Here is a 72,089-nt window from a genome sequence, read left to right on the forward strand (position 1 = left end):
ACCATAAGCAGTATCTTCTATTCATGGTTCAGAACTTTCCAAAGGTTAAAAACTTCAAGAACGCTGTTATAAAAAACACAATAATGTTCATGAACAAGACCTTGGATAGGAATCTGAGACAATGTATTATACTATATAGGCTCACGTTCACTACATTATGTGTGAATGAGTAAAACATGGTGCAATAGATTATGAAGATTAGGAAAGTTTATGTGACTTGCTGGTTATGGCAATTTGTTGGAAAAAAAACTGGAAGTGTGGGAATGAGAACATAGCAGCTGCTGGAGCCTGTCAATGTTATATTCCTTTCTTATATGTATGATTCTTTCTACAAGAGAACAAGCCAAAGGTGATGAGATATTTCTCATATGTCCACCACAGAACTTCCAGAATATTTTTTAAATACCTCTGCTAACACACCAGTTAGACTAATCATCAATAATTCTTTAACAACGTGAGTCTTTCCAGAAAACTAAAAACGGCATAGATACGACCATTATTAAAGAAGATAAACCTGTCCCCACATGCGTCAAACAACTACACACCAATTACAAATGGCCCTTTACTAGGCAAACTGATAGAAAGCATTCACCCAGAAGTCACAGTTCATTGAAGGGAACTTCATACTTTAAGACTTCCAAACAGGACTCCATCCAGAAAGAGGAACAGAATCTGCGCTCATGGCTATCTGGGATGACCTTAAAAACACAGTAGACCAGAACAGGGTTGCTGCACTACTTCTCTCAGACCTTTCAGCTGCACTCAACACAGTTCTTCATGAAGCTCTAATCCAAAGACTCCACAAAGCCGGCATAGAGGGGACTGCTCTCAACTAGATCACATTCTACCTTCAAAACAGAACAAATGTCATCCATACAACCTCTTTCTCATCCAAACCGTACTTCACAAAAGCAGGGGGCCCTCAAGGCTCTATTATCTTACCAATGCTTTCCAACATCTCCATGACGTCATTACTAGCAAAGATCAATGCATTTCAGCTCACCTTCTATTCTTAAGCACATAACACACAAATACCTCATAAACTGAAAGCCCCAAAGACAATGGAAACCCCCAAAATCTAATTTGCATTTGGGCAGTCGATCAGTGGTTGGCAATGAGCCATCTCAAATTAAATGTGTCTAAAACTGAAATACTAACATGCGAGGATTGTTAAAAAATATTATCCTCTTTGTACCTGACCCGATGATTTGGGACAACCTCCTAAAGTATCCAAGGATGTATGAAACCTTGGAATTGCACTCCAGGCTACCAATGAATGCCCAAGTTGATAGGTTAGCAAGACCAAATTTCATTACTATGAAACGTCTGTGATACATCTTCCCCAGCCTATGATTTACCTACAAGGCCCAAGTTACTATCTCTCTTTATCAAATGTGAAAAGACTACAACAAATTCAGAACTCTGCTGCTGGACTACTCCAACATGTAAAGTCACAAGCCCTCATCTTCCCTCCCTTGAGGGCCCTACATCCATTGGTTACGGGTTGTCAGAAGATTCATCTTCAAGCTGCTTTGTGTTCTATCACCATAACCTCAGTTTGCCTACGTTCTGTTTGAGTTATCGACTCCAGAATGAGTCAAATACATTGTTGGAACTTTGCTTTTGCGACCACGTCACCTCCCAGCCTAAGGATAAGCTAGGTATCATTGACATACATGTAGAAGTTCTCATCAGCTAAGAAGCTATTAATAGTATAGCTGGACCAGATTATAAGGTCCTCTTTAGGATGTACTATTGGACTAAGATGTCCAACGATGGTCTAACATGTACTCTTTTTTGTAATGCTTGAAAAAATTGAATTTTTTTAGAAAGTCTTGATGTTCTAGAGCTCTCAGGAGGGACAGTTAAAAGTTAATAGTTATAGTATTCAGTGAGCAGAAGCCTAGTAGACACGGTATATACAGCTAATGTTGCCAAAAAGCCAATGTTAGGCATAAGTCAGTATAAACTTAAGCATGAAGTTAAATGCTAGAGACATGTATATCAACATGCTTTCTAACCCAGTAATGATGGAATCAAGAAACTGGAAGTGAGGAGTTAGTTTTTGATAGTATCAGAGCCTTCTCTTTTTCTTTCGGGTCAATATGCTCTACATAAACAAAAGCTAGAGGAACTGTCTCTGAGATTTCAATTGTTGTAGGAGTAATGTACCTGGTCTCTACAGAGAGAATTTTCATAATTCATAATATCATCTATGTCTATGTTATGTGTGTGTTTTAATAAAGAGCAGACATATGCATAGCTTACCTTCAAATTATGCTTTACAAGTGTCTCATTATAACAAAGAATAAATTTGGCAACATCTGGCGCTGGATGAGCTAACATCTCCAAAGTGTGCAAATTTACCATGAAAGGGAAAAGTAAGTGATACAAATTCGACTCTAGAGAGATCAGAGATTTGGCAGAAAAGTTTCATATATGGGTAGTGTGATTGGCCCCGGCCATGGTCAATTTTTCCAGAGGTGTGCCACTGGCACTTCTGTGCCTCCAGTGTTCCAGCCGACTTCTAGTGATGCCCTCAATCATTGTAGAGGAAAAGGGTGAAATGAGCAAAAGAGAAGACCCCTGGAGTCACTGCAATAAAGTACTGATTGAGAGCGGAGAGAGACACAAAGAGAACAGGCGGAGAACCAAAGTACTTAGCTTACCTAAAATGAAAAGAGTGAAAATCTAGTGCAGGATCACAAGATAAAATAAGAAAAGTAGTTAAAAGCAAGCAAGATGCCAGGTCTATCAAACTTCCAATGAATCAAAATTGTTCAGTTAAACTTTTTCAAATGGTAGTCAAAAGATTTTGGACTAAATCACTGTGGATTCACGATGGCACGATCTGTCCTTATACCTTCATTTGAATCCCATAATTATCACAGATAAATGTTAGTTGGATCACAACTACATGAAATACTACTGTGCTGTCACATAAATGTTTTTTTTGCAGAACACCTACCAACGCTGGGTGGTCCAATAAAGAGCGGATGCAACTGAAGCTTGGCCACTAGCGCAAATATTACATTTCATCATAGACAATTCTCCAATTTGCAGTTCAAAATATGCATAAAAATGCTTTTTTGAAAATATTATTTATACCTGCATTTTATTGGCTCCCAATTCTAAACAAGAAGTTAGTAAGGCTGTGTTTGCATTAGCGAATCGAGACCCTCTTGACTTGGTAGTACTTTCTTCGGCAAAACTTTGCAAGGGTCCCACTGAGTTCTTTGAAACAGTGAAATTCAAGTCCTGTTTATGAAAGCAGATAACAAGTATTCTTCTTTGAACAGTTGATCTCCCCCACCACTACTCTCCTCGGATCTGTCCACCTATCATCTGATTGCTTTTACTGATAATTGTACTTGTACCAAACTTTTAGCTGCAAGCTCAGCACTGCCATTAGATTCCTGTCCTTCCAACTACCCGGCGCTCAAGCATGTTATCACTGTTCCTTTTCTTACCGACTTGTCACTTTCTTCTTCATCAGTGCCTCCAGTTTTTAAAAAGCCTTTTGTTACATCTTTGTTAACAACACAAAATGCAGATACCAATATTTTCAGTAATTATAAACCCATCTGCTTTCTTGTTGAAAGCCGAGATCGATATTACCCTAAGTCATTTTCCAATAGATCATTCTCTTCCTGATATCCTTCCCAGGCAGATTTTTAGCTGAGCCAGAGGATGAATTCTGTCTAGAGAGCATCATTTGATGATCTCCAACTCACTCTCGCTGTATACTGGAGATGCTTTTGCAGAGAATATTTTGGATTTTTCACCCAATTTTGATGCTGTCCTTCACTCTATTCCTCTCTTGTTTATCACCAAACTAGACTTGAGGGACAGTGCTCTGGCATGGTTTCATTCCTTTCCCAGTGATGTGATAGAGAATAGGCAGCGTTTCCAATCTTTCTTCATAAGGCTTGCTGCGATGTGCTGCAAGGATCTAGATTTACCCCTACTTTTTATAATATTTATCTTTTCTATCTAGCCTCCTTGATATGAATACTAGATTTTAACTTATTTTGTTATGTGGACAACACCTACGTGATTCTATAGTTACACCAGAAATCCTCCTCAACAACACCAGGTGTATCAAAACTATTGTGATAAAAAAATCACTTGCTTCTCCAAAAAATCATCTGCACCAAACACAGATAACACAGCTGTTCTTCATGGTGCTGCTAAAATCCTGTGGTCAGACTCTATGTGAAACTCCACCTCTCCTCTTTCCCAAGCCAGAATTGTGGTCATTTTTTTTGATTAGCATTGCCATTAAAACCACAGCTGTTGAAACTGCTTTAATCTTGAGGTTGCTCTGGAAATTTCTTCCACTTCTTCTTCCTCTATGCAAGTAAGTGATCACATAGGGGGTCATTCTGACCTCGGCGGTAAAAGTCGCATACCGCCGGCCAGAAGACCGCCATAACACGGCTGCGGTAAACCGCCACGGTCATTCTGACCCGCAACTGGCAAACCGCCAAAAACCCGACATCCACAAAAGTCCGCCACACCAAAGGTCAGCGGGAAACTGGCGATGACCAAACCTCCACCGTCACGCCAACAGAAATACGCCCATACCATTCTGACCCACAAATCCCTGCAGCGGTCTTTCAACCGCGGTATTCCATTGGCGGTACACACCGCCGCGCTCAAAATACACACACCTTTACAAAACACTACCACATTGGATAATTCAAAATACACACACCTGAGACACATACACACACCACTCCCACACACCCAATTAAATATAAAACACACACCCACATCACCCACAAACCCCTACGACCACAATTGCGAGTGAAGGACAGAGAGAGAGAGCACAGCATAGAGTACACCATCACACAGAGGCATATCACAACATCACCCACACAATTTCCACGCACAAAACACTATACACCACCACACCCACCACACTCTACAACACATACACCACCCCTCACCTCAACCACACCACCCATGGCACCCCAAAGACACCCCAGGTTCTCTGACGCAGAACTCAGGGTCATGGTGGAGGAAATAGTTCGTGTAGAGCCCCAGCTCTTCGGGGCACAGGTGCAGCACACCACCATTGCCAGGAAGATGGAGCTATGGCAAAGAATAGTGGACAGGGTCAACGCTGTGGGACAGCATCCACGCAATCGGGAGGACATCAGGAAGCGGTGGAACGACCTACGGGGGAAGGTGCGTTCCATGGTATCAAGGCACAACATTGCTGTGCAGAAGACTGGCGGCGGACCCCCACCTACTCCCCCAGAATTCACAGCATGGGAGGAGGAAGTCTTGCACATCCTGCATACTGAGGGCCTCGCAGGAGTAGGCGGAGGAATGGACTCTGGTAAGTCAAATCTTCACTACTTCATTCCCCCCACCCCACCTGCATGCCAAATCATACCCCCACCCTCACCCCCACCCCCATCACACCAACTCCTTGCAAATGGCTCACCATCACATCCCACCCATCTCAAAACCTAGCCCTGCGTGCGTCCCCAAAGCATGGACACCCATCCCCAAAGCATGCCCACTGCACACACTCATCACCCCCACAAGCCACCGTCACAAAAGCCCCCACAAGGGAATGCCAGCACTGGGGGACACGGCCACCCACCCATTACACGAAATGCCACACACAGAAGCAATAACCAAACTCTTATACCCCTGCAGGACCCAAACGCCACTACACCGCCACGGAGGGTCCAGAGATGTCCATCCCACCCCCAGAAGAGGCCCCCAGTGATGACAGCAGCTCTGTCTCCCTGGACCCTGATGACCAGCTCGGTCCATCGGGGACCTCGGGACAGTCGGTTCCCCACAGACAGCCACAGGCTACACCAGACCTAACCCCCTCTGGGAACACCAGCACAGCTCCCACCCAGCGGGCCCATGCCTCTGTCTCCAGGACACGTCAATCAGCGGTGTGTCCACCACTACAGGGCACCCAGGTTGACCCACCACCCCAACAACAACAGGGACCTGGGGGCAGTGGTAGTTGGCACACCGTCCAGGGGACAGAGGCCCAGGGAAACAGGGCAACTGGGAGGGCTGCTGTGCAACGGGGGGGACAGGCCCAGGGAACCGACTCTCCAAGAGGCCCTCTCCTCCATCATGGGAGCATACCACCACTCCCAGGAGACGATGGCTACGGTACTGGCCAGGTTCCAGGAGATCCAGGTCATGCAGGAGCAACAGTACATGGGGTTCAGAGAGGAACTGAGGAACATTAGTTCCGCAATGGGGACCATCGTCGTGGCCCTAACCCAGATAGTCACCACATTGCAGGACCATGTGGCACCACAAAAGGCCCCTGTCACTAGCCTGGACCAGGAACAGCCTACCACCTCCGCCGGCGCTAGTGGACAGGAGGCCCCCACACAACGACGGGCCACCAGAACCCCACCTCCTGCAGAAGAAGAACCATCCCGCAAGCGGAACCTGAGATCTCACAAGAAGACAGAGTAGGATTGCAAGACCCCCGCCAGCAAACGATACCCCCTGATGTCATCCCACTGTCCCACATTGTCACCCTGTCCAACCTTGAACTGCCCCTGCTCCTTCCTTCCACAGGCATATGGACAATGCACCTGTGCGACTGAGAACTGGACTCTGCCATGGACATTACTCCACCATCACCCATCCCCGTTTTACAATCATGTTCCTTAAATTTAGCACTTTAATTAAATCACTTCTTGCACTAAAAAAATCTGGAGTCTGCTTGTATTTTTAACAAATGTATTAGACATAACGGTGCCAAAATGTTCAGTTACATTGTGATGACAACATACCACTGTCACACAGCTGTAGTCCATGGGCAAACAAAGCAGAGGTCACGCAGTGGGGCCCACAGCTCTGAAAACGGAAGGGAAAGTCACAACTCAGTTAACAGGAACTGGGGGGGAACTCAGACAGTAGAGAGGCAGGAGACTTTAAGTAAATGTAAAATGGCGTGGTTGATTCGTACCTGTGTGCTACTGAAAATACTGTTGTATCACTGTGTCCCTGTTGTCTGTGTCGTCCCCGTCGTCTTCCTCCTCTTCACTCTCCACAGGCTCCACAGCTGCTACAACACCACCATCTGGGCCATCCTCCTGCAGGAAAGGCACCTGGCGTCGCAAAGCCAGGTTGTGAAGCTTACAGCAGGCCACGATGATATGGCACACCTTCTTTGGTGAGTACATTAGGGATCCACCTGTCATATGCAGACACCTAAACCTGGCCTTCGGGAGGCCGAAGGTTCTTTCTATAACCCTCCTAGTTCGCCCATGGGCCTCATTGTAGCGTTCCTCTGCCCTTGTCCTGGGATTCCTCACTGGGGTAAGTAGCCACAAGAGGTTGGGGTAACCAGAGTCACCTATTAGTCACACACGGTGTCTCTGTAGCTGTTCCATCACATAAGGGATGCTGCTATTTCGCATGATGTACGCGTCATGCACAGACCCAGGGAACTTGGCATTTACATGGGAGATGTACTGGTCAGCCAAACAGACCACCTGGACATTCATCGAATGATAACTTTTTCTGTTCCTGTACACCTGCTCACTTCCACTTGGGGGAACCAAAGCCACATGGGTCCCATCAATGGCACCAATGATGTTGGGGATATGTCCAAGGGCATAGAAATCACCCTTCACTGTAGCCAAATCGCCCACCTCAGGGAAAACAATGTAGCTCCGCATGTATTTCATCAGGGCAGACAACACTCTGGACAAAACCTTAGAAAACATAGGCTGAGACATCCCTGATGATATGGCCACTGTTGTTTGGAATGATTCACTTGCCAAAATATGGAGTACTGACAGAACCTGCACCAGAGGGGGAATCCCTGTGGGTTGGCGAATGGGGGACATCAGGTCTGGCTCCAGCTGGGCACACAGTTCCTGTATAGTGGCTCGGTCAAGTCTGTATGTCAGTATGACATGTCGTTCTTCCATTGTCGACAGGTCCACCAGCGGTCTGTACACGGGAGGATTCCTCCATCTCCTCGCAAGTCCCAGCGGACGGTGCCTAGGAAGGACAACATGGAGCACAGAGTCAAGCAACCCACAGGTACGTAACCACAGCTTGCACAAAACACGATTTGCTATGCATTGAATGGCTTGTATGAGTGGAAATGCAAGGCCTAGGGCTGTGTGACGCAGTAGAAATTCAGCCATGTGGGCCCTTGAAATGGCGGCTGCCTGACCTGTGAAGTGTGACAATGGGATGTGAGGTCAATGCGCTGGCGTGGCACACTGTGTCGGTAGGCGGTCGAAGACCGCTGCGCAAAGCAGCATTGGTTAACATTGAACCCTATGGGTCTCAGGAGCCAATGATGATGTGCGCCGGCGGTCGCGGTACGCACCGCCGCGGGCGTGACCGCCATTTTCTAACTGCTTAATCACTCGAGACCTGATCATCCACAGGAGAGGACCTATACTGCAAGTGCTGCTGAGACCTCGGTCTGGGAGATACAATGGCTGCTGCAACTGGGGAAAGGGCCCCTGCCTTAACATCTGAGGAATTGGAGAAACTTGTGGATGGGGTCCTCCCCCAGTATGCGCTACTCTACGGTCCTCCAGACCAACGGGTAAGTACACAGGGAGCACGTAGTATGGGCTATGCCTGTGTTGAGTGGGGTGGGTGTAAGATGGTGGGGAGGGGTGCGAATGGGGAGTGCAACGCACAACAGATGAGAGCATGTGCCACATGGCAAGGTTGGGGAGGGGGGCCACTCACATCGACCATGCAGGAAAGTGATGATATTTCTTGTTCCATCCTGTCCATGTCACATAGGTCAGCGCCCATCAGAAGATCGACATTTGCCGTGCCATCGCCAAGGACGTCGGGCCCTGGGGGTCCACAACAGACGGGGCACCCACTGCTGCAAGAGGTGGGAGGACATCCGCCGCGGGAGCAGAAAGACCGCAGAGGCTCTGCTGGGGATGGCCTCCCAACCTAGGAGGGGTGCCACTCGGCAATTGACCCCCCTGATGTCCCAGATCCTGGCGGTGGCCTACCCCGATTTGGATGGGCACGTGAGGACATCACAGCAGACACAAGGGGGTGAGTATCAGCACATTCTGCTATATTAGCGCACAGTGGAGGTGTCTGGGTGGGGGAGGAGGGCTGCGGCTATCTCTAGGCCAGGGCGCTTTCTGTAGGCTAGGCCCCTCCGTTAGGCATGGCCCTGTGCCCCCCACCTCTGTAGGGTGCTAAGTACAGATATCCACGGTTGGGCCTCACCTATGTGTGCATTTGTCATCCATTGACTTGTAGGCCAAGTCACAATAATTGAGTAGTGTACCCCGAGTGCGCGGCGTAGTGCAGGGGGCTTCTGTGTCTGTCCTCTCCGCCAACGGTGCCGCCAATGCATGCACTCAACATGTCTTTCTTTCTTCTCCCCCCCTTTTTTTGGTTTTCCTGCTCATGTGTGCATTAGCATCATCAGGCGGAGGAGAAGTGGCATCGGCGCACGAGGGAGCTGCATCTCACATGGCCCCGGAGGGCCATGCAACCGACTCAGAATACACCAGTGAGACGGAGGGCGAGGGGGGGCTCCACAACGGGGACCCATGGAGACGTCAGCGACACCGACACGTCCTCGGAAGGGAGCTCCCTTGTGGTAGCGGCACCACCCGTGCCCACCGCAACAACAGGTACAGCCGCCACCCAGCGCACCAGCCCCGCCCTCCCAGCAGCCCCTCAGCGTTCGCCCCGTGCCCGCTCGGCCAGGAAGCCGGGCATCTCCTTCGCCCCTGGCACCTCAGGTCCTGCCCCAGTTACCCCTGCTGCCCTCAGTGCGGAGATCATTGACCTCCTCCAGACGCTCATTGTTGGGCAGTCTACCCTTTTGAATGCCATCCAGGGGGTAGAAAGGGAGGTGCATCGGAGCAATGCATACCTGGAGGGCATTCATTCGGGTCAGGCTGCCCATCAGCGATCGTTCAACGCTCTGGCCTCAGCACTGACGGCAGCAATTGTCCCTGTGTCTAGCCTCCCCCCTCCAACTTCCTCAACCCAGTCCCACTCCCCTGTTCCTCTGCCTATCCCAGACACACCTACAGACCAGCCTGCACACACCTCAACACCCAAGGGCAGCTCATCCAGACATAAGCACCACAGATCACACAAGCATTCACCCAAGCAACATCCACATGCAGACATGCCAACAGCCACTGCCTCCTCTGTGTCCCCCTCCTCCTCGTCTCCCTCCTCCCTCCCTGTGACGTCTCCACTCACACCTGCATGCACACCACCATCAGCCAGTACGTCCATCACCACCACACCCACAAGAACAGTCCGCACACGTGCAGTCACCACCCCCACTGCCATTTACACGTCCCCTGTGTCCTCTCCCACTGTGTCTGTCACCCCCTCTTCCAAACCACACAAACGCAGGCAGTCACCCACCCAACAGCCATCCACCTCACGACAGCCTCCGTCACAAGCACCTGCACCCAAAGACAGCACACTTGACTCTCCTACAACCACATCCTCTCCCTCCACTCCCATACCCACTGCACCTACCCTTCCCATTGCTCCTAAAAAGTTGTTCCTCTCCAAAATTAACCTCTTTGCATCACCTGACCCACCCCCTCCATCTCGTAAGAGTCCAAACAGCACCTCAGCCACCACAAGCCCTGCACCTACTAGGACCATCGTTCAGGGCTATTGGAGTCCACCAGCTCCTAGAGCAGGAACATCGGCCAGCAGCAAGGGGACAGCCAGCCCACCCCCTGGGAAAAAAAACAAAAAAGGGAAGGGCCGGCGCGACAGGCCTGAGACGGCTGCCCCCAAGGACACCACCCTTGCACTGTCACCTGGCCCATCCACAAAGGGAGGCAAGGGCCCCAGAGATTCCGCCAAGGGGGGCAAGGGCAGCAGGGCGGACAAGTCCGGCATCAGGCGAGCTGCCCAGGAGGGCCCCACCAGCCCCATTTGGGGTGTGACGGAGGACACCCAGGGGCCCAGGAGTCCTGCACAGGAGGGCCCCGCAAGCGATAGGTCGGATGGTGACTGAGCAGGAATGATTGCCCAGATCTGGTTCCCTAGGAACACAAGACAAGCACCGCTGAACAGGGCCCCGCCGTGAAAAGCACCGCTGAACAGGGCCCGCCGTGAGAAGCACCGCTGAACAGGGCCCCGCCGTGAGAAGCACCGCTGAACAGGGCCCCGGCGTGACAAGCACCGCTCCGCTGGGCCCCGCCGTCTCTGCACTGCTCCGCTGGGCCCTTCCTGTCAAGCACCGCTCCGCTGGGCCCTTCCTGTCAAGCACCGCTCCGCTGGGCCCTTCCTGTCAAGCACCGCTCCGCTGGGCCCTTCCTCTCAAGCACCGCTCCGTTGGGCCCTTCCTCTCAAGCACCGCTCCGCTGGGCCCTTCATCTCAAGCACCGCTCCGCTGGGCCCCGCCGTCTCTGCACCGCTCCGCTGGGCCCTTCCTGTCAAGCACTGCTCCGCTGGGCCCTTCCTCTCAAGCACCGCTCCGCTGGGCACTTCCTGTCAAGCACCGCTCCGCTGGGCCCTTCCTCTCAAACACCGCTCCGCTGGGCCCTTCCTGTCAAGCACCGCTCCGCTGGGCCCCGCCGTCTCTGCACCGCTCCGCTGGGCCCTTCCTGTCAAGCACCGCTCCGCTGGGCCCTTCCTCTCAAGCACCGCTCCACTGGGCCCTTCCTCTCAAGCACCGCTCCGCTGGGCCCTTCAAGTCAAGCACCGCTCCGCTGGGCCCTTCCTGTCAAGCACCGCTCCGCTGGGCCCTTCCTGTCAAGCACCGCTCCGCTGGGCCCTTCCTCTCAAGCACCGCTCCGCTGGGCCCTTCAAGTCAAGCACCGCTCCGCTGGGCCCTTCCTCTCAAGCACCGCTCCGCTGGGCCCTTCCTCTCAAGCACCGCTCCACTGGGCCCTTCCTCTCAAGCACCGCTCCGCTGGGCCCTTCATCTCAAGCACCGCTCCGCTGGGCCCCGCCGTCTCTGCACCGCTCTGCTGGGCCCTTCCTCTCAAGCACCGCTCCGCTGGGCCCTTCCTGTCAAGCACCGCTCCGCTGGGCCCTTCCTCTCAAGCACCGCTCCGCTGGGCCCTTCCTGTCAAGCACCGCTCCGCTGGGCCCCGCCGTCTCTGCACGGCTCCGCTGGGCCCTTCCTGTCAAGCACCGCTCCGCTGGGCCCTTCCTCTCAAGCACCGCTCCTCTGGGCCCTTCCTCTCAAGCACCGCTCCGCTGGGCCCTTCAAGTCAAGCACCGCTCCGCTGGGCCCTTCCTGTCAGGCACCGCTCCGCTGGGCCCTTCCTCTGAAGCACCGCTCCGCTGGGCCCTTCCTGTCAAGCACCGCTCCGCTGGGCTCTTCCTCTCAAGCACCGCTCCGCTGGGCCCTTCAAGTCAAGCACCGCTCCGCTAGGCCCTTCCTCTCAAGCACCGCTCCGCTGGGCCCTTCCTCTCAAGCACCGCTCCGCTGGGCCCTTCCTCTCAAGCACCGCTCCGCTGGGCCCTTCATCTCAAGCACCGCTCCGCTGGGCCCTTCCTCTGAAGCACCGCTCCGCTGGGCCCTTCCTCTCAAGCACCGCTCCACTGGGCCCTTCCTGTCAGGCACCGCTGCGCTGGGCCCTTCCTCTCAAGCACCACTCCGCTAGGCCCTTCCTGTCAAGCACCACTCCGCTGGGCCCCGCCGTCTCTGCACCGCTCCGCTGGGCCCTTCCTGTCAAGCACCGCTCTGCTGGGCCCTTCCTGTCAAGCACCGCTCCGCTGGGCCCTTCCTCTCTAGCACCGCTCCGCTGGGCCCTTCCTCTCAAGCACCGCTCCGCTAGGCCCTTCAAGTCAAGCACCGCTCCGCTGGGCCCTTCCTGTCAAGCACCGCTCCGCTGGGCCCTTCCTCTAAAGCACCGCTCCGCTGGGCCCTTCAAGTCAAGCACCGCTCCGCTGGGCCCTTCCTCTCAAGCACCGCTCCGGTGGGCCCTTCCTCTCAAGCACCGCTCCGCTGGGCCCTTCCTGTCAAGCACCGCCCCGCTGGGCCCTTCATCTCAAGCACCGCTCCGCTGGGCCCCGCCGTCTCTGCACCGCTCCGCTGGGCCCTTCAAGTCAAGCACCGCTCCGCTGGGCCCTTCCTCTCAAGCACCGCTCCGCTGGGCCCTTCATCTCAAGCACCGCTGGCCCATTGGCAGGGCCGGATCTGTGTCGGGCAGGGCTTCACGAAGCACTCTGGGCACCATGCCTCCTCCATAACCAGTGGAGTCTGTAATCCACCAGATGGACTGTGGCTTTGCACTCCCCAGGATGGTACAGTGGGCAACCCACCCACTGTAGAGACTTGAGAGACTGTGGCTTTGCACTCCCCAGGATGGTACAGTGGGCATGGAGGCCCCTTGTGGATCTGGCGTCGTGGACTCATGTGGCTGAGGTGCCCCCCCTTCCCTTCCCCCTGAGGTGCCTGTGGTTTTATTATCTGATGCCCCAGCAGTGTTCTCTCCAATGGAATCGGGTCTTGTGTGTGGGCTTTGCCCATGTGTTAATGCACATTGGCCCACGAACAATGGCATGTACCCAATATGTGCCGGACTTTTGGACTATGTATACATTGTTCATGTTGTGATTTATTTATTTTAAATATCTCATATTTCACTTCAGTTCAAATATGCTTTAATATACTTCTATTTTAATGATCATTTTATTTTGTCTTTGAATTATTCCGGGGGGTTTGGGGGGTGTAAATCTGACTTGTTGCTCTGCTTTGGTGTGTGGGGATTTTTGGGGGGGGTGGGTGTGTCGCGTATGTGTGTGCCCGTTACCTTTTCTCCTCCCCCCTCCCCTGTGTCGTAGGTGCAGTACTCACCGTTGTCTCCTGCGGCGGCGTTCGTGCTCCTGGTAGAGGAGCAGGTAGACAATCGCTGGTAGGATGTTTAATTCGGGTTCCATGCTGTCCAGATTGCTTGTGGAGTGTATAAAGGTGAGCGTTTTCCCGTTCGTGGTCTGTTTCCGCCGTGTTTTTATCGGCGGGGCTCCCGCCCCGGAAAAGGTGGCGGATTGGTGGGTCGGGATAGGGTGGGCGGTACATTGTCTGCCGCCTGTCTGTTGGCGGTGACCGCTGCGCTGTTTGTTTGCCCCGCCGTGGCGGTCGGTGTGTTAAAGTGGCGGGCTGTGTTGGCGGTTCCCGCCAGGGTCAGAATTCCATTTATTTTACCTCCTGCCTGTTGGCGGGTTGGCCGCCGCTTTAACACCGACCGCCAGGGTCAGAATGACCCCCATAGACACTTGTTTCCTTCAGGCTGCATCACTGCAATTATATATACTATACTTGAGTTTAAGTGTATGATGTACTGTATGCAGCTCTTTAAAAACCTTGTGGCTTAGCTGGTCCTAGGTCTCACATGTCAGGAATGTACCTCTAGCCAACTGTCCTCATTGCATTGGTTACCCATCCATAATAAAATCACATGAAAGGTACTTTGCGTAGACAGTAGACTTATTACAAGGACTGGCCTTTATGGTCTCTCTCTTCTCCTCCTCTCATGATTTGGCACAATAAGCTAGAGAGAATGCTGGTGACCATTTTCTTACTAAGCTTGAAAAATACAGAGCCCTCTTTAGGAATGCTACAAAACCACCCTGTCTTCCAGTATGCCAATAAGGCTTTGCTTTTCTCCACAAAACATTAGATTAGGCTAATAATCTTCCTATTTTATCAGTAATCCTACCAGCAGAATACATCGGTCTCAGATCAACATGCCTGTTTGAAATGGGGTCTCTAGTTGGCTGTGGTTTGCTCCCTGTCCAAGTATGGACCCTCACTCTAGTCAGGGTGGGCACACAGCTAAGATAACCCCTGCTCACCTCCTTGGTAGCTTGGCTCAAGCAGTCAGTCTTATCTCAGAGGAAATGTGAAAAGTATTTGTTCACACACACAGTGAAAACACTAGAAAGGGACTCCACACCAGTTTAGAAAAATAGCCAACATTTATCTGAGTATAACAATACCAAAATGACAAAATTCCAACATGCAGAAGCAAAGATATCATGTTTAAAAGATTAAATGCAATTGTAGTCCCTTGAAATGAATAAAGCGATTGACTAAGGCAAAATACGTGAGATGCAACAAAAAACAAATAGGATGTGGGCCGGAGGGGAGGCGATGCATCAAAAGGGCCAGAGATGCATCAGTTTCTTACTGTCGCAGGGGAGGCGATGCGTCAGTTCCTTACTGCCACAGGGAGGTGATGCGTCATTTGCCGCACGAGGCATTGGTTCCTTACTGCAGTGCAGTGTTGATGAAGAAAATGGCACCCTGGAACAATGCATCCGTGATGTGTTGGAAGTCAAGCTGCGATGCTTCGTTCTAACAGCGATGAACCAGACACTGCATGGAAGTCAGGGTGCTGCGTCACGGACTCTAGTGATTTGGTCCTCAAAACTCATGTAGCAGTGGTTCTTCAGACATGTTGCAGTAGAAAGCTGGGGCCTGCGTGGAAATCTTTGGTTGTTGCGTCAAGTGGGGACCACGCTCTGGTACAGGCAGCAGCGATGCATCTAATTCTTGCAGCGATGCATCAGTTCAGAATGCAGTGAGTCAATGCTTGGATTTTATCCTTGTAGAACCAAACCCTTCTTCAAGGACCCAGACTGAGTGTGGCACCACTTGGCAGGACAGGGCTCTTTAGCAGAGCCAGGTGCTGGCAGATAAAGGGGGTCATTCTGACCCTGGTGGTCCATGACCGCCATGGCGGAAGGCGGTGGAGGCACCGCCACCAGGCTGGCGATGCTTCCTGGGCGATTCTGACCGCGGCGGTAAAGCCGCGGTCAGAAGAGGGGAGCCAGCGGTTTCCCGCCGGTTTCCCGCTGGCCCAGGGAATCCGACATGGCGGCGCTGCTTGCAGCACCGCCATGGGGATTCCGACCGCCTTCCCGCCAGCCTGTTTCTGGCGGTGTCCACCGCCAGAACCAGGATGGCTGGAATGGGTGCTGTGGGGCCCCTGGGGGCCCCTGCACTGCCCATGCCACTGGCATGGGCAGTGCAGGGGCCCCCTAACAGGGCCCCACAAAGATTTTCACTGTCTGCTGTGCAGACAGTGAAAATCGCGACGGGTGCCACTGCACCCGTCGCTCCCCTGCAACTCCGCTGGCTCCATTCCGAGCCGGCTTCATTGTTGAAGGGGCTTTCCCGCTGGGCCGGCCGGCGGTCTTCTGGCGGTCGCCCGCCGGCCCAGCGGGAAAGCCGGAATGGCCGCCGGCTTTCGGCGGGAACCGCTCGGCGGGCGGCGACCGCCGACCGCCGCGGTCAGAATGACCGCCGAAGTCTTTGATGCCCCTTAGACTTCTTAACAGGAGGAAAGCTTAACCCAAGCCCTTGGAGAACCTTGGAAAGCAGGATGTAGAAAGCAAAGTCCAGTTCTTTCACCCCCAGGACAGAAGCAGCAAGCAGCAGGCCAGCACAACAAAGCAACAAGCAGAGTGACAGTCCCCCATACAGCATCCAACTCTTCTTCCTGGCATAATGTCCTCAGTCCAGAAGTGTTCTAACTTTGTGGGGTCAGATGTCCAGTACTTATACCTATTTCGCCTTTGAAGTATGCAACCTTCAAAGAAAAGTCTTTGTAGTGCACAAGGCCCTGCCTTTCCTGCCCTGGACCCACACACACTCCAGGGGGTTGGAGACTGTTTTGTATAAGGACAGGCACAGCCCTAATTGGGTGCAAACTCCTCCCACCACTCTAGCTCAGGAGAACTCATCAGGACATGCAGGGCACATCTCAGCTCCCTTTGTGTGACTGTGTAGAGTGAATTCATAAACAGCCCAACTGTCATCCTGACCCATACACGTATCCAACAGACAGAGGCACAGAATGGTTCAGACAGAAAATGCCCATTTTATAAAAGTGGCATTTTCAAACTCACAGTTCAAAATCTGCACCCTGCCCATGGGTCTGCCTTGGGCCTACCTTAGGGGTGATTTACGTGTAGTAAAAGGGAAGATTTTGGGCCTTGCAAGTGGGTGCACTTGCTAAGTCAAAATGGCAGCGTGAAACCTCACAGACACTTCAGCGTCAGGTCTGAGACATGTTTACAGGTCTCCTCATGTGGGTGGCACAATCAGTGCTGCAGGCCCAGTATTAGCATTTGATTTACAGACCCAGGGCACACATAGTGCACTATACTAGGGACTTACTAGCAAATCCAAGTATGCCAATCATGGATAAACCAATCACCAACACCATTTAGACAGAGAGCACTTGCACTTTAGCAGTGGTAAAGTGCCCAGAGTCCTAATGCCAACAAAAACGAATCTCTGCACAGGATCAAAAACCAGAGGTCAAAAGCAAAAAAAGGAAAACAGGCCAAGACCTGACATGTCACACAGTGCCTTTATAACGTTCACTCATTCACAATCGTGTTAGGTGTTGGACCATAGAACTATTAAATGGTTGATTTTAAATTGTGAAGCTCGTGTTGAGTACTTTATGTAAGCTGGTAATGAGATCCCGCAGCTGTTTGAAATCTGGAAATGTGTGTTTACTTCTCCCTGTTAAAATGAAAATCCAGTGATTCTTATTTACTGAACTTAATTTATAACCTGTTGCAACTTTTTTGATACCACCTTTAACTGGAGAAAACTGTGAGTGACTCAGAAGTGCATTGGGAAGAAGAATTGGAAACAAACGTTATAAAATAGGCACATATTGTTGAGGAAATCAAAACAAAATTTGAACCTGCAGAATCTCATTATAAATCTTGCTTTACTTTTGACAGAGTATATATTTTTAGAACGTATTTTTAATTTTATTCATTTCAGTTTTGAATTATGAATTTTACTTTTGTTTTTTAATTAATATGAATATACCTCTTCTTAGTATGAGGATATTATTGCGTAAAGTACTCATTCCTATTGGGCTTCATATTGTGATTCTGCCTGAACAGATTAGAGATTTCAGTTCGTTTTTTGGATTCAGTTTTCCAATCATCGCTTAGCTGGTGTTTGGGAGTTAAAACGCACAATCTATAAGAACCCTTAAGCTATCTTAAATGTGAATGTGCACTGCCCTTGTTGAGGAGGGTGACTAATTTATTGTGTGCAACCACAGACACTCCTGATTAGAAGTTAGGCCCTCCAGGTAGAAAGTAGATATGACTCGAACGCAGAGTACCAACTGCTGACAAAAGGGGGCTTCCAGGTACATCTACATAAGCTGGCCTCCACTAAATTTTGTTCTTTGAATTTACCATGGCTTATTTCAGGATTGCAATTATGTTCTGTTTTCATGTAGAAAGATTGATGGCTCAGCAGATGAGCTCATTTTCCATGTCAGCTGCAAACATCAGGCCTTAGCGATGGAATGGCTCCAAGTACAAACCTGGACTATTTGCAAGATTCATGGAGCCTTGGACTAGTGACATTGTTATCCCTTTCTCCTGGCTGGCTGAGACTGTTTGGACTTTCCTTTTATGTCTTCATACTGGCTGTGTGAGTCTTTGTGGTAGCAGTGCCACATCTGTTCGTGTATTTACCGAAACACCATCTTCTGCAGCACAAAGAGTCACTCCCCAGCTCTTTGACATTCTGATTCCAGTCTCAGGAAACGCTATTAAGCCTACCGAGGGGTCGCTCCGTGCCTCAGATCGCATCAGAGGAATATGCCATACATCCTAGCACATTGATTTCTAACATCGGATAAGAGGGAGTACGGATGGACCATTTCTTGAGTCCCAGTGTGTACAAAGTTGCTGACTATTGTCAGTGGCATGAGGTTAGAGGTAATCCAATAGGCTCTGCAAGGTGATGGCCTTGAACAATCGAGGCCAAATGGTTGTACTAAGAACACAAAATTATGTAAATGAGTCCAACGTGGATAGACAAAGCTGGATGGTGTTTTAAAAATGTCTTTCCCTATGTCTTCCAAATAGGCTGTTAGGGGACAGATCCCTGCTCGCTCTGCAGGCCATACACATCCTGGACACAACAAGGCAGTTTAATGGAGTTTAATGTTTTCATCCTCCAAAGAGAGGTTACCCTCTGAAGGCATCTTCTCTCCCATCTGCAGGACATTTGGAAATTCCTTGGTAAGTCTATTCTAAGATCAGTACAATGTTCTTCTCCTTTTCCCATCATTATGATTCACCAATGTTAGGTGATGGTGTTGAATGGGTTACTATTGTTTTAGGCGGACAGCTGCTCTATCCTTTCTCCTGTTTCCTCTAATTTCCAAAATTTTGACTTGGACCTAGAAGAGGAAAGTTCAAGTCCTTGGAATGTTATCCTTTTGACCAAAGACATGGTCAGGTTTACCATATCATATGTCGGAAATGGCTGTCAGGCAGATCCTTCTATGGAGGCCCGTCACTTCTCTGCTGTGTTGGCTATGGCGTGTTTCTCCCTTTAAAACTATTCATTAGTACTGTGGTTAAGGCATGAGATGTTCTTTGAGTTTTGACATACCAATAGAAAGTTTTGTTTGAGCCTTTCTTGGAGCGCCCCGTGAAATGACTTACATCGAATGTGTCTTTTCTTCAGTGACAAGAACATTTGTCAAATGTCTTGTGGAATTGGGCACTCTGCTGTCCAACCTTTCATATCTGAATTTTCACCTCGAGGCCTGAACTCAATTTAAGAAAGTAATTCCACTTTGAAATTGCATTTTTATTCGACTTCTAACTGAGGATTATCTTTCCCTATATGATCCTTATTTGCCCTTAGAGGAATAATTAGAGCTCCACTTAGGTATGTAATCTAGGTAGTGGGTATTTATCTCGATTGTCCTGTGGCTTGCTATTACTAATTTGTTCATTTTGCATTGAAGGCTTTGAATTTCTTGCTCAGAAGAGGGATTACAGTGGCCACATTTGTAACCTAGATATCACTTAGATGCTCCTTCCAAGTTAATTGCAGGACAGATCGACATCCAGGATGGAACGTTCTTGAACTAAAGCAAGAAGAGGCTCACGAAAGGCATTTGTGGGTAGTCGAATGAGATGCTCACTCAATGACACTACAATTAAAAATTTCCTATAGTTGTCTTGGATTTTGGAAACAGGGCATTTTTTGCTGTGCTACAGATTTGATGCTAAAACTAATCACAGTATGGTGACAGTGGCATAAAGTGCAACGTTCACAGATTTTATAACATCCTCTTCAATCCAGTAAATAATAATAACATATAATGTAATCAATAGGATGTATTTGTATTATCTATATTACAATAGCACTTGCTTAAAACAGTGACAGAGCCTTAGAGAGTTGGAAGGACCACACATGAAATTATCTCTTATCCAATTAACATGAGGGACCACATTTATGTCTATTAAAACGGGCATATACATTTGGATCTCTAAATGACGGCATTCTACAGTTTTTAAAGTCTTGATAGAGCCCATGGTGAATGGCCACTGGGAAGAATGGATGTTGACATTATACCTAAAGGGATGGGGCGATTCTCAGAATGTTCTTTTCATCCTTACTTACACATGATACTATGGCCAATGCAAAACGACAAATTTCAGAACACTTTATTAAGGACTTTGCTATTATATTTTATACGGAATAAGAAAGACTATACACATGTAAAATCACAAACAAAGGAATGTTTTGTTTAGCCTGCTTTCTGAATTTGTGTAGCAGTAGACCAATTTAACAAGCTACTGTAACTATAGTATTAAGAGGCAGAAGGAGAGTTATGTAGCAGGTGCAAACACTTTGATTCCCTAAATTACAGGTTTTGCATCTGCTAAATGGCTTTTCAGTATGTTCTAAACACATTTTGCGATTCGCTAAGTGCTTATTGAAATCTCAAAATGCATTTAGAAATGCATATCATATCTCAATTTGGAATGGGTGTGTTTAGGGCATTCTTTCCAAAACTGTAAGTAGGAATGCTATATATCAATGGTTTGTAACAGCAATTCCAGCCAAAACACAATGTTATGTTACCAGTCGCAAATGGGAAGGGTTTGTTTAGACCGCTTTGCCTTTGGGAATGTAAATGAATATTTTATTTGGGAGAGGCTGCTGCCAGCTCCCAAACAATTCTTTTTGAAAATAGGATTTGTTTTGCATGGAGCCCTGTTTCCTTTAAGCAAAATGGCCTGCATTTAAAAGAACATACTTTACTTAAATGCAATTACTGGCATGATGGCCTGCTGATCCCAGTTGGCCATCATTGCAGCGAGGGCATCCTAATGAAGTGTCGCAATTTGCTACCTTCTTATGAATAATAATGAGGTAGGTCTCATGGTGACCATCTCCAAAAATTATTTTGTTAAACAATATAATAGTACATAGGTTGGTTCTCAAAATTAATTTGCAAAAAGTCAGTGTGCAATTTGCAACCTCTTTTTGTAGATCACTTCTTAGTATATCTGGCCCTATGAGACGTGCTAGCACCATTTTTTCTAATGGGTATCATGTTAGTCTCAAGGACTGAGAGCTGATTGCACATGAGGATGATTTGAGGGTTGCGCAGAATTGTGTAATTTGTTTTGCAAAATCTGCAAAATCCCATGAACCTTTCATAAAATTGCTCAAATATACACTTCAGGTGTTAATGTGGTTTACTTGTACCATGCATGGCTTTTTATTTTACAAAGCAGATGTAAGATCCAAGATATAAAATTGCTCCTTGTGCAATATTTTTTGTGTTTTTTGCTGGTGTTATTAAAATCTACCCCTGGCCCAGACGAATTGCCAAGGTCAGTAGTTGTTATTACTCTAATTCTCCCTACCATGTAATGGTAATTACAGTCCTCCCTTATACCCAGAGGTTGTATCTGGTTTTAACCGGTGAGCTGGAGTAGTAAAACCGAGGAACTGTGTCAGAGATTTGACTTTATAGCCCAGTGCTTAACTTGTAAAAAAAAACAAAATACCGGTGCCCAAAGCCCTCCTTTTAAACACACAGCTGCTGCATTTAATGTGTGAGCAATAAATACTGAGGCAGCATAATCCTGAAGCCATCTCAGGCCTCTTCAATCCATTTAAAGCCAGCCCCTACCCCTTCAGCTCACTCTGGCAGCTTTCTGCTTTCAACCTTTGTGACGCTTTTTCGTTTTTCTCTTCCTCCGTTTTTCCCATATGTGTCTTTTGCTCACAGCAAATGCTTGAGGCAGAAGAATAAGCGCTGGCCCTCAAAAAAAAGTGCTGGTGCTCAGCACCGGAAACAACAAGCACAGATTAAGCATTGTTGTTAAAAATGGGGTCATTGGTTGGCAGTCATGTTACCCTCTGTCCAAGAAAGTACTCACTCTAGTCAGGGTAAAAGAGAATCACCCTCAGATAACCCCTGCTTACCCCCTTGGTGGCTTGGCACAAGCAGTAGGCTTAATTTCAGAGTGCTAGGTGTAAAGTATTGGTACCAACATACACAGTAACTTAATGAAAACACTACAAAATGACACAAAACAGGTTTAGAAAAATAGAGAATATTTATCTAAACAAAACAAGACCAAAACGACAAAAATCCACAATACACAAGTCAAGTTCTGAATTAAAAATCAAAAAGAGTCTTCACGTAGTTTTAAACACACACTAACACTGTTAGCGTGAAAATGTACCTTGGGTGCATCAAAAATAACCCTGCACGGGCGAGTGTGTGTCAAAAAAGGGGTTGCGATGAGTCAATTTCACTCACGAACAAGACCTTGCGTTGTTTCTCCTTTCGTCAGGTCGGGGTGCGTCGTTTCTTCTCTCCACATGAGAGTGATGCGTCGATCCGGTCAGCACTCTCGGGTCCTGGCCGGCCTTGCGTTGTTTTTACACGCTAGCGGTGTTAGCGTCAGAAATCCAGATGCATGATGATCGGAAAAACACGCAGCGTGGGTTGCGATCTCACCAGCCTCTGTCAGCGATGCTGCGCGTCGTTACTCCAGCTCCATGCGTCGATCTTCGGGTTGCATTGCAGACGAGAGTCGATTTTCAGCCACGAAGCCGGCGGTGTGTCAATTTTTCAGCCGCAGATCGGAGTTGTGTCGATCTTTTCCCCACACGGCGTTCTGTGTGTGGATTTCTTCCTCTTAGGCTGCCAGCTTCTCCTTTCAGGGTCCCAGGAACTCGATGGGCACCACTTGGCAGAGTAGGAGTCTCCCCAGAGACTCCAGGTGCTGGCAGAGAAAAGTATTTGCTGTCTCTGAGACTTAAACAACAGGAGGCAAGCTCTAAATCAAGCCCTTGGAGATCTTCACAAGATGGAAGGCACACAAAGTCCAGTCTTTGCCCTCTTACTCTGGCAGAAGCAGCAACTGCAGGATAGCTCCACAAAGCACAGTCACAGGCAGGGCAGCGCTTCTTCATCAGCTCTTCAGCTCTTCTCCAGGCAGAGGTTCCTCTTGGTTTCCAGAAGTGTTCTGAAGGCTGTGGTTTTGGGTGTCCTTCTTATGCCCAATGTGTCATTTGAAGTAGGCCTACTTCAACGCAAAGTCTCTCTTGATTGTGAAATCCTGCCTTACCCAGGCCAGGCCCCACACACTCACCAGGGGATTGGAGACTGCATTGTGTGAGGGCAGGCACAGCCCTTTCAGGTGTGCATGACCACCGTTCCCCTCCCTCCTAGCACAGATGGCTCATCAGGAAATGCAGACTACACCCCAGCTCCCTTTGTGTCACTGTCTAGCGTGAGGTGCAATCAGCCAACTGTCAAACTGACCCAGACAGGGAATCCGCAAACAGGCAGAGTCACAGAAATGGTATAAGCAAGAAAATGCTCACTTTCTAAAAGTGGCATTTTCAAACACACAATCTTAAAATCAACTTTACTAAAAGATGTATATTTAAATTGTGAGCTCAGAGATCCCAAACTCCACATGTCCATCTGCTCCCAAAGGGAATCTACACTTTAATCATATTTAAAGGTATCCCTCATGTTAACCTATGAGAGGGACATGCCTTGCAACAGTGAAAAACAAATTTTGCAAAATTTCACAGTTAGGACATATAAAACACTTTACTATATGTCATACCTTAACCATACACTGCACCCAGCCCTTGGCGCTACCTAGGGCCTACCTTAGGGGTGTCTTACATGTAAGAAAAGGGAAGGGTTAGGCCTGGCAAGTGGGTACACTTGCCAAGTCGAATTTACAGTTAAACTGCAGTGGCAGGTCTGAGACATGATTATAGAGCTGCTTATGTGGGTGGTGCAACAAGTTCTGCAGGCCCATTAGTAACTTTTGATTTACAGGCCCTGGGCACCTCTAGTGCACTGTACTAGGGACTTACTAATAAATCAAATATGCCAATCATGGATAAACCAATTACATACACATTTTGTAAAGGAGCACTTGCACTTTAGCAATGGTTAGCAGTGGTAAAGTGCCCAGAGTAACAAAAACAGCAAAAACAGAGACCAGCACACATCAACAACCTGGGAAACAGAGGCAAAAAGTTAAGGGAGACCACGCTAAGGATGAAAAGTCTAACAACTGTTATAGCCAATCCCAAGATAAAGGAGTAGGTTAGAAGGCATCATTGTGGATTGTTTAGTGATTAAACTGTAAATAAGGGGTGAGTTGAGAAAGGGCAGAAATGGTGAAAATGTGTTGTGCGTCATACCATAAGTTGGCCCCACAGTTTACTAGAAGTAGGGTAAGACCTTACTCAGTTAGTTGCATATGGTTGGGAGACTGTATGATGTTAGTTCAATCTTTGCAGGAAGCATAGGCATCGGGTGAGAGCAAGAGTTGTTCTCCAAATGTGTTGATTTGGTCCTATGGACTGATGTCAAATTTATGTTTTGCTGTGATATAGAACAATGGGAGATGGATAGAGCTGTATGTTACCACATAAACTGCCTTTCCCTGATATCCATGAACAGATAGTTTGGCATATGCTGTGAGGCTGTGCTGACTGAGGTCCTTGCTGTGTTCAGTGTCAGGTGTTTGTCAACAGCCATGTCTGGTCTCATAAAGTCCAAGGGCTTGTCAATTTTTATTGTTCATGCTAAGAGAGAGATACAGAGTTTTGCTCTGTCTCCAGTGAAGGATGTTTCACCAAAGATGTCTTTCTCAATATAGGAATTGTAAGAAGTAAGGGTCCTTCTTGTTTGCAAGTTGTGGAGTTTCTTTTGTATAAATATCAGTGCAATGTCATTGATGTGTTGATGAGTGACATGCAATGCCATGGTTGAGAGGTGCCTGGCATTGTAGTCCAGTGGAGAGCCTGGAAGTTAAGGTAATGTGATCTTGAGTACAGAGGCTGAGATGAATCTGATCCCTTCAATCTGAAAGTGTCAACACCTTTCTAATGTCCAGTGGTTTATTCAAGGTACGAGTAGACCAATGTACTGTTGGAGCACACCTTATGAGAAAGTCTGGGTGGGAAAATGCTGCAAAATGCCCTCAGATTGAAGAAGAAGGATTTGGTTAACTGATCTTCCTATGGTCAAAGGGTGAGTCTGGAATAAAGGATTACCCCCAGATCTTTGAAACTGCTGGTGCTGCTAGGTAAAAGTATTTCTTCAGGGAGCAAGTAGTGTGGGAGTAGTGAGACACTCAATTCCCACACATAAGAATTTCTATTTTTGAAATTCTGAGCTTGAGGTGGTTGCAAGTTATCCACTAGTGCACTGTAATAAGGCAGGGTTTAGGGTGCTGGTTTCCAGTTCTAAGGGTTCTTTCCAGTTTCAAGATGCTATTAGTGTCATTGGCTTTGTTGTAGTAAACAATGTGAAAGGACAAATGATGCCCAGAAGGCGGTGAGATATGCAACGTGTAGAAATGGTGCAATTGTGAGTCCTTGGATAATAGCTGTATCAGAGGTGGACAGTGTGGACACACATGAAAGCACAAAGATCATATGACATCCATTGATGAGGTAGAATGGAATACCTTAGGGCAGTGATTTGATGATTCACACCTCTCAGTTACTGAAGGAAGGGCTAGGCGATTTACAGTGTCAAAGCCTGAAAAGAAATTCAGTAGTAGCAGGTGGTGATTCCATTTTGGTAAGTGGATCCATTCAGGGCATCCATAGCGGTCATTAGGGAAGATTCAGTGCCCAGGCTATGGTGAAATATCCCTTTTTGGCACTGTAAAAGTATTCAGGTTTCCACAATGAAGGGAGAGAAATGGTTGAATTCTGACCATTAGATTTATTTACCAAGGCAGGATCTGCTGGAAGTCGGCAGGTCAGTGGGGTCAAGGCATAGCTTCTTGATGGTGGAATTCAAATGTAATGCCTTATTGTCACAAGCATGTATGCCATAAGAAAGATAAAGGTAGATGATCATTCTTGATTGATGGGTCACTGTGGCTGAGAGGAGAGTATTCTTGAAAAGCTCATCAGGATGTTTATAGTGAATGGGTTGAAGATGTTGGTAGTGAACGGGTTGAAAGAGAAGAATCCATCTGCATGTCTAAGTTGCTGAGTCTCGGGTAGCAAAGGCTGTGTAGTCTGTATGTCAAGTGACTTGATCTAGAAGTAGCTTTCAAAGTCTTTGACTTTAGCAATAAGGTGGGATACATGCACATCACACAGTGCAAGAGACTTGGTGGCACCAGGATGATAAATTCTGGATTCTGGATTTCATTAATGGTTTTAAGGTGTTCGCTTGAAGGACAGGTTGCTTCTGTGATGTGTGGTGGGTAGCCTTTATAGCTTTAGACAACCAGACAGATGTGTGCCTGTTTCCTTTGGGGATGGCATTCTTGAGAAAAATACGAGTGCTGAAGGGAGCAGTTAGCCACTTTTAGCACTGTTGCACTGTCTTTGGGGTTATTGTTATCAACCAGTAAGAAGTGTTTGAAATCACTGAGTTTGAGTTTCTTCCATTTTCCGAGCACTGCCTTTGTCATTGATGCATCAGTTTTAGTCAGTGTAGAAGGAAGGTGCAGGTGGAAGCTAATCGTGATCTCTGAATTCAAAGGTTAATTTTTAATTATGGTGGTGAGTGGTGGGGAAGTGAAGATTGCATTTAGGTTATGTCTGGCAGAATGGATAAGGCTGTTGACTAGTTGTTATAATTTCTGCATCTCTAGGTTGGATGAAAGGGACCTTTTCGGCTCTGAATTCATTATGAAGAACTGGATGTTTAGGTCATCTAAAAGGAATAACGTATGGTGGCTCAGGATGATGTCAGCGATTTAGATGAGGAAAACTTCCAATAAAGTTGGTTTTCATGAAAGAGGCCTGTAAATCAACAGAAGCAAAGAGGAGGGTGTAGGAAGAGTTGAGGCTCAGATGAGTATTAGTTTCCTTTCTGCCTCTGAGACATTTGGGAAGCTTGTCACATGTAAGGAGGCCTTGAACTCAACAGCTACTCCTCAAAAGGTTTTCATCTATTTTCTGTTCCTGATCAGGATTTGAGTCCATGGTGAAGTGGACCTACGGAACACGGGGCTGCATCATCTAACCATGTTTCCACCATGGAAAGAGTGTGTGGGCTGTAGATTGCAATTAGCTCATGGATCTTTTAGAAGTTTCCATTCATGGATCGGATGTTGATGAGGATGTAGGACAGGAAAGTGCATAAGCGTGGAAAGCGGGAGCACTTGGCAGCAGGAAGGGGAATGGTTAGAGAGACGTGATGGAAAGGTGTGGGGCTTCACCTTCTGAGTGGATCAAAATGCTCTTTTTGAAATTAACATGACTAAAGAGAGAAGTGAGAGAAAGGTAACAGGGAGTAATCAAGGAGGACTAGTAGAGAAAACTGGTGGCGGAGTTGAGGTGGAATTGGGTGATAAGGGAATAGGGATGAAAAGGATAGGAGTAAAGTAAGTGGAGTAGTCTTAAAATTGAAATAGTGGGCTGGAGATTTAAAACGGAGTTTGCCATTTGACCCACAAGTTGGCAAGGGACTGGGGAGCTAAAGAGGGAATTTGTGGAGGAGATATTTGAAGGCAGAAAATTAAAGAAGAATATGGATGAATAATCCTGGCATTAACTCTACAAGTATCTTCTTTTTCACCTTCCTTTGACTGGAGGTCTACAGACGTCAGGACAGACAGTTTGAAACCATTGGCTTCATGGCACAGTTTTTGCCTATTTATTACAGCTTGGGGCAAACTCTTCATATAGTTAGTCAAACCTGATGTACACATAGTAATCCATCTCATGAGCCCTCTTGCCAGCATACCAAGCAAACAAACACACATCACTTCCCAAACACACCCAGGCAGCTCATGATAAGGTCATGTTAGGGAAGTTGATAAAGGAGAGAAACTCAGGGATATATGGATAGAGGTGAAGGAAGGTTCTGATGAGTGCAATCTTGAGTGGGCTTTTGATTAGGGGGATTCTGTATCCTGTGTGTGCTAATCCCAAGAGGCAAGAATCTTGGGATACATAAGTTTGAAGGGGAAATGGCAATTTAACTCTAAAGTAAAATGAGACAAAACCAGAAGACTACTTGCTTGGCTTGCAAATACCGCCTGCGACCAGAGTCCCATCCTGGCAATTGTCACCACCTCTGGCACAAGGGCGTACAGTCAGGAGAACTTCAATACTGAGTTTTCTGAACTACTATGTCTGCCCCGGTGCAACCTCCCTGGTTACTGGCCCATAGGCATTACATACTCATGTCTTGAACGCTTGAATGGCTAGGGTGAGACATGAGGTGGCAATAAAGATAGAATGTGATATTCAGATACAAGAGTAACAGGGGGCCCTTAAGTCCTTGGCCCGGCGTAAGACTTCTGGAACTGAAGCCTTGGCCATCTAATTCTACTCATCATGCAGTGACATTCTGGTCCCCAGGTTGAGTAAGCTTTAGAACTCTGCACAGGACCTAGGAACGCTACCTCCCACCATATGGGAGGCTCTACTGGTGCTACTCCTAAGACAGGGGAAAGAGGGAGTATCATCTTACAGACCACCCTCTATCCTCAACATGGATTATATTAGAAAAACCTCAGCAAGATTCTAGTCACCAGATTGCTACCCAATCTCCAGGAACTGATACATCTGGACCAATCCAATTTTCATCCATCCCGCAGTGTGTCCCCTAATATTAGGCAACTAATATACTTCCTACACTCCCCCTCTGACCTGTCCCCAGGTGCTTTCAACTCCCTCTGCTGGATCTGCTTCTAAACTGTCATGGACTGTTTGGGGCTGGACAAAGGTTATCTCATGTGGACCAAACTCCTTTATACTGACCCAGCTGCCTGTGTGAAAACTGGGGGCTACATCTTGGACACCTTTACAGATACTAGGGGGCCCCTGTAACTGGTGGTCTTTGCCATTGTGGCTGAGCCCTTGTGTTCATGATTTGGCAGGGTCAAGCATATAGAGGGCTTTCAGCTGACAACACCACTCTCTATATCTTTTTATATGCTTGTGGCCTATTTCTCTTTCTCTTTGAGGAATGCACAGATGTGGAGGGCACCACTGAGGTGCTCACAGCATTCAGTACTATTTCAGGCCTGGGAGTGAATTGGAACAAATCTCATATGCATCCTGTCCATGAACCTGAGTCATAGGCACAGCTGTTGCGCATTGAGGGGAGATTATTCTGGAACCATACACCTTTCGCTATCTAGGAATGCATGCCTACTGATCTGAAACTCAGCTGCTATAAGTTAACATAGGCAACATTAGCTTAATTGCGTCCAACCATAGCCTTCTGAAACATCCTGCCCTTGCCTGTCATTGGACGGGCTGCTCTGGTCAAGATGGTGCTTTTACCATGATTGCTATATATCTTTTACAACCCTGAGTGCCCTGTGCCATATTCCAGGCATTGAACAGCCTATTACTGACCTTACTCTCTGGCACACAGCGTTGTAAGATTTCCATAACTAAACTTTGCATCCCCTCAACCAAGGGTGGCTTGCACTGTCTGATTATGAGTTGTGTTACCTGCAGCCCCCAATATCCTGGTCACCACCCTTAAGTATACCTGTTCACAGACATTCCAGGGAACAGATTCTCAGTGTCCCTATTCCAGAGGCCTCCCATTGGCAGCAATGTCAGCCTTACACCTCAGGGGTGGGGAGAGTCTGGTGGGAATTGCGGGATTGGGAGACATCCTGCCTCAGAACTTTGGGTGACCACTTTGAAAATGACACACTGAGACCTTTCTAGGACCTTGTTGATCATTTTGAGGTACCCCCTCATCATTTTCTTCTTTACATGGCTCTAAGGACCACAATTCAGGCATACTAGCACACGGGGACAGAAGAACCACCTACCAAGATAGCCCTACGGACCATATGCACCACGACTGGAAGGGTCACAGCCTTCACAGCCATCACATTACTCTATAATGTACTCCTGGGACAGACCAAGGGGACCTGCGGGAGAAATGGGTGGCAGATATTGGACTTCCAATTACTGACAGGGAAGCACAGAGTATACCTCACACCAAAACACATAAACATCATGTTCCTGACAACCCAGATGTCATGCCCAGGATACAATCTGATGAGGGCTGATCTTTATCACATGGAATGGCCCTATTCCATGCTCTCTTATTATCAGGAAACAATCCTCAGATATATTAGCCTTGCCACAGAGCTTCACATCCTAGAAAACACCATCCTATCGCGTATTGGGACTCTTCCCCAGACCCAAGGCACGAACAATTACATCCCAATTCCTCGACCTGGCACTGGTATTGGTTTGCTGCCAGATTGCTATCTCCTTGAAGGACTCCTGGGGGCCTAGCCTACTGCTCTGGCATGATGAAGTATTAAGTTGAGGTAAGTGCAAGGAGTTGGTCCTTAAGATGGAGGTGCGTCTCGGCCTCAGGGCCAACAATCATGCACAGGCCTGACAAACAGTATTGCAGGATAGCCTTCTGGTGGGTGACATGGGCAGGATCCTATCCTTCCCGGAGAGCAAAGCTGAAAGCGACGACTGGACATGACCTCACCCCAGGTTTAGAGTAGTCCCTATCACACTCAACTTGGAGTTATCACATAGACTCTCCTGGAATTTTCACCTGCTCTTGCTTCTACATCCCTACTGTTTGTACACTCTATGATAATGCATATATAATAAATCTGGCACCACTTCAGCTGATTGCATTAAGCTTTTGTGTTATCTTTATTGTCAATTTTATGTTTTTTGTTGCTATGTTATTTATTTTGACTACCAGTCCTTCAATCAACAGATTACCCATGACTGTGAACCCCATGTACTGTTGCTGGACTAATACTATCCAGGTGAGTGGGGAAAAGGGATTTAGCCACTGATGTCTGTAACCTTTTGAGATTCATAAAGATGGCTGTAATAGAGGGGGGTTGTGGATTATGTTTATCACTGTCACGCTTATTGTTGTTTTGTTTCTGTAAATAATAAAAGTACATTGAAAAAAACAAACAAAGAAAGTAGCACCCCGGAGTCTCAAAGGAAGAAACCTTCTTGTTCAAGATTAAGATGAAAAAATCAAGACCTTAGGCAAAAAAGGTCGGAAGAAACGCCAGATAGAGCACAGAATAAGCCAGGAACCCCCAGATTGTCCAGCTATCTCAGAGCAGTGACTATAGCCAAACAAATCTGACCTTGCAGATGAGAATAACAATAGTCATTTCCAACAAAGGCAAAAACGTGGTCCATAACAGCACCCAGAATATGAAATGCAAATCCCATGCATCAATAGTAACTTCTGAAGGGGGATTCAAAATCAAACCAGCGACGGCTGTTGAGATGTTAGTTGAGCGCAGTCTAAAGAAGATATTTTGGAATAGAAATTGAGAGTAAATGGATTACCCAAGCTAATCTGAATATTTTCAACAGGCAAGGCACAGATCATTCAAATATATTGGGAAATCAAGAGGCATGTCTATGCTCTATGGATCCTTACTGTGTTTTTAGGAATGAAGATTTAGAGAAAAGATACTTCATTAAATATAGCTATTAAAGACAGAGGTGAAAATGTCTGTAAATAATAGTTGTAACATCCTTATACACCAAGTCATCATTTAAACACAAACACTGTAAGGGAACTTGTAAAGAGACAAACCAAGCTAGATAGTAATGGAGCGCCATAAACTCTCCAAAATATCAATCAAAACAAAGAACAAATGAAAGGGTAGAAATTCCAGTAACCTATTCAAAAATGCAAGCTCAAATATTCTGTAGACTACTGGTGTGCCAAAAGCCAAACCCAGAAGCCCGACACAGTACATAAACAAATAGTAAAACATGAAGGTATTAAGGGCCAGCGGCATGCTTAGCATTTCCTATCCATGTTAAACTTAGTAACCTCTCAGTGAGGGCCCTTATTAGCCTAAGAACCTCATTACAAGGTTCCAGAGATTCAAGATAACAGTGTTATCAGCCACAACGTGGAGTAGACGGTCAGTTGTGTTTCCCTGTCGAATTTGGCTTTTGAGACTAGCCGAAATCTTTGTATGGAGCTGTCTGACAGAGTGAGGAATTACATAGGGATTCAGTCATGGAAGTACAAATTCCCCAGTGATTCATAATTTTTCAGGGATTTCTCAGAGTTTAACCATTAATTCCTGTTAATTTTACATTCCAGAAACTTTTGAAGTCATAGGATAACAAAACCAGGGGTTCAAAAGAACTATTTTTTAACTGAAAGTATGAACTTGGTAGCTGGATTCCGGTTGTGTTCTATGAAATCCGATCCTTACCAATACGGATAGCGCATGCTCCCTCACTTGTTGAAAAGAATGCGCAGAACACACAGCTTTCTAAAACACGAAACAGGAATTGCTGAAAAAAAGAACCGTTAGTAACATGAATCCAACTATGCCCGCCTCTTATGAAAGTTTGCCTTTTGTTCCACTTTTTTATTGTTGATGTACTTATTTGATGCGCTCATGCAACACCTCTTTCCCAACTCAAAAACCTTACTGTGCTCTGACAATCACAACAAGAAGCAAGACAAAAGTTGGGGAAAAAATAGGTGTTTTTATCTATACAAAATGTGAAGTGGCAAGTTAAAAGCACATGACAGACAATATTATAAAGCACACAAATATTATGCAGGTTGGAGAGAAGGTGATGCGGGGGTGGGAGCGAGGCGCTAAGTGATGTCGCTATTTCATAACGCACTCAAACAATGGAAGCAGAACAGTGGAGGTTTCCATCAGTCCTATTGTTAGGGAGCCCTGAACTGAAGCTTGCAGAACACTTTTCAGTGAACACAACACCCTCTTTACAGAGAAGGCATGGGGTAGACATCTTTGCTTTCTCAAACACCTGCACAAAGCAGGCTTCTCCATAAACACAAAGGGGGCAATATATACACTTGGCACTAGGACTATGTAAAGTAGATCTATAGGAGTGCTCTTTTCCATACTCCTGCAGTTCTTTATGATTCAGCCTCGAAACATCCAACTCTCTGTAAGCCCATTTATATTTGTACTAATTGTATAACCTTATTCCCTCAATGTTCTCATCTTATTGAACCAAGATCTATTAATTTTACTAAAATGATATGTATGATATATTTAAAGGGGCTGTCAGCCAGCTCGTTTTATCCATTGGCCTGTTGTGTCATTTATACTTTTCTTCTACCCACTACTGTATCTGGCATGGCAAAGTGGGTCAGCCTACTTCACCCACCGACTAACTTCACCTTCAGTGACTGCATGTTTCTCTTTCAAAGGGATCACATCTGCACACAAGATAATTTCCTTCAGTGCCAGTGTTTTTGTTTTTACCTAATCATTTCATTAGTGTTCCAATTGTGATAGCAGGACAGTTTCTACCAGCTCTCCATGTGCAAACAGCGCACATTCCAGCTTTATAGATTTCTGTCTCCTGTTAATACTGTTGTAAATTCCTTTTGGACTGGTCTTTGTTTATCTGACTGCTGCAGTTGCACAGCATAATAGGTTGTGTCCTCATGAAACACTTCTTCATTTAGGGCCAGATGTAGGTAGCTGTTTGCATGTCGCAAACTGCGAAAAATGCAGTTTGCGCCATACAAACAGCCTAACGCGATGCACACCCCCAAAGTGCAATTTGGGATGCGACTCGCAAATAGAAAGGGGTGTTCCCTTCCTATTTGCGACCGCATCCCCATGCTGAGTTGCTTTGTGACCGCGAATGCGGTCGCAAACCAACTCGCAGTTACCACCCACTTGAAGTGGGTGGTAACTCATTCGCAAAAAGGAAGGGGTTCCCTTGGGACCCATTCCCCTTTGTAAATGCCGAAAAAAATGTTTTTTCAGAGCAGGCAATGGTCCTATGGACCACTGCCTATTCTGAAAAAAACGAAACCAAATGGTTTCGGAAGTTTTTCTTTTTGCAACTCGTTTTCCTTTAAGGCTGCAAAAAGGAAAAAAAAAACAGCTTTATTTAAAAAGCAGTCACAGACATGGAGGTCTGCTGTCTCCAGCAGGCCACCATCTCTGTGAGTGCATGGACTCGCTATGGGGTCGCAAAATGCGACCCACCTCATTAATATTTATGAGGTGGGTCTTTGCGACCCCATAGCGAGTCGCAGAAGGTGTCTGAGACACCTTTCTGCATAAAATTGTGCGAGTTGCAAAATTTTACTTACCTACATCTGGCCCTACATTCCCCCCACAGTCTACTGAGTTTCAGTGGGTCGCTGTGGGGCATGAGGGACAATACAAATGCAATTCAAAACAATATTCATTCTGCTATCACAATGAAATGCATCAATTGAGAGTGTTAAACAGAAAACGGGAAATATTTGTTACAACAATTATTATTTCTTTTGATTGATGGTATACAAGAGTTAATTGTTGTCAGCCAAGATTTGATCAAAAAGTGATATATCTTGATATACTTTTGTGTTTACGAAACAGGGGTTATATTTTTCTTTGGAAAATTAATGGTTTGGGCATCTGAGATGGACATCACTATCATGCAAGACGTCTGCCTGAGAGAGAAGTCCTAGTAAGAATGTAGAAAGTCTATGTATGCAGGATTTTAGCGTTCAAACTCACTGCTTGAGTGGCCATAATCCGTTAGTTTTAGTTTTGAGCCTTAGGCCTAAAATCACCAATTTGGATAAGCATATAGTACCATTTATTTTATTTTGGTTACAGGGGTCACCTTACTTTAAGAACGGATAAACACCTGCATTGAATCGGAGGGTGGTTTCATGTCTCTGTTGTGTGTTTTTATTTGCAGAACTCCGTTGTGCTTTACCTACACAACCGGCACTGAGCAAAGAAACGGGTCAACAGAACATTTGTGATCGTTCATATTTTCTAACTCCCACTATCCATTATTATGTCTGAACAATTGTCAGTTTTCATGCTGTACGACTGGCCTTTTAATTCGTTATGTTGATAAATCTACTAATTATGTGCAAAATTTAGTAAAAGGACATTGGCTGTGCCCTAACTTCACATTGCAAAACGTTTGATGCACGATTTGCAGTCGCAGTAGTTTAATGAAGGCAGGCATCTATAATACGTGTATTACGGAATACAGATGAAGGAGGTTAGACACTTTCCTCAAGAACAGACACCTCATGAATTGTTGTGAAAATTGTCAGTATATAATTTGCAGCTTGGTTGAATTTATTATGTTCCAGTCACAGAAAAGTTAGGAAACTTTATTTTCATCTTCATGAAACAAGATGACTTCTATATACTCTCATAAAAGTAACTCAGATTATTTAGCCTTTTAAACTTCACATGTAGGTTCTAATAATATCAACTTGCCATTTTATGTTTGCTGTAGATATTTACCATTACTTAGCTCTTAACTTTACAAATTATACAAGCCCCACCTTTTGGGGAATAGGGGAATAACATTAGCACAGATTACTGACACCTTGTTTGTATGAAAAAGGCTGCTTTATTGAAGCAGGTGCACATCATATCATTGAACCTGGCCTTCAGCCTTACAAAACTAAAATCCTCACTACACACTGGATTACCTGAATTATCCTCTCCACCCTCCCCCACAAAGGTCCCTGCCCTGCAACTTAAACTGCAAAGCTCTATCTCCTGTTTTGGGTTAAACTTCCGCCCTTGAGGCTTTCACCCTCCCATCCCGTTTAACTGCAACTATTAAACCTGTAACTAATTTAACTTGTTACTGAACCTTAAACAGCATGCCACGCCCAGTTATGCTATTGCCTCCCATTCCCTTTCTGCTTGTTTGCCCATTGTCTCATCCTGGGCCCCTCACACCCTAAACAAAAACCCTAGGTAAAACCGTCCTCAAGTTCTTTGGCATCCTTTGTCCTGTCATAATGTGACAACCAAGCCCCCAAGTGGTCTAATTTAATTGGAGTAAGAGTTTTTTTCCCGTATTCCCTTGTCCACTGTGACGTCCCCTGAAGCCTGAGGACTGTGGTTTTTGCTGATTCATTGGATGTCCGTGTAACTTTGTCCACTGTCCCATCAGTGTAGATGACTGCTCTCCCACCCCATAGCAGTGAAAAAGGGCATGTCTGCCTACACATTTGGAGCATGTGTGTCTAAATACAATTCCTGCAATACTCCTTCACGCAGAGCCCTTTATTAAAGTCAAAGCAGGCCCCCACCTGACTATTCTGTCCTTTGGCCATGTTTCCCATCCCTTTCCATAGTGAGGCACCCTTGAAAAGGCTGATATACAATCAGCAGCCCGCTGGCCATGAAGATGGTCTTGCCGAACTTGGCTGGGCCTATTGTGTGCTGTAACAAGTCAGAGTCACCTCCCCCCATTACGTCTCCGGATCCACCACCATGAGTGCGCAAAACTCATCATCATATTACACCCATGCATAGCCTCCATTATCTATCTGAGCTTTTTGGATTGTATCCATGTATTTAAATAATGCTACACACCACTTTGGGTGTCTTTCGCAATAGACACTAGCGTAAATGAGTAAGGCAGCCGTCCTACTTCAGTCTTTGAGGTACTTTCGGACGCTTGGCCAGCTCGTACTCTTCCTCTTTTGAGCCTTCCATCACCCTCAATGGTTGTACGACGGAACACCGACTTCCAAAACAACTAGTGCCTTAACAACGAGGTCGGAACACCGACCTTGTTCTTACTACTAATGATTTTACCACGAATGCCTTAACAACGATATTTCGTTGTAAAGGCATTCCTGATAAAAGCATTACTAATAGGCACCATTCACCCCACATCCCTCACCCCACCCCCCCAACCCCGCCCCAAAACCTAAAACCCCCTGACCCCCACCCCCTCCCCAAAACCAAAAATGCCCCACCCCCCCAACCCCACCCCAAAACCTAAAACGCCCTGACCCCCACCCCCTCCCCAAAACCAAAAACGCCCCACCCCCCCAACCCCACCCCAAAACCTAAAACCCCTGACCCCCCACCCCCTCCCCAAAACCAAAAACGCCCCACCCCCCAACCCTACCCCAAAACCTAAAACCCCCTAACCCCACACCCCCTCCCCAAAACCAAAAACGCCCCAACCCCACCCCAAAACCTAAAACCCCCTGACCCCCCACCCCCTCCCCAAAACCTAAACCCCCCCCCACTTACCTTAGTCGACCCCTTGTCACCTGCGTCGTCCTCCTTCGCCAACTCCCTTCTCTGTACCTTAACCACGCATGTTCGTTGTTCAGAACATACGTAGTTAAGGCACAAAATAACGGAGTCGTGGTTAAAAAAAGCATTGTTGCGCTTTCGTTAACCACGACTTTGTTAAAAAAAGTCATAATAAAGGATGTTTCCCCCCTCAACTCCCTACATAGGAGCTTCAACATCTCCACGTAGTCCTCATTCCATATTTTTTCTTTGATTGCCTGCATACGATATGCCCTCAAAGGTTTTGAGACCCCTATGTATGGCAACTTTTTGATCTTCAGCTCCTTACTTTCCAGAGGTACCGCTTGGTCCTCATCCACCTTCACCTTTTTTCCTCTCTGACTTTCCTTGTACCTTTTGTTTTACCTCCAGGTCTGTCGTTCCCCCGTCCACTATTGCCTTCCCCCAAGTTTGCCGTCAGATTGTCCCGCTGCTTCAGCAGCCATTGCCTGTGCCACACCGACCTCTGTGCCCACCCCGCATCTGTCACATATTTTCCTCCCTGCAGTCTAATTTTGCCAGCATACATCTGTCACATTCACCCTAATTGAAACCATTACAGCCATTTTGTGCAGCTCTGTGATGTCCTTACCTGGCACCAGGGTCGGTGCTCATACTGGAGCCCTCCTCTTCACCAACTGGTCTCTCGAAGCTGGACATCAGCAGATGGTTCCGCTACCATTTGGTCCTGTAACATATGAACTGTAGAGCGAAGAGAGTGTCCCCTCCCGAGGCGACCCTCACCCTGGGCCCACCAGCTCTCTTCCATCCCCCTCTGCTCCTCGTCTTCCATCAATTCACCTTCCTCTAGACTATCTCCCTGTGATCTAGCATGGTCTCCTCTTCTATATACCTGTGCTCAGTTGCTGTGGCAGTTTGCTCCGCCTGCCATCGCAGCATTGAATCAAAAGTGCCTTTCTTACATCTTAACTTAGTATGGGGGGGTTATCAATTTCCCTCCCAACCTATCTACTGATGCCTGCTTGTTCTAACTGCAGTGTCTGTCTCAAGGAGCTGTACCGTGCTCCCTGGCTAGTTGCCCTGCCAATGTCATACCTGGTCTTTGTGGGGAAGCGGTCACGACGTCCCTCGATGGTGTCCAGCTGGCCATGTGGGACCAAGCCTTTCCTTCATCTCTGGGTTGTGGTGCCGTATCGTTTGCCCTTCAAGTCACTGATGTCTTAGTACTCCAGCGTCTGGAAAATATGATCCATATCTGATGGGCTGGCAGTAATATCCTGCCGTACTGGGTGTACCTCCCTCCTACCCATTTGTGGCTATCTTCTATGCCCACTTCCTCTACCCCTGTGATCTAGCTGATGCCCCTAGCCATCCCTTTCATGGCATGTATCTTAATTGGCCTAACCCTTAGCACTGCTCATCACCCACCCTTGGTATGGACTCCCCAGTTTGCCTCCACTCCTCTAACTCCTCATCCTCATTGCTACACCCTAGGCTTTCCACTCACTGGCTCACGGAACTACCAGCTTGCCTACCCCAGTGGACTCCCAATATGCCTTTTGCTAGCTGCTTTTTCACCCCCCCCCGGTACGCTAAGCAGGCATTCTCCTCTGAGGCACCACCCCACTCCCTCACTCCTTCTCCCTCATCTGCCACCCTCAATCCTGGCCAGGTGAACATCATAGACAGTGCCCCATCATCGCTGTCTAGGGTGTGCTCCTCCATACCACCCTAAGTTGCTGCTGTTTTTTCTGTCCTCCACTTGTGACTCTCCTGGTCTGCCCCGTCCCTTTCATTTCCAAACCTCTGGCATTGCCTTGGGTCCCTCCCCACTCACTCTTCTTGGTGTGTCAAAGGGGCTCCAACAGAGCTGTGCATGCTGCTCACCTTGTTTTGGCACCCTTCGGGGTCTAGAGTCATCCCAGCTGCCTCTCCATCCTGAAGGCCTGCCACCAAGACCTACCACCTCCACGCTGCTGCTCCACTTCTGGGCCTGCGAACGCTACCCATGTGCCACCCCACCCCTTGCCTCACCTCCTGCGCAGTGGGGACCACACGGTGCACACAAGAGCGGCCCTGGCCATCTACCTCACGATATTCTGCTGGGGGTCAGCAAGGCTGTACACATGTCAACATTGGTGCTGCCACCCCTGCAGATGCTCTGTGTATCGGGCATCTGATAGTCATGCCGCCATCCACTAATAAATCCAGACGTCCTGCCTCTCTGAGGAGCTATAAGGCCTGCAACACTCGATCTCGGACAAACATAATATTAGAATAATGTGAGCATGAATTTGCGTACCCTGCCTCTCGAGAACATCCTCACTAAAGGCACACCACTCCACTACTGATTGTAGCTAACAACTCTGGAAACTACCACTATCTCGAGCTCAAAAATGATCCTGATGCTAAAGGACAGTTACTGTGTTAATTGCTAACAAAAACGTTGCTGGTGTGATAAGATGGCAGTATATATACATATGTAGCCTAAAATAGCCCAATTAGAGCCCGGAGCCCAAGAAGGAGGCACTGGACTGCTCCATTCCCCACATAAGACCGGAGGACAGACTAACCTGTGATCACCTGTCCCCCAAGTCCCCATCTTCCTCTTTCTTTTTCTTTTATATTGCCAAATGTAATTTATTACAAATCAGGCTTCCACCATAATCTTAATCACGGGTCACAGGAGCACAACACCACCCACAGTGATAAACACACAATAGAAACAAAGGGTCACAATTCACTGCTAATGCACATACTGGTGTAAACAAAAGTGCCATATAGGAAGGGGTCAAATATAACATGGCAACTATGCAAAACCGTGAATATTATATTGCCAAAGGGTGTTATGCTTATAAATGTACAATATTCAATATAAACACAGTGTGTTTCATAATACTGGCGCTTTGCCACAATAATATAAAGTTGAAAAATAAATTATGCAATAAACATTATGAAACGAATATAAACATTTGTGCACCTCCACATTGCAATTGTTCAATAAATGTGTAATACGCTGTATCCTGTGCTTGCACTATAAGGCACTGCAATGAAAGTACTAATAGGAGTCCAAGCTTAGGTCAGTACACCTGATGAATTGGTGGGCAAACCAATAGTATAATTGTTAATGCAGTAGTGCCAACCCACTCATGACACCAACCAGCTAGCCAAAGATTGTGAGCATGTCACAGGCAGCGAACATGTAGCACTAATAGTCCAGCATGTCTGTACTCATAGTGAAACAAGTGCTCCAAAAGTTCAAAGATAAGGCCGACTGTGATGAGGGCAAGCTGGCTACAGGATCTATGCAGGGCCCACTGAAAAGTACCTTGGATGGAGGGCTGCGTCCAAGTCAAGGAGGCAATGCAAAGGAAGTGTGTCAGTTCTGATCCGCGCAGCCCAGGGGATGCACCATCGCTTAGCTGTGCAGTCCTCAAAGCGGTGTCCTTGAAATGCGGTGTCGAATCCTCCTCAAGGGCAGTTGGGCCTTTGAAGTGGGGTGACTTCAAAGACAGGCCTTTGAAGCACACAGAGTCCTTGCTCATCCTGCCCTGACTCCAGACTCACTACATGGAGGCATACAACCCTTTGTGTGGAGACAAGCACAGCCCTATTCAGATGCAAGTGCCAGCTTCTCCCTCCCATCTACCCCAGGAAGGCTCATCAACCTGGTGATGGGCCATCAGGACGTAAGTGTCAGGCCCCAGCTTCCTTTGTTTGTGACTCTCTAGGGGAAATGCATCAAACCCAGCTGTTATTCATCCCAGGTGTGTTTTCAGAGGCAGGTAGAAGCACAGAATGATTAAAGTAAGAAAATGCCAACTTTCGAAAAGTGGCATTTTCAGGCTTACAATTTAAAATCTGACTTCACCTTAAGTTGTAATTTTAAATTGTGAGTCAGCAGACACAAGAACTAAAATTTCTATCTTTTCCCAATTCGAAATCACACTTAAAGACTGTTTAAATATAATGCCAATGTTAACCTGTGGGAGAGATAGGCCTTGCAGTATTGTAAAATGAATGTAAGTGTTTTCCACTACCTGGACATATAAAACTTAAACACACATGTCCAACTTTTCAAATACACTGCACCCTGCCCTTAGGGTTCTCCAGGGGCTACCTTAGGGGTAATGTCTATGCACTGAAAAAGATGGTTTGGGCCTGGGAAGAGGGTTAATTTGCCAGATTGACATGACAGTTTGAAACTGCACATACAGGTTCTGCAGCTGCAGGCCTCAGACTACGTAAAGGGCTATTAATGTTGGTAAAACAATCAGTGCTGTAGGCCCACTAGTAGCATTTAATTTACAGGCCCTGGGCACATGTAGTGCACTTTACTGGGGACCGATATGTAAATTAAATATGCTAATTCTAGATAAGCCAATGTTACCATGTTTTCAGCAAAGATCACCTGCACCATAGCACTGGTTGGCAGCAGTGAAAGTGCCCAGAGTCATAAAGCCAGCAAAAACAAGCTCAGCAAAACAGGATGTCAGGGGCAAAACGTTGGAGAAACTATGCCAAGGATGCCAGCTCCAACAATAGCGCAATAGGGGGATTTGGTGTTGACAGGGTGGGACATCTCTGGCAGGATGTGAGGGAGGGGGCTGTCATTTATCACACTTGCACTACAAAGGCTCTGGCTTAGCTCACAACCAAAAGACTTTACACTAGAATATTCGTCCCCCAGACAGACTGGGACTAGGACATGGAGGTAGGAACCAGAAGCTTCTCCCACTTTAAAGTGGGCAGCAGGTACTCAAAGGGGATGCTGAAACACAGTCTTCCATTAACTCTTACTCCTGGACCTGTGGATAATACAGAAGAAGGACGCCCTGCTGACCTGCTGCTTGATGTCTGCCCTGCTTGCTGAGAAGGAAGACTGGACGTGAACCCTTCATCCTAAGCTGACGTGACTCCAATAGTCAGCTGACTGAACTCCTGTTCTGAGCCACAGGGACATAAGAAGCTCCTGAGGCCTTCTTGCTTCTGCCCAGCTGCCTGGGCACAGACCAGCAACTGGACCTGCCTGAGTACTGCTGGCCTCTACAACAGTTAGTTTCTGATCCCCAAGAGATACTGCCCTAAGTCCTGGATCGGAGTGCACTCCTCTGACTCAGTATGGAGGAATCCTGATGTTTTGGTCCCCTTGCAACCATGAACAGGCTCATTCACGCCAATACCTTGCCACTGACTCCCATCACAAAGTTCAGTTAAACAAACATTTTCATACTACAGCAACAAGGAAAGGCAATGTGAGATCTGCACTTCGATCTACAGCATTGACACCCTGCAATGACTGCCAATGCAAATCTCCAGCAATGACCGTCTGTGATGCACTGCAGTGACTACTATCAGTGAACTTCTCCCTGCTCCTTGTGGCCTCCTCCACTCTCTTTGCTGGACTTTAGAAGGTCACAGTTTCAGCAAGTCTAACCTGGCCCCTGTTTCCTGCCCACACTCCATCACAGTCAGCTTGAACGGATGACTTCATACCCATTTCTGTCGCTAATTGGAAGGAGCTTGAAAGCACAAAAATTAGTAAAAATGGGGTATGTCCTGGTAAAATGCCCAAACTGTGTTGAAAATGTGTTTTTCTGATTCAAGTCTGCCTGTTCCTGAAAACTGAGAAGATGGTGATTTCAGCACCACAAACCCTTTGTTGATGCCATTTGCAGGGAAAAAAACAGCTGTTTTCTCCGAAAGCACGTTTTTCACATTTTACCTAAAAACCACAAAATATAGCTGTATTGTGCCTAATTATTCCGTTCCCACCTGGGGAATCCTCAAGCCCTCGGTATCTTTAGAATCCTCAGAATGTTGGAAAAAAAGTATGCAAAATTGGCATGGATAGCTTATGTGGAAAAAAGGTTATGGAACCTTAAGCATGAACTACCCCATCTAGCCTGATTGCCCAAGACGTTTTGTAGCACAACTTTGCATTCTTGCAGTTGTAGTCTGGTAGTGTCAATTCCAACGCCTGAGTTTATATTCAAAGCACTGTTGCCTTAACAGTAGTATATGAAAGAGCAAGTGATAAATGATTGAGGCATTTAACAGATATGTACATGCGAAGAAATTGAGTTGTGTTGTCCTGCAGGAGAGGTCCACATATTGTTGCGAAGCTCCTTAATCCCGACAGCATGCTGCTCTCCGTGGACAACAAAGTCATGGATTAAAAATAGAGGTTAGCACATAGTTACTTCATGCTTGTGTATCTTTCCTTCAAAATTCTCAAGTATAATAAAAACTTGTTCCCATCATGGACACATTTTTAAAGCTAAACTTTGATTCTGATGCAAAAAGAGTGTGGATGTCTAAAACATTATAGGGAATACAGCCTTTAGAACCCTCGAGGGAAAGTATCTGCGGAGAACAAATGCATGAGCAACTAAGCAGAACAATAGGAATTTACAGCTTTCCATCCTCAGAATTCTTCGAAGGACTCCATGTAAAAGAATCCATTGGACTGAAATTCAAGCTATGAACTCTGGATGCTATAACTCGGTTGTATCCTCACTCAAACAACAAACATTTTACAAACTACTGATTTGAAATTACCTGATTTTTAAAAAAATTTAATGAGTCTGAGGATGTCGATGCGTCAGAGACTGCAAACAAAAAGAAGAGTGATGTGTTATCTTCAAAATCCAAAGGACGAAGGGCTAAGCAAAGCAGAGAAAGAGATCTTCAGGACAGTTAGAGGAGTTGATACTGTATGTACAATAGAGTCTCTGTCGCTATGTTACTTTCCCCATAAAAAATGCCTTTGATGCAAAATGTTTGCCAGAATGGTCTGTTCAAGTATAAATCAGCTCGAAATGTGTTTTTGAATTGATTTTTGGCATCTGCACTTTTGGGTGAATCGCACTATTATTGTGCTCTTGCATTAGGATTTCTACACAAAAGCACTTCTGTTATTACACCACATGGCATAATGGAGTACTCTTGGGCATTACGCACAATTTTTGTTATGCAAAATGCCTAAGATCACACAAAATATACTGAGGCCTTATTGTCTACACTACAAAAGACAAAGGGCCAGATTTACCAGAAAGTGGCGCATCAGTACTGATGCACCACTTTTCTTGTGTTGCCCTTGCCCCATCTAACAACACCATGTGTGTCCCGTGTTTATACTACTGTGCACAATGACAGTCGTTAGCACAATAGCGTCATGTGGTGCTTTTGACGCTAGTGTAGCAAGGTGCAAGGAGGCCAATTGTTTTCAATGAGTGCGTCTTTTCAATGCCTGCTCTGAGCAGGCGTTAAAAATGATGCCGAAAATGAAGCAGTTCAATCTTGTAGATTTCACTGCGCCGTTTTTGCGGGCCTTGTAACGCAGAAATCCCCCACTGCATACATTATGCCTGACATAGGCATAATGTGGCGCAAGAGGTCGTAAAGTGGCACAATACATGCCTTTCATCACTTTGTAAATATGGTGTTGTGAAAATTGCCTCTTGGGCCACAACACCATAAAAAATGACACTAATTTGACACTAAATGACATATTTTGGGCCAGATTTACAAGGTCAAGGTGCCTCCTTGCACCACGCAAGGAGGCACCTTGACCTTGTAAATCTGGCCCCAAATATGTTTATACTCCCGTAAAAAAGTGGCTCACATATCTTCATGTTTTGCCTCTCTCTTCCATCATGCTCTTAGCTATCCTGTTAACATGTTACCTGGAACAAAGCATATATTTTTGTCTCTCATTGTGTCCTCTAACCTCACATTATTTTCCACCTTCCCCTCTTTTGGAAAATACATCAAATGTTTAGACTTCATACTTATATTACCTTTGGAGGATAACAGCACTGGTGTTTACTGCTAATCATCCTAAACCTATTTTTCCATGCATAAAATATAAACTTTTTCCCTCTCAATATCATGACTGGTATTAATCAAGAAGGCCATGGTACCCAAATTCATGAATCTGTTAAATTTGGTTCTCCGGGTTCATGAAGTCTACTATGTATGCCCATGTTCTACTAACAAGCAGTCAATTGCTTCTCCCCCTGCTTCTGAGAGTTGATCCCTTATGAACCAAGAAAATGAGCCCTCTCCATCAAGAGTGCAATGGTGGTACCAAAAATGTCTTCATAGATATCCTCATGAAGCAAAGCACTATGCCTTTCGTTACATGTGCTTTGAAAAATGTAATGCAGATTACACAATCCAGAGTAACTTCACAGAATTCTTCATTAGGTTTGCCTATGGACTGACCCTGTTAAAAGTTAGCAAAATTTGTCGGTGAAAAACTGAATAGAAATTGTGAACTATTGTGAAATCGGGAGCCAAGTTACTGATTCTCATGATAATTCTCAATTTGTGAGGGTACTGTCAGGAACTACTCATAAACTCCAATAATTCTCCACTCTTGTAATCACCAATGCGTCCGTTGTTGGCAACTCTGGATGATGGTGATGGATACTGGGTCAAAATTGAAGGTACTTGTAATGGGGCCTTATGTTGAGGTCTTGAGTTACAAGGTGTTTCTGCCCATACATGTGAAACCACCCGTTGCCTACAATGCATGCTGACTGGCATAGCTAAACAAGTCTTTACAGACCTGAACATAACAGCAATGTGTCTTGAGCAGAGACATCCTTCAGAATAGTCACGCTGTCACAAAGTGTCTGTATCCTCCCATGATCTAGGTTTTCTTGAACACTGGCTGACACCCATGTTACAAGTCACTTGAAGTCTGGCACAGTTCTTTTCCAGTTCCCCAAAATTACAATGGATACATCCTCTAACCTGAGAATCAAACCGTAGCACAACACACCCCAACTTTGACTCCTGAAAACTCATTCATGCTAGAATATTAAACTGTGTAGGGGTTAATTTAGAGGTGGTTGTTAATGTAAATCTGTCCCTTGGCAATGGAAGAGGTAACCTTTGTGCTGGGATCTTCTCCTCTATTGAAGTACAGGCCACACAATTACAGAAATGAAAATCAACTGACCTATGATTAACACCAATCTCGGAATCAGTTTCTGCACCTGATGACTAGAACAGCATAAGCAATTTTCTGTGGGTTATTCTCTTCCAGGGATTAACAACTGAATTGAAAATGTGCTCTCCCCTCTCTTTGATGAAAACAGAAGTGTTGGAAAGTGGAGTGGCTCAACTGCAGGTTGAGGTTTACAGTGGACTGCCTGGCACATGCACTAAGGTGTCTCCCAAGTATTAGGCACAGCCCTTATCAATAAAATGTTAGGAGTGTTAAAAAAATGCATATCATCTCCATAGCAGTCCCTATGACTAAATTCACAATTACAGGTATAGTGCGTGGATCTGTAATGCTAGGATTGAGGATTCTTCATACCTCAAAGACTCATTGGTACTTTGTTTTGTCTGTAAATGCCATTTTACTATCTACACCAATTTCAGTGACTTGTCTTTCCATGGACCCAAAAAAATATATAGTAGAGAGAGACAAGATGCTTTTGTAAGGTGTGACGTCTGATGAATAGGTGAGATAAACTTTGCAAGTATGAAATGAAGAGCTGAATCTAGAAGCATTGTATAGATTGGGAAGAAGGGTTTCCATCAAATCCATTGTGTTTTAGTGGAAAACCATTTCCTGTCACTGATAATGATTTACATTTAAGCTACCTAGAACATGTATTTGGACTAGTTGATGCTTTCTCATCAACTGTTTTCACCATCCTACTACTTTAGCTCTGATTTGGAGGGCATATAGGTCATCTTTTGATTTGTTGATTTCTTGGGAGATGTGTGTGTCCCACGTTTGTTTACATTTGGCAAAGGGCTAGATATCTTGTCATTTCCAAAGGCAATGGGACCTTTGTTTGAGGTTTGAGCTTCTTAGGCCACTTTACTAGATCGCTCAGTAAGAGCAGAGATAATTTGAGTGGTTCTTGTATGACACAGGAGATAATACTTCATTAGGCTCATAAGTATGCCTGGATCGTCCTTAGGTTTCCTTTCTGGGATGTGGTTTTCCTCCTCTGTCAAAGGACACAGCATGCTGCCTTCAACAATTAGAGTGGAATTTAAGTGAATCTATGTCTACAAGGGTGAAAGCTGCAGGTTTAAATATGTTATACATTCTTTACACCATTGCCTATGTGCCTGCTTATGTGTGTTACCCATTGTTCATCACAAGGTCTACATTTGCATCAGTGTGATCATTTTGTAGTTTGCAATGGCTATGTTTCCTTCTTTTAGTTGGTTGTCATGTATTCTTTTACATGGTCCTGGCAGTATATCACATTTGATAATTTAGCTTCCCATCTACTTTGCAGTTTTGAAACCTGCTAGGGTTCTTTTTTAGGCTTTTGAGCAACCTCTTTGTGATCCACTGGATTAGGATCCAAGGAATTTTGTCAATGCAAATGTACTATTTACATTTCTTCAAGTACCACATTTTGGGGACTAGGGGCCAGATGTATCAAAGTATTTTGCATTCACAAATGGAGCAAATCACAAAATTACACCATTTGTGAATGCAAAATAGCCTTCTACGATGTATGAAAGGCATTTGCAGTGTATTTTTAAGGAATTGCTAAAATAGTGATTCCCTAAAATTGCAACGAGATTTTGCGAATCGCAAATTGTGATTTGCAAATAAGGAATTGCAAATTGCGATTAACAAATAAGGAATCGCAACTTCAATGTATGAAGCAGTCGCAAATTGCAATTAGTTGTAAAACGGGGATTTTGCTTGTGCAATTTACTATGAAATGAAATCCGGTGGTAAACAGGTGCAACCTATAAAAAGAGGCCCAGAATGCATCACCCTTTTCAACAATGGCTGCACTCTACCTCATGGTGAGGAGGATGAGGATCCTGGCAGGTTTTAGGAGAGGGAGGAGGAGACAGGAGCGCATTTTAAGAGTGTGCATTACTCTCTTTGATCAGACAGAGGAGGAAATATTTGACAAGTGCAGATTGAACTCTGCCATTATACTGAACTTAATAGCAGATTTACAACCCCAACTGCAGCAAGACACACAGAAAACCAATTCCATACCCACTCATGTGCAGGTATTATGCTCCCTGCACCTCTTAGCCTCAGGAAGCTATCGGGGGTAATAGCAGCAGCAGGAGGTGTGTCTCAAAGTGCGCTCTCATGCTTCTCTAATGCATTCCTCAATGCTATGATAACAAAAAATAATCTGCACATAAATTTCTACCAGGTAGCCCAATTTCCACATGTCATTGGCTGCATTGATGGGACACGTGGCAATCTGTCCACCATCTGCAACAGACAATATCTACAGGAATCGAACAAATAACCATAAAATGAACATCCAGGTCATTTTCGATGTCTCCCACATCATAACTGATTTAGTGACCACATACTCTGGTAGCACACATGATTCATACAGCTTTAGGCACAATGGAATGTACACAAGAAGTCTTGCTGGAGAGTTTGGAGAAGAATTCCTAATTAGTAAAGAAACAGAGAACAATGCTGCATATCGTATAAGTCATGTCACAGATAACATTAACTAATATCACACTCCTGTCATTGTAGGAGACACTGCATATGCAGTGCAGTCCTTCATCCTGACACTATACCTCAATCCTGCCACGCTAAGTGAATGGCGATACAATGCAGCACATAGGAGGACACGAAGTGTGATTGAGAGGACCTTTGGACTGCTGAAGAGTCACTTCCGATGCCTGCATAAAAGTGGGGGTGCACTCCAATACAGTCCAGAAATCTCCTGCAAGATTGTGGCCACATGTGCAATGTTGCATGGTATTGCTACAATAAGAGGCATACCAGTGGAAACCACAGAGATGGACTCTTATGAGAATGACGACCCTGTGCCACCCCTTCACCCAGTAGACCGAACCAGAGCAGCAAAAGGCAGGCAAAGATGTGCTGATATTACACACAACTATTTCTGATGTATTCAAAGACAACTCGACATCTTGTTCCTTTTTTTGCTACAGGTATCACATTTATTGCCTTAACTTCAGGACAGATATGTGGGCATAGGACATACGTATTCCAAAAACACAATCAGTACCCAATTAAAGTGTCATACTATTAACATCAGTGTACCAATGAATTACGACACAATATGCAGGGCCCTGAACATTTCCACATTACTTTTGTATGTTTATGCACTCCACTAAAATGCGTAGTCGGCTCAACTGCATATCTTGTTGAAGGTTCTGAGACAGTACTGTGTCTGGAACTGTGATGTCCAGAATCCAATACAGGGGCTGTGACACTGCTGAGGCTAGAGAGCTCCTCACTATCCCCACCACCCTATCGCTGTTTTCAGCACTCCGGGCTGTCTGCATTGTCTCCAATACATTGCTGACTTGCACCAATCCTCATGCAACATCCCGACTGCAATGTACCATTTCCACTTGCATGCCCATGGCACGTCGTGTCAGCAAAGCAGTTGTATTAGTGAGCCGATTAACAGATCTGCTGAACCCATCCAACCTACCCGTCATTTGGTGATGGGGCCTGCGGTGGCTGGCATACTCCTGCTGCATTACAGTGCAGGGTTCCTTAGTGGCATTTCTCATCTCCCTTAGGTGTTCTGCTGTAGCTTGCTTTCCCTCATGCAGCTTGCACATGTTGTGATTGAGACACACCAACTGCCTGTGCATTGACCTCATGTGTTTACATTGTAGTTGCTACACCTTCAACATGGATGCCTCAAACCACCAAACAGAGATTGGCCCTTACCTTCCTCCGTGTTCTGTCTGCCTTCTTCACAACTCCTCCTGAGTATATTCCAATTTTCTAAGGCACATTTATACATGTACAGATGGTGATTCAAATTGTGCACATATGGTGATTCAAACCGAATTACTGCCCTTACCTTTGCTGGTACCCGGTATGCCTGAGGAGTCCATGTCAGTGACACCAACTACTGCTTCAGGCAGCAGTGTTGACTTCACCATGTCTTCCAAGGGGGTGGATGGTGTGTGGGTGGATGGTCCACCACCAGTGCTTCCCTCAGCTTGCTTGCTCCCATCTGCTTGGCACGTGATCGTAAGTCGTACCAGTGTATGCGTTTCTCCTCAATTGCACACTTTGGTCTGGATGTCAGTCCACAAATTCCTTTTCTCACTCTCTGGGACATGTAGTGAGTTCTTTCCAAATAAAGGGTTATGGTTCCTGACCACCTCTTCCTTGAGCATTTCCAATTCGTCCTCACTGAATTTCAGTTTTCTTTTTCTCCCTCCTGTGTCCTTGCCATTTCCATCAGTGGCCATTGTGTTCTCACGGTCCTGGATGACTTTCCTGAGTGCCTCCCTGGTGCTGTGATGAGTCTATCTGCCTTCTCCTGTGGCTATGGGTTCTGGAAGCAGCATGCAATTACTCACTTCCTGGTTGTGATGTCATCCTGCTGCTCCAGAATACAAAAATCACAATTTGCGATTTCCAAATACCGAATCGCTATTTTACCAAATCGCTATTTGGTACTCGCTATTTGCGATTGTGAATTTTTTGGTAATCGCAAAGAAAATCTGGGATTGCCTTATTACACTGCACTTTGCGAATCCCTAATAGCGATTCTGTAAAAATTGCTATTTGGCATTTGCAACTGGGAACATTCATACATCTGGCCCTAGGAGTATTGAAGGAATTTATTGATGCGTCTTTACCTACAATGTATGCCAGCTAAGGAGGTGCCTAACTCAGATCCTAAATTTACATTTAATTAGATTAGCTAGAGTTTTCATTTTTTCATGCTGAGCAAAAGTCTTACATATTTTTGTTCATGTTTTCCCTCTTTAGGATCCAAGAATATCCAATGAGTACTACCAGTCTGTGCTATGCAGATTTTCTAGATTGCTATTTCTTGCTCTTTACTTTCATGGCAGGTCATTGGAGATAGCATCTGTTTGTGGCTCGGATATAACATAAATGTAAAAGCATACAATGGATCAGTGCAATGAATTGGTAAGAATCAGTGAATGTTGTAATTCTGTTACCTGACAGAGCAACTTGAATTTCAAATGAGGTTAGCCAATAGGCAGCAATACGTTTAGTTAATAGGTGAGGGTTGTTTTCACAGAAGACATGAACTTAAACTTATTTAAAAGTTGAAGAGGCCCAGTATGACTCAAAAAACATATTTAATGTTGCAAGAATATTTCTGCAACTGGAAGCAATGGCTAATGATCTTTCCCCTTCCCAGGTCCTTTGTGATCAAATCTCGTATTTTTGGCAGGATAAGATGTCCATTATTCAACAAGGCTTTAGCTCAATCCAGAGAATTGACTTATTAGGTGATTCATCTACTGAGGTTGGTAATACTATCCTGAAGGAGGTGCTAACTCAATTTCATCAGATTTCTCAAACCCACTCCTGTCAGGCTATACTATCATGCAAATCATCATCTCCACTTGACCCTTGTCCCCCAGCCATACTGCATGCAACCATTGATGTTTTAGTAAATCCCATCCTTAACCACATAATAAATACCTCACTATTGGCAATTTTTAAACCTCTACAAAATACATATTTTGTTGTCCCAACTACTCTGTCCAATTTAAGGTCCATTTCCATCCTTCCTATGCTAAGTAAAGTTCTGGAAAATATTGTCAATTTTTTGAGAATTTGGTTTGACTATATCTCCAACAAGCTGGCTTTAAGCCCAAACATTCAAATGAATCAGCAATCCTTGATGTCTCGGAAACAATCAAAATGACTTTGGATTAAGGAATTAATGCTGTGCTGATACTATTAGATCTATCCACTGCATTTGATACCATCTTGCATGCCATCTTATTGCAATGGATCAAGACTAGCGGAAAATCCCACAATTCTCTAGCCTGATTAAAATATTTTTTACCAAAAGAAAACAAACTGTATGTCTTGGACAATTTTTCTCATCAGGAAAAAAGGTTAGGATGGGTGGCCCCACGGCTCTTCTCTGAGCCCAGCCCTGTTTAACATTTATATGACTCTTCTTATCTCACTAATTGGCTCATATGGGATTGACACCACATCATATGGTGATAACACTAAATTAATTCTGTCTCTAGACAAAAATCATTCAATTCAGGAACCAATTTTCAGAATTACTGACATAATCCAGTGGATGCAAGCTTACCATCTCAAATGTATTTCTGAAAAGACAGAAGTACTTCTTTTTGGTAAATCCAATTGTTTCTCCCCTACACAATGGTGGCCAAGTGTGGCTCCTCCTACCCCAGCCATTGCAAGTGGTGCAAAAAATCATGGGGTCAAATTTCACACCGACCTTTCTTTCATGCCTAAAGTTTCAGCTGTCGCAGTTATGTGTTTTAGCCTTATGCAATTTAAAAAAAAAATGTTTACCTGTTGCCTTTAGGTGCCTGGAAAACTGTGGCCTTTCCTTTATTTCTTCAAGGCTAGTCTATTTCAATAGTCTCTATGCTGGCTGCACATAGCATTAAATCCACAAATTACAAATGGTACAGAATGCAGCCACTAGATTGGTTCTGCAACTTCCACGCCAGAACTCTGCATCAGTGCCACTTTACACCGGCTTGCAATTCACAAAAGGATCTTATTTAAGATACTGCTGCTAATTTATAGAGTGGTTAAAAGCACCTGACCTAACTATCTTCGTGACCAGTTCTGTCATGATCATCTTCAGAGAACCTTCTGAAACCACCTTCCTTCCGGCTGAAATCTTGAGGTGGAAAGTCATTTGCAGTACTAGGCTCCAAACATGGGACCTGCTTCCTCACAGTATGCTCCCCATATAATCTGAAGTAACCTTTAAAAAATAATTTAAAACGTGGTTCTTCCAGGCCTCAGAATAATTGAGCAGTTCGTTAATGTACAGCTACTAACTTCTCTTTTTCAGGGTCTGTAGTAATCTTCAGCATGTCGCTAGGATGCACCTTGGAGTGACAGTTGTGCTTAATTCATTCATCAAAGGACTGATTAGTAAGTATCAATGAGTGGACCCAATTTAGGATGTATCCCTCAAAGCTGATGCAGTCTTTCAGGTCTCTGACCAAAACACTGCAGTTATTCTTGCATATCATAGGTCATGTCTGCAGTAGGGAGAAGGGAGGAGGAGAATCCAATTGTCACTTGTCTAGGAGCCAATTATCCAGTAGAGTTCTCCAATTATAGGTGGCTCTCTTGACAATGCTTCGCTATAAAGTGACGATTAGAGTTTCAGTGCACCTTTGCAGAGCAATAGGCATCCAAAATTAATATTGTTAAAAGGATCAGAGTACAGTCAGGAAACAGTAATTCCTAAACTTGTTATCCCCATGACCACTGTATCGAGCAACTCAGAATCAGTCCTTTATTTTGTCATTTGGTGGAAGTGTAGCTGCTACACCTGGCGGTCAGTACATGTACAAGGGTTCCTTGGGATGAATTCATAGTGAAGTAAATGTTAACACATTGGTAATAATATTCACATGAGTGTATCAAAATCACACAAAAGAAAGCAATGGGATCCAGTTTTAATACATACTCTCATATTCCATGAATCTTTTTACTGGTTTTGTTCTTCAAACAATAAATACAGGTAGGATATAAAGACTGCAGAAGTAATGCTGTGGAATACAGTTTAGAAAATAAAGGATGTAATTCAGGCAGCAATATTTCCCAGTGATATAGACATAGGCAGACAATAAAGTTGGTATTTGATGCAATTAAGGCAGCAAGTGACTATTGTACATCTGTGCAGGCATTGGTATATATAATAGTACAATATGAAAATGAGGCCAAAAGAATCCCATGGTGGCCAATTGTGCATACCTGTACAATGAAAATTGGAAGATTTTTTGGTTTCAACAACATAAAAATACAGTCTATAACTACTGGAACTATTACAACTACAACTACAACAGGGCCCTGTTTTGCAATCTCCAATAGTCTCTGTCCTTCTTCCTCCTAGCCCATTTTGTTAGATCATGGACCCCATGTCGACATATAAAACTCAGAATGAATGTCTCTCAACAGAAATAGGGCTGAGAGTGAATTGATTAAAAAAGGGAGACTATATGCAAGTTTTATCCAGTCGGGCCAGAATATCATCGCAATGTGGGTGACAGACTTGCGACTCCCTCCTCCTCCTCTCTCACCAATGTCTTGAGGTCTAACATACCACATCCCAGCTAGAGGCTATTGGGTATTTACGCAGCCCTATCCTATCCTCTCATCGCAGAGCCACCCCTTCTGCCTAAATCTAGAAACCCGGAGGTTACTCTGTGTTTTTCAGGCCTGGGAAATACCCCTGGAAAACATCCTTCCCACATCTGCAGCATTGGGTGTGATGTGCAAGTGGAGGGATGGGCCGTTACACCTTGCCAGTTAGGTTGTATGGAAGGTCAGGACCATAGCATATGATGTATGTCACATCTGATACAGTGCATCTGGGACAGGCAGCATTTATGTGTTGAAAATATCAATTGATTTTAGCAGGGGTAAGGTAGGCCCTGTGTAGGACATAAAACTGAATAATGCGAAATCTCATATTATGGGGTACTTTAGTTGGGTTCTTCAAGGCTGTGGTACATTCCTTATTTGTGAAGGGCTGGGTGAGATCATCTTCCCAGTGGGTGTGTAGGGCAGTATGTGTAGATGTGATGTGGGTTAGTAGTGAACCAGCCAATATGCGCACTGGGTGCCTCCCCAATCCCATGACTTGTAGGTACTGCACCACTAAATAAGTCGATGGTACGGATGATAGGTCGCCCCAGTGTTGGGTCAGTGATGTCAGCAGGGTGCTGTGCAGTAAAAACTGACCCATTGGTAAGGTGGTGGTCTGTCAGTGTGGCAAAGGGGGGAGTAAGGGTGCCATCAGTTTACAGGTCTCCAAGGGTGTGTAGCCCCGCAGCATGCCAGAGCTCCAGTCCCACGGCAAATGTTGGTTTGTCATTTCTAAGAGTACCCAATAATGCTAAGGCTGGTGCATAAGGGATCACTGCACGTGTGCGACAGAGACTTCGGTGGTAGCAGCATTGCACAACATCTAGTAGTACGGGTTCCGGTGTTTTATTGCATGTGAGCGTGTGAAATATATGGGATATATTGGATAGCGTCCAAGGCAGCGATATAGTGGCCGTGTCAGAGAAGTATATGCCTGCGTACCATTTGGCTACCCATTGTAACTGTGAGGCCAAGTAGGAATGTTCAAAATTTGGTACCACGAGATCCCTCCATCCGATGGCAAATTTGATGCATACTCTCATATGGTTATAGTTGCATCAAATATTGTATTTTATGTGAACAATTATTGATGGAACTCCGTGTTACATGCATAAGATATATTCGGTGATAAAGATGCATTACCAAGATTGCAGGCTGCAGTAGTATGAAAAGTCCAAATGCTTTTCTTATTCGGCTACTTGTATGTCATAATGTAAAGCAGGCCCAGTATTGTAAAGTCGACATTTTTGACTCAGAACAAGTGTCAGAGGGTCTCATCAGGAAATAACAACTTTGAGGCAGAGTGATGTAGAAATTATTTTAAAATAAATAAGTACGTGGTCAGGTGACATAATGAATTAAAGAATTTCAACACCATTGTGTCTATATATGTTGGAGGCAAAACCAGCAGGTCAGAAAAACCCAAGAAATGTGTCTCGTTCAAGCCAATTTCATCTGCCCCGAATCTTAGACATAAACAATCACATTTTGCTCACCCATTGTAGACCCGTTTTACGCGCACACTGGAGCTTGCTCCCCCAAACGAGTTTGTGGCCATATTGTGTCCAGGGCCTGAGTCTTGTGTTCATTCCTGCCTATAACACCACAGGGATTTGACGTATGTCATTCATAAGCGGATAGTGTCAAAATAATAATCGAATGCTATGACGTCACACAAACAGATACTGAAAGGTACACTCAAAAGGTGAGGCATCAGAATACTTGGGAATGAGGTTTAGAAGTTTTTTGCTTACCTATGATGAAGCAGAAAATGAAGGTTTTGATTTATTAACGCATAAACGTAGTGTGTAATAATCATGTGTGACTTTAACCGAACTAATAAAGATTGTACGGGGACAAAATGTGCCCTCATAGTAGTTTGCCAACATATATAAGCGTGCTTTATATGACGTGGTGTATTAGAATTGCACTAATCCGACATAATCATAAACGTGTGCTACGATTTGCTTGTTTGAAATGCTTTAGCTTAGCATAACTTTAGTGCAGGCTTTGGCCTAGTTGCCTGGTCTCACGGTTTAGATGCTCGTATTTTTTCAATGTGCTATTTTTGCTTGAAGCTGTACTTTTCCACTGAAACCGTTCACATGCTTATCTTAAGGTTTCGTGCCAGCCTGGCATATTTTCTCTTTACTCCAAGGTCGATTTGCAGGTGCGGACAATGGAGGCTCTGAAAGTGAGCTAATTGGTATATTATGTTGCAACTTGCGTACCCATCTTCAAGGATAATGTATGCTTAAGTAAAAGCTTGAGAACTGTCGTTTTTGATTGGACAATTTGAAGCTAACCTATGAACCCTCCAATGGAAGACCCTACTGGATTCGAATTGTTGTCTATAAAACCCAGGTGCACGAGAAGAAGGTAGGCCATTGCGCTATCATCGGCCATTATTGGACATCCTGCCATTTTGCAGACTTCGTAGCTATTATGGCCCACTTTGCTGCGACGCCATTTTGAAAGAGACTTTGATGCTTTCTCTAATTGAGAGAAAGAGACTTTAAATGATTCTTGCCCTAGAGACTTTAACTTTGATCCCTTGCATGAAGTAGTAGTTTTACCTTGCCGCCGTGAGGCAATTGCCCCGTCCACCCCTGCCCCTTTGTCCCGTCCCATGCTGATCGAAACGGTACCCATGATGACCGAAGAACGGTACCTGTGAGACGAAGACTTCCTTGTATGCTGATCGTAATTGGTAAATATGAAAGGAAATTGTACAATTGCATTGTGTTTCCTTTAGGTAACCAACTGCTGATTTTGATAAGAGCCCTAGTTAGGAGTTTTCTAAATTAATGTTGCTAAATTGTTTTTGCATGAAGTCCCACATGCCGATGCTAATTTGAGGTTAGACGAGGATTCCATATGTCGCACGATGCAATTTGAGATCTTGTTATGCTGACTAAATGTACGCAATTAGCTCATTACAGATTATCGTATTAGTGATTTGCATTGCTATTATTGAATGCCTTGTGATTCAAATGCTACATAGATTACACTTGTTTCGCCGTTATGGACAGCTATTAATGTTCATTTATGTTTATCATTTGGTGTTGAGACACATTTATATTGTGCTAGCTTTGTTAATATAGGGAAATAAATTTACTAACTTTGCAATAAACTGGTGTGGTTATTCCTGACTGAAAGGTCAGGGTTCGCCGAAATGTATTCTGGACTAATTGTTAAGTGTTATGTTGATCAGGGTATTGCTTATGTTCGTTATTGATTATTGATTTGATACAATTGATCGATTAGGAGTACAGAGAGTTCCCACTTAGTCAAAAGATTAATCGGCCTAAAGAGCGTCCGAACACAGGTAAATTATTACTACGGACCGCTCTATCAGTAGATGGTAGCAGAGGATGATTTCGTCTTTTGGGACACTGTACTCTTAAAGTACATGGTGTTGAATTAATGGTTACGCATTTTGAGACCCTATTCGAGAAGTTGAATTAGATTTTTCTTGGATAAAACTGATTGACAGAATGATGATGGGCTAGGTCCACCGCGACTTTCCCGGGATCTCGGAGCTTGCGAATGGAGAGAACGGAGGTGTGGAAACAGCGTTGGCGGTACTAGTGATGGTATGAGTGAAGTTAGGGTTTTGCGCTTGCACAGCTTATTGCCGCAGGGTGTGTGAAAAGGTTGCGAGGATTTTTTTTCTTTGTAGAGGATAGCGGAGGTGCGACTCCGAGTGTGAGAGTAGGGAAGTCGTCGGACTTCATGTGCGTGTGGCGCTTTGTGCATAAAAAGGTCCACGTGGTTGTTGTTGTTGAGACGGGCCCTGCGAGGTCAAGAGACTCCGGAGTATGTTGATCCATGTTGTGGTCTGGGCGGTTTAGTAGGTTGATCGGGCGTGGTCAACAAGTCGGTACGTGTGTTAGGGAGTGAAAGAAACTTCGACTTCGGGCTTTGACAAGAATCTAAGTGCACTAGAACAGATCATTGACAAGTTGAGAGTAGGTCTGCGGGTCAGATTTGCTTGCGAACGTGGGGATCGAGAAAGACGGAATAGCGGCCGAGGCTAGTGAAAGGTCCCTAAGGTCCTGAAGCGACTGCGTTACCCTTCCTGTAGTAAACCGACAGATCTGTTTTATTTTTGGTAGCTCGCGATACATGCAAAAAGTTGTCACGAAAAGAGGAGAGTGAAGGAGGACTAGCCGCGAGGCTTTGTCAGCCGCAGTGTGTGTGAGTGTGACGTCACTAGGAGCCGCGCTGGGATAGGTTGGTTGGAGAGAAGGGTCGCACACGGATTGGACGCAGTCCGTGGGGCTCGATTGGAAGGGGAAAGGCAGGCGAAGAGTATTCCGGGAATTAAAGTCACCTATTGATTACAAACCTTGTGAAATAAAAGACGAGAAAATGAAATTCTTTAAAGCATTTAGGAGCGCGATGAAGGGGGAGTCTTACATTGAAGCGAGCGTAGGAGAGGAGACGCCGCCCGAGGGTACACCAGCTTACATTGTAATGGAAGAGAAGGGGGTAGCTCCGTGTCTTTGGCTAAAGCAATGGCACAAACTGACAGAGAAACATGGGAGCGTAGCGTTCCCGATACATGGGACATTCAATATAAGGATTCTAGAGAATTTGAGATTCACGATGTACGACATGAAGGTGCCTCCAAGGCCAGCACAGTTTGAGGCTCTAGCGATTTGGGAACTAATGGCCAGACAGCAACAGCAAAAGAAGTTCGAGACCAGAATGAGAAAGGTAGAAAAGACACTAGCGGATGCTAGGTGGGATAATGCACAGAAGGTGTGGAGGTCAGATGTATTGCAGGGGATAAAATTGTTCCCCGCAATTACTAAGGAAGCAGAGGAGACAGGTAAGAAAGCTACCTGTAAGACAGACAGAAAGTGTTCCAAGGATAAAGAGGATGAGGAAAAGTTGAGAAGAGAAGAGGAGCTAGAGGATGAGGAGTTAATCATGCAATTGCTGAACGACCGTCCACCACCTTATGCGGAGAATGGACAAGGTCCAAGTACCAGTTCTGCCCCTCCGGCATCGGTACAGAACAGTGAAAGTCAGAGTTCAGGAGCATCATCGGGATCTAAAGACCCGAGTTTATTGTTCACCCCGCAGATACCGCAGGTTAGGAGAATATATCCAGATGTGCCCATGTTGAAACCAGCAGAAAATTATCAGCCGCAGATCCCAGGGTACTACAGCAGTGACAACGGTGCAGGAATGATTCTAGATCCAACCGTAAGGGGAATACAGAATGGTCACAATCCAACAATGACACAAGCTGAATCAACTCAGTTTTTGATGCCTCAGAAGCAGATGCAGGGGGGAACAGCACATGCTCAGATGACGGGGAGTCAGATGGGCATGCCGGCAATGATGACCCATGGTGTGGGAATGAACATGCCTCAGAACATGGGAAATGGACAGAACCCAGATGCGATATCGCTACCTATTACTGTAGGTCCACCGGTACCTTTGTATAGTCAGCCTAATTTAGGTATGAGCGGTCAGGGATCAATGCTGCAGAATGGGACAGAGAGGAGGTGCATAGAAAACACTCCAGGGATAACTCCGATAGCGGCTCAGCAAAATGGATCAGGGTCATTGATGGAGTTTAGTCCCATGTGCGCTCAGTCGACACTGGTGAGGTCGAGCCCCCCACTGATAATACCTCTAACATCGAACACTGAAAAGTTGCCGCAACCATCAATGGCAGTCGATGTGAATTCTACACTGATGGGGGTAAATGCGCAACAGCTGACACAGTGGTTCAACAGTTTGAATTCCACACAAAGTCCAGACAGTGGGAAAGGAGAAGATTACCTGAATAGGATGAGGCTGAACATGGAAGCACAAGAATTGGTGGAAGGGACTATGGGTGTGAATAGGTTAGAGTCCTACACGGAAGAAGAGCTGAGATACCTATGTCCAAAGATTACGAAAGAAGTGAACAAGGTACATAAAAGTTTGCAGGAAGTAGCGGACAGAAACGGGATTGACATAGACAAGATGAAACACTTGAGCAGAAGCTATAGGTTGGATTTTGGGGCCACAGATTTTGAACACATGAGGTCAGCAGGCATGAAGGCGCACCTTAGAGAATTGCTGCAAAGTGCACAAGTGTGGAGGTGTTTAGACAAGTGGGAAAGCAGGTGGGTAAAGAGGAAGGAAAAGAGGAGGGACAGTGCTACAGAGCATAATGAGAAAAGACCACAAAGCAGCGAGACAGTAACCATGTTACCAATGAGGGAGACAGCAGGGGGAAAATTAATACATGTACCATGGCACAGAAGCGATATTCAGTCATTTACGGATGATTTTCCCAAACTGAGAGAGAAGCCGATTGAATGGTATCAACAGACTGATAGGTTTGTGAAGCTTGCGAAATGCCTTTGGGAAGACCTGAATACTCTCTTTGAGATTGTGGTTCCGGCAGATTTGTGGGAGGATTGCAAAAGAGCTGTAGGTTGGCCGACAAGTGAACCAGAAAGAGACAGGGAGACGGGTGCACCATCACCCATGGTGATGAGCTTGTACTACAAGGTGATCGAGCATTTGAAGACGAAGGTTGCCGCGAAAAATGTGGATTGGCAGAAGATTGATAGAACGGCCCAAGAGGCTAAAGAGTCGATTCATAGTTACTATGAGAGGTTGTTGAAGGCGTTTAAGAACTACAGTGGCACAGAAACAATAGAGGCGAAGGACATGCTTCATTTTGTGTTCAGATTTGTGGAAGGGCTGAGACCAGAAATAAGTCAAATGATAAAGTCGCATTTGATTTGTTGGCAGTCTAAACCGATTGACGAGGTCTTGACTTATGCGAAATACTGTAGCGACGAAATTGAAGTGAAGCAGAAAAGGTTGAAAGAGAAGGTGATGATGATGCAGCTTAAGGCAGCTCAGACAGGTCTGCAAGGTTTGCAAGGGATGCAAGGGTTCCAACAGCAGGTACCGCAACCACAGCCGCAGTTGCAGGGAAACATGGCGTTTCAGTCACAGCCTAGAGGCAGAGGCAGAGGAGGTTTTGTGAATAATGGTTCGGATTTGAACACTGTTGTAACGGGTGTGCAGGCAATGAAGAAGGTGATGCCGTGTCACGTGTGCGGAATTGTCGGTCATTGGAAACGCGAGTGCCCGATGGTGGTGCAGGAAGGTGCAGGTGCAGGTGTTGGTCAGCAAAACAATGATGTCAATGCATTTCAGACAATGAGGGGACCGAAAATGAGAGGTCCAAACCCAAATTTTCAGACCATAAATCAGTTGCAGGGATTGCAACCTATGCAGCCGCAGCAGATGCAGATGCCCCGTATGCAGATGACGCAAATGCAGCCGATGCAACAGCAGTTACCCATGGTACCTAATCAGCAAATGCAAATACCTTTGGCACCAATGAGTCAGCAGCAAGTGATGGTTCCTCCACAGGTCTCGGGTCAGGTAATGAGTACAAATGGCACCGTACAACAGTTCCCACTACACAGTGAGAGTGGAATAAACAATGTATGGGAGAGTGAAAGCTCAGAAGAAGAAGGAGATTGTGTGCTTGCTGCATCTTTGGAAGTTGATCAAAAGGGTCCGTACGTAGAGGGAAGAGTAATGGGTCATCGTGTTTCATTCTTGGTTGACACAGGAGCCACACGTTCAACTGTTAAGATCAGTGAAGTACCAAATTTGCCACTCTCAGGGAGGACAGTTCAAGTGGTGGGAGTAGCAAACAGGCACCTGACGAACCCAATAACAGATCCGGTACCAGTCAGCATCGGTAACTATCAAGGGGTACATCAGTTTGTGGTATGTAACTCAAGCCCGATAGCACTGTTAGGGAGAGACCTATTGTGCAAATTGGGTTGTTCGATCATGTGTTCGAACGAAGGAATAACAATACAGACGAGCAGTGATGGGGAAGAAGAGGACAGTGTAGAGGGGGATGAAATGGAAACTGTAGATGAAGAGTATCCTCTGATTTGTCTTTTCCCGATGATAACTGAAGAAGATATTCCAGCCGAATTACGGGAAACCGTCGGAAAGGAAGTGTGGGACATGACAGGGAAAGAGGTGGGATTGATGAAAGGAGTGGAACCAGTGAAAGTGACTGTAAAGCCCAATGCAATCTTTCCCCAGACCCCACAATACCACATGCCACAAGATACCCTCATGAAAGTTGCCCAACTTATTGATGAATTTGTAAAGCAGGGAGTACTGAAAGAAGTGTTAAGCAGTCCATGTAATTCACCAATAATGGGACTAATAAAGCCAAGTGGAAAGGTCCGACTTGTGCAGGACTTGAGGAAAATAAATGACATCATAGTCAAGTGTTGCCCAGTAGTACCGAATCCAGCTGTGATAATGTTTCAAATCCCTTGCGATGCCGAATGGTTCTCAGTCATCGATTTGTCACAAGCATTCTTTTCTGTGCCTCTTCATGAGGATAGCCAATTCCTCTTTTGTTTCAAGTTCCTAGACAGAGTGTACAGTTGGTGTCGAATTCCTCAAGGGTTTTCTGAGTCACCGTCAATCTTCAATCAGATTCTAAAGAAAGATTTGGAAGCATTAGAATTGCCGTTTGAGTCAACCCTAGTACAGTACATTGACGACTTACTGGTTGCATCAAAGACAGAAAGTGGCTGCACAGCCTATACCATTGCTCTGTTAAACCATTTGGGAAGAAATGGACACAAGGTGTCTCCTTCCAAATTGCAGTTCTGTCAGAAGAAAGTGAAATATTTGGGTCACCAGATAGAGAAAGGGTCACGGAGAATAATGAAGGAAAGAATAACGAGTGTACTTCAAATGAGTCCACCCAAGACGAGAAAGCAGGTGAGGAAGTTTTTGGGAATGGTGGGCTACTGTCGCCAGTGGATTCCCAACTTCTCGACCCTAGCAAAGCCTTTACTGAAACTGACCCAGAAGGATGCCTTGGATCAAATTGAACTGAAAGGAGATGAGATGGATGCTTTTGTTGAATTGAAAGAGTGCATGTGCAGGGCTCCAGCTTTAGGTATGCCTGATTACACAAAGCCTTTCACATTGTTTTGCCACGAACGTGATGCATGTTCTTTGTCTGTCTTGACTCAAGCCCATGGTGGCGTAAACAGACCAGTAGCGTATTTTTCAGCTACTTTGGATCCGGTCGCAGCAGCACTCCCAGGGTGGGGGACACCCAGTAACAGTCATGGTCCCTCACTCAGTTGAGATACTTTTGACCCGCTCCCGAACGCAACACATGACTGGAGCAAGACTCACAAGGTATGAAACGATTATTCTGGGCTCACCGAATGTGCAGCTGAAAAGGTGCACTACGTTGAATCCAGCAACCTTGCTTCCTGGAGAAAATGCTGAAATTGAGAACGCTGAAGACGTCGAGCATGACTGCCTTCAGGTGACTGAATTTTGCACAAAACCTCGACCGGACATTAAGGATACTAAGCTTGATGAAAATGACCAAATTCTTTTTGTTGATGGTTCATGTCTAAGAGACGGGATGGGGATTTTGAAAGCAGGATACGCTGTATGTACTGTAACAGGTGTCTTGGAAGCGGGATGGCTTCAAGGAGTCTATTCTGCACAAGTAGCAGAACTTGTAGCCCTTACCAGAGCATGTCAACTGTCTGCATTGATGAAAGTCACCATTTACACTGATAGTCAATATGGGTTTGGGATTGTGCATGACTTTGGACAACTATGGTCACAGAGAGGTTTCCTGACTTCTTCAGGATCCCCAGTGAAGAACGGGGAAAGGATAAGGGAATTGTTACACGCCATTCAAGTGCCAGCCGAAGTTGCAGTGGTAAAGTGCAGTGCTCATACAAAAGGACAGGACTATGTTTCTCTGGGAAATGCATATGCGGATCAAGTCGCGAGATTTTGTGCCTTGAACTGTATATTACTCAGGGACGAATGGAATTCAATAAGTGAGCCAGAACTAGAACCAGCTGAAGCATTTGCCTTAAAGGTTGTAGATACAATAGAGGAATTAAAAGCATTACAAAATAATGTCAGGGAGGATGAAAGAGATTCCTGGATTAAATCACAATGTATAAAAAGACCAGATGAGTTATGGGTTTCACATGAGGGAAAATTTGTTTTGCCAAACAGTCTCTTATCACAGCTTGCGCGGTTCTATCATGGGCAAGCTCACCTAGGGAGAGATGCCATGATAAGATTGTTCAAAACTGATTGGTTTAACCCCAGATTTCGTCAAGCTGCAGAAGCAGTTTGCCATCGATGTGTCACTTGCCAGCAGATGAACCCAGGAAAGGGAACAGTTGTGAACGCGAGCCACATTGGTAGGGCAAGCGGGCCTTTTAGTCGTATGCAGATGGACTTCATTGAGATGCCTGTGCATGGAGGTCTAAAGTATGTGTTGGTGATTGTGTGCATTTTTAGTCACTGGATTGAGGCATACCCCACACGTAGAAATGACAGCCTTACAGTTGCAAAGCTATTGTTGAGAGAGTTGATACCACGTTTCGGATTCCCGATCTCTTTAGAATCAGATAGGGGAAGTCACTTCAATAACGAGGTGATAAAGTTACTCTGCGAAGCGCTGAACATTGAGCAGAAACTGCATTGTAGCTATCGCCCTGAAGCATCAGGATTGGTGGAGCAAATGAATGGTACACTGAAATCAAGAATGGCGAAAATATGTGCATCGACAAACTTGAAATGGCCTGACGCATTGCCCTTAGTGCTAATGTCAATGAGAAACACCCCTGATAGAAAGACTGGATTGTCTCCGCATGAAATTCTCATGGGCAGGGCTATGAGACTTCCTGCAGTTCCCGCAAACGCGCTTTTGAATATTACAGATGATATGGTGTTAGACTACTGCAAGGGTCTGGCTGACGTGGTTCGCTCTTTCTCTCACCAGGTGGAAGCGACCACCTTGCCACCGATCCAAGGTCCAGGACACGCACTGAAAGCAGGTGACTGGGTCGTGGTAAAGAAGCACGTGAGAAAGTCGTGTCTGGAACCCCGTTGGAAAGGCCCTTTCCAAGTGATCCTGACGACAACTACCGCTGTGAAGTGTGCGGGGGTTCCCAACTGGATTCACGCCAGTCACACAAAGAAGGTGTTGTGTCCCACAGATGAGGAAGTTGAAGCGCTGAAACTGCCAGTGCCTGATAAAGCAGTGCTGAGTGCTGAAACAGAACAAAACCGAACTGAAAGCGAACCGGCAGAAGCAGGAGAGAGAGAGATATTATTGGAGGGCGAGGAGTCCGACTCGCTTGGGGAAGACCAAGGAGAAAGTTCAGACAGCGACGAAGAAGCTGCAGGTGACAAAGAACCTGAAGCAGCTGAGGGTAGCAAAAAGCCTGAAGCAGCCGAAGGTGACAAAGAACCTGAAGCAGCTGAAAGTGATACAGAGCCTGACGAAATTAACGGTGAAGAAGGGCTCGAAAAAGGTGAAAAAGCAGGAGAGCCTGATCAGAGGAGGGCTTTCCCAGAAACAGACGATACAGAAAAAGAAAAAGAGAACGTGATCGATTCCCCAGAAGGAGGGGACAAGGCAGAACAGAGCGAAAAGGTTCAAACCTCTACAGAAAAGGTCGCAGGTCCATCAAATGGACACGGTGCAAAGAGGAGACTAAGTATATCACCAGTAAAACAAAGGACTGGAGAAGGTTTGAACGACGGAGAAAGGCCAAAAGTGAAAGAGAAAAGAAAGGAAGTGTCTGTCGTGGTACCAACCTCAAGTGAAGAAAAAGACTTGACAAAAGAGGAAAGTACCAGCGAGGCAGAATCGAAAAGAGAAGCAAAATTGAAAAGGAAAAGGATACCGAACAGGAGATATTCCGGTCCTGAATGGGCATATGCAGTCAATGATGATTGGACTGACGAGTTTGTATCTCTAAGCATCGAGAACGAAGAAGAGGAAGAGATACCAATAGAAAAGAAAAGTTTTATGGACAGTGTTGATTGAAAGGGTGATAAATGATACTGCTTGCTACAATCTAACGTGAAACAAACAACCAGCTGAGACATTGCTAAACCGGATGAGACATTTGCTAAACCGATAAAGACTGAGTTATTGCCGAATTGAGACAAATGCTGCTAACCGATAAGTGACTGGCCTCTTGAAGAAAACTGTGTGAACATTGTGCTCGTTCAGCTTCGTAACTGAATTGCTAAATAGTTTCATTTATAGGTGCTTCTAGCTCTCTGATTCTATACAGATCATGACGCAAAACAATAGAAAGAAATATTGTAAATATGTGTGTGTAGGCTTGATAATTGCATGTGTACTTATAATAATGGCAATAGTGCTTGGAATGCATGGAAAGGGTGAGAATGAGAGAATTGATGCTTCTACTTTTGCTCCTGTTACTGTCACTGAACTAACCGCATTGAAGAGACTAGCATTGGATGAGAGACTCTTGCACGATAAGAAAGAGCTTTCGTATAACGTTTTCTATCGCTTGCTAACAGAATATGTTGAGACTATGGATGCGAAAGATTGTTATGTGTGTACACAGATACCTCGAAAAAAAGGGGGGTAAGAGGAGGATTGGTCGGTCCAGTGTACGTCCTCCCAATCCAGTACTAATATGATATGGTACACTGTTCCGAAATCGAAAGGAGAGGAAAAAGAGAAAGAGTTCTGTTAATCAGGAGCAATGGTCCTCACACACCAAATCTGGTGTCATGCTTCATCATAGGACAGCTCCTCGTCAGACCGGCGCTGCAATGTCTGACGGGCACCCCCCTAGGGGGGGCTCTTTGCCGGAGATCTTTTTGAATATACTCGATGATGCCACGGAGCCAAAATATGGGTCCGAGAGAGGAGAAAATGAAAAAAAGAGAATAATAAAATTGGCTCAGATCCCTCACCTAATAGTTTATTATTTGCTGTTGGGAAATGGTCAAGATTAAAAAGAAATCAAGGGAGTGAAACTAAAGACAATGCTTGAACACCCACACAAGATCAATCAAAGAAATTGAGGAGGACGGAAAAGGTCCGACACTCCTCAATATGCGGTCGACATGTTTCGCGTCGTTGCTGGTCCAACAGGATCCCGTGACGCTTCTTCAGGACCTAATTTAATTATAGATTTTCTCCACAAGAAAAAACCAAAACAGAATACTTATACTTCTGTTGACTAACGTTCACAGTCAAGACGTCATCAGTCACTTAACAGGACTAAAGCAGACTGGGTTTCCTTTCCTATCAGTCGCCCTAAGTATGGGAAACAAAAAAGAGGGCTAAAATTAGCTCAGTATATCATCGCTTCACCAGTATTCAAGGGCGACAAGTACAGGTTAATGCAGAAAAAGGGGAGTGACAAAATAGTGCAACACTCAGTGATCAAGTGGTTGTAGGCACACCATGCTGGTAACATATAAAGTTGCTTACCATCTCAATTTAGAGAATAGGCTTCATGGGATATCGCTGGCCCATCACCCGGTACACAGTAAATCTGATGGTAAGAGAACATGTGCCAAAAAAGGACGAAAGGGGGGGCATCATATTATAGTTATATACTCGTCATAAAAGTCCGAGGTACAAATGGTTAGAGATAAGCCAACCAAGTTGGGGAAATGTAGGACTGACAATAAGGTGGAATTCAAAAGTCGTATTTACATATGACTCACTTCAAGTCTAATACACATACATCATAGAAGCAGCAAGAAACAGAGAAAAAACAGTCACCAATTCTGTGTGAATGTTCATAAATCTCCCCAAAATCACGTATATTATAGGGCATGTAGCCAGTTTCGTTGAGTAAAGAGATACTTCATCCTAAAACACACTAAGAGATGTGTCAAAGGTCAAAAAGTAGAGTGGCACATTAGAGGGATAAAGATATGGGGGTATGTCGTGGCCCAGGAATGATCATACCTTTATATAACACACCGTAGTAAATTTGAAGAAAAACAAAGACTAGGACCGAAGGAGTGCAATCTGTAAGACTGCGGCCGTATCGTATAGAGCATGGGGTCCCCCGGCCTGAAAACATCGTAGTGTTCGAAAAAGATGCTGTGGTAAAGTTTCTGCAAGAAAAGTAGAGTGGTGCACTTACTTGCACGGTTACCGGTTTCGTCTGCAGCACCTACCCGGGGGTCGCGTTCCCGAACATATGCGGAACGGAAGGCTGCTGGTATAAATAATACGCGCGTAGAGCGCGTGTCCGTCAATTAGGGAATCAGTTGCCAAGTAACGTCCTCGTCACTGGCAGGCCTCTAAGGAAATCGAAGAAGGACTTTAAAATCGGGACGCGATGAGAGCACTCTATGTGCGGCGGCCATCTTAAAGTGATGTAGGAATTGGAAATAGCTTGGTTACGACTATCAGGAGATACCAAAAAACAGTTGTAGATCAGATTAGTCGTACTAATATCATTAGTCCAGAGAGTCTAATTCAAATCTCATCCAATAGGAGTAAAAAGAAGATGACCAACAGGCAAGACCTTCTAAAAGTGGTTGTAAGAAGGGCAGAGAAGTGTATATATGAGAATAAAAAAGCAAAAAAACAGAAAGCCAAGTTGGTTCCTATTTGGAAAGGTGAAACCAGGGGATGTCATCGTTTAGTCCCTGTTGGTGGGTATGGAGTCTATATACCCAGCGTTGTTCAAGCTCAAATAACGGTCGGGTACCTGGTGTGTCGCAAGTCTGTAATACCACCCATCGGATGTCGTCTGGTGTGTGGTTAAGTTCAATAAAATGTATACTAAGTTTGGTAGTAATACGTCCACACCAAATGTTACTACGGTGTTCATTTACCCTAATCTTTACAGGTCGTGTGGTCATCCCTACGTATCTAAGATTGCATGGACAGGTGATAAGGTAAACACAATTGCGGGTGTTGCAGTTAGTATGTTTCATCAGATGCTATGTTAAAAATGGCTCTAACTTTAAGATGTCTGTGCGTATAGTGAGAGCGCAGACGTTGCAATTCCCACATGGAAAATGACCTTTAACTGGGGGGAGATCCCATAAAGATTTCTGTCTGTTTGAGGTGGTGGTGGGTCTGGGTCGGGTGTGTACCAGCATGTCTTTTATGTTTGCGGTCCTTTTAAATGCAAACACAGGCTTGGGAATATTTTCGCCCCCACTGCAGAGGACCGGCCATCTTTTATTGATTATCTTCTTAACTGTGTTAGAAAGTGGAGTAAATGTCGATACACAGGTAAGTTTGTTATCCGTAGATTTAGGGTTAAGTTGTAATAATGAGTCCCTATTACTATACTTAGCTCGTTTGTAAGCTGTTTTGATGACTCTCTCAGGGTAATGGCGGTCATGTAGTTTAGCCTGTAGTTCAGAGGCTTGAGTGTTAAATAGTCGTACATCACTACAGTTTCGTCTGAGACGTAAGAACTGTCCAAAGGGTAAATTCTCTCTCAGTGCTTTAGGATGGTGACTCTCGTATAATAATAGGCTGTTCCGATCAGTAGTTTTGTGAAAGGTGCGGGTACTCAATCGACCTTCCTCTATGCTGATTAATAAATCTAGGAAGGGGATCTCTGTAGTAGATGCAGAGGAAGTGAAGTTGAGGAAGGGGTCTAGACTATTTACCCAAGCCGAGAACGCATCTACTACATCAATAGGGCCATGCCAAATGACAAGGATGTCGTCTATATAGCGGCGCCACAACTTGATATTGGCGGAGAAGGGGTTGGACTCAGGTAGGATGAAACGTTTCTCAAAGTCGTACATGTACAAACATGCTAAGCTAGGGGCAAAAGTACTACCCATCGAGGTTCCGCGGATTTGATGGAAAAGTTTATCCTCAAACTGGAAAAAGTTACGAGTCATAGCCAAACTAGCACAGTGCATGATAAAATGAACAGGTGTTGTGAATTCTGAACTAGTAGATAAGAGGGATGACTCAACTACCTCCAGTGTAGCCACTTGGGGAATGTTTGTGTATAAAGCCTCAACATCAAGTGTGATCAGGGCATCAACACGCACTGTGGAATTTATAGTTTCAATCAGGTTAAGAACGTCTGTAGTGTCTCTCAGGTAAGTGGTTGATTGTTGTACAAGAGGTCGTAGGAAATGGTCACAAAATATCGAAAGTGGTTCAAGGATGGACCCAATCCCTGAGACTATAGGGCGTCCTGGTGGAGGAGAAATGCCCTTGTGAATTTTGGGGAGGCAGTAGAAATAAGGGATACAAGGGTCCTCTGTATCCAAAAATTCTGCTTCCTTTTGGGATATCCAAGCGTTGTTAACGGCTTCCTCTATCATCCAACGTATCTCAGTTTGCAACGGTCCCGTTGGATCCTGATCAACATGGGCATAATAGGTAGAGTCGCCGAGAAGGCGAAGGCATTCCTGTCTGTAATCTTCAGTATTCATCACAACAATGGCGCCTCCTTTGTCAGCTGGTTTAATAGTAATATTGGAATCAGCTGCTAGAGCTCGGAGTGCCTCATTCTCGATTCTGGACAGGTTAGTAAATCTATGTTGTGGTCGTAGGTTTTCGATGTCAGAAGTGACTGATTTCTCGAAAGCCTGAACCTCGCAAGGCATAGTGGAGAGTGGAGGTATGAATTGGGAAGGCTTTTTGAGGCCCGAGTCTAATGGAGAATCGACAGTAGGTTTGTCTTTAAAGAAAAATTGGAGGCGTATTTTCCTGAAGAACCGAGACATTTCGCATTGTAGACGAAAAGAATCGTCCTTTTGAGTGGGGACATACCCCAGTCCTTTGTTTAATACCTTGGTTTCATCAGGGGAGAGGAGTCTGGAGGACAAATTAACCACTAGGTCTTTGTTGAGGGGGTCTTGCCCTGGCTCCTCGTGACCATCTGTGGTTCCTCCTGAGACCAGTGGACTCGTCTTCCTCTTCCTCGTCTTCTGCCTCTTCCTCTGCCCCTGCCTCGGCCTAAAAAAGGCATATAAGGTGGCATTGGACGGGGTTGGTAAAAAGGGAAAGGTTGTTGCCATGTCATTGGATGACCAGGATGATATTGTGGATTATCCCTCTAATGTGCCACTCTACTTTTTGACCTTTGACACATCTCTTAGTGTGTTTTAGGATGAAGTATCTCTTTACTCAACGAAACTGGCTACATGCCCTATAATATACGTGATTTTGGTGAGATTTATGAACATTCACACAGAATTGATGACTGTTTTTTCTCTGTTTCTTGCTGCTTCTATGATGTATGTGTATGATGTATGTGTATTAGACTTGAAGTGAGTCACATGTAAATACGACTTTTGAATTCCACCTTATTGTCAGTCCTACATTTCCCCAACTTGGTTGGCTTATCTCTAACCAGTTGTACCTCGGACTTTTATGACGAGTATATAACTATAATATGATGCCCCCCCTTTCGTCCTTTTTTGGCACATGTTCTCTTACCATCAGATTTACTGTGTACCGGGTGATGGGCCAGCGATATCCCATGAAGCCTATTCTCTAAATTGAGATGGTAAGCAACTTTATATGTTACCAGCATGGTGTGCCTACAACCACTTGATCACTGAGTGTTGCACTATTTTGTCACTCCCCTTTTTCTGCATTAACCTGTACTCGTCGCCCTTGAATACTGGTGAAGCGATGATATACTGAGCTAATTTTAGCCCTCTTTTTTGTTTCCCATACTTAGGGCGACTGATAGGAAAGGAAACCCAGTCTGCTTTAGTCCTGTTAAGTGACTGATGACGTCTTGACTGTGAACGTTAGTCAACAGAAGTATAAGTATTCTGTTTTGGTTTTCTCTTGTGGAGAAAATCTATAATTAAATTAGGTCCT

The sequence above is a fragment of the Pleurodeles waltl genome, chromosome 2_2 (genome assembly GCF_031143425.1).
Source record: "Pleurodeles waltl isolate 20211129_DDA chromosome 2_2, aPleWal1.hap1.20221129, whole genome shotgun sequence".
In the NCBI taxonomy this organism is placed as follows: domain Eukaryota; kingdom Metazoa; phylum Chordata; class Amphibia; order Caudata; family Salamandridae; genus Pleurodeles; species Pleurodeles waltl.